The sequence below is a fragment of the Arachis hypogaea genome, chromosome 2, assembly GCF_003086295.3.
Source record: "Arachis hypogaea cultivar Tifrunner chromosome 2, arahy.Tifrunner.gnm2.J5K5, whole genome shotgun sequence".
NCBI lineage: Eukaryota > Viridiplantae > Streptophyta > Magnoliopsida > Fabales > Fabaceae > Arachis > Arachis hypogaea.
This window is the reverse complement of record NC_092037.1, coordinates 27,086,832-27,149,437: the sequence shown is the minus strand read 5'-3', so window position 1 is coordinate 27,149,437 and position 62,606 is coordinate 27,086,832. Positions and strand designations below refer to the sequence as shown.

The 62,606-nt window shown below is 38.0% G+C and overlaps 1 protein-coding gene and 5 non-coding genes across 6 annotated transcripts; 4 read left to right on the top strand and 2 right to left on the bottom strand.

Moving 5' to 3' along the window:
* Positions 1–5,663: 5,663 nt before the first annotated feature.
* LOC112723331 (zinc finger BED domain-containing protein RICESLEEPER 2-like) lies at positions 5,664–6,773 on the top strand. The gene is made up of 2 exons (XM_025774662.1): positions 5,664–6,588; positions 6,706–6,773. Exons 1-2 carry the CDS (start codon positions 5,664–5,666, stop codon positions 6,771–6,773), a joined length of 993 nt encoding a protein of 330 aa, XP_025630447.1.
* An 11,132-nt stretch (positions 6,774–17,905) lies between these two features.
* LOC112762729 (small nucleolar RNA R71) lies at positions 17,906–18,013 on the top strand. The gene has a single exon (XR_003182754.1). It is a non-coding gene; the product is annotated as a small nucleolar RNA R71 (small nucleolar RNA).
* A 10,872-nt stretch (positions 18,014–28,885) lies between these two features.
* LOC112765157 (small nucleolar RNA R71) lies at positions 28,886–28,993 on the bottom strand. Its single transcript, XR_003183541.1, has one exon. It is a non-coding gene; the product is annotated as a small nucleolar RNA R71 (small nucleolar RNA).
* Positions 28,994–40,880: 11,887 nt separating this feature from the next.
* Positions 40,881–40,988, bottom strand: LOC112763012 (small nucleolar RNA R71). Its single transcript, XR_003182802.1, has one exon. It is a non-coding gene; the product is annotated as a small nucleolar RNA R71 (small nucleolar RNA).
* Positions 40,989–48,064: 7,076 nt separating this feature from the next.
* On the top strand, positions 48,065–48,168 carry LOC112767428 (small nucleolar RNA R71). The gene has a single exon (XR_003184903.1). It is a non-coding gene; the product is annotated as a small nucleolar RNA R71 (small nucleolar RNA).
* A 9,730-nt stretch (positions 48,169–57,898) lies between these two features.
* LOC112766947 (small nucleolar RNA R71) lies at positions 57,899–58,006 on the top strand. The gene has a single exon (XR_003184637.1). It is a non-coding gene; the product is annotated as a small nucleolar RNA R71 (small nucleolar RNA).
* Positions 58,007–62,606: the final 4,600 nt, after the last annotated feature.

Sequence of the window (62,606 nt, the reverse complement as noted above, 5' to 3'; positions counted from 1 at the left end):
TCAAGAGGCTTATAAATCAATTAAAATTCAATTAAAATTAGCTTAAACCTCATTATTTAACATTAATTTCATGGTGGTTGCTTGATTTAGAGAAGTTATGCATTTTCACTCCAAATCACTTACTTAGGATGCAAGAAAGTGCATAAATGCTAACCAAACAAGTGAAATTAGCTTGAAAAATGGGTATATGATGACTTGTCATCAAGAGGTCCATATGTAATTACAAGTGTATCACGATATGGATACGTAGAGCTTCAGGATAATGACTCTAACAAAAAGTTCATTGTTAATGGACAAAGAGTTAAACACTATCTTGAAGGAAATTTTGAGCAAGAATGCTCAAAACTGAGACTTGATTAAAAGCTCAGTAATAGTCCAGCTAATGACATTAAAGAAGCGCTTGCTGGGAGGCAACCCAGCCATTCACAAAATTTAATTTTATTTATTCTTTTTTTCTAATTGATCCAGTTTTACAGGTAGATGCCAGAGTATCTTCAAAAGGTGAAGTAGCAATTGATTGAAGTCACAGAGTTACAGGGAAATTTGGAAAGCTTACTGGCATCAAAAAGCCAGTAAGAAACGTTTTGGGCGTTGAACGCCCAAAAGAAGCACCCACTGGGCGTTCAACGCCAGTAAGGGTAGCCATCTGGGCGTTAAACGCCAGAAAGGAGCATCTTCTGGGCGTTGAACGCCAGAAAGAAGCACCTTCTGGGCGTTCAACGCCATATTGTTAGCATCCTGGGCGTTCAGAAAAACGCCCAGTGACAAAGGACTTCCTGGCGTTCAACGCCAGAAAGAAGCATCAGCTGGGCGTTGAACGCCCAGGAGAAGCAGCATTTGGGCGTTAAACGCCCAAAACATGCATCATTTGGGCGTTTAACGCCAGGATGGTGGGAGGAGGTAAAATTCGTTTTTCTTTATAATTTTTCTAAATTTTTATGTTTCAATTCATGATTTCTTGCATAAACATGTTTCAAATTGTCATCCCTCAAATCAAATTAGTTTTCTAAAAATCCTAATTTCTAAAATCCATTTTTCAAAAGTATCAAATATATTTTAATTCATAAACACAAATCTTTTTTCAATCCAATTCTTTTTCAAATCTTTTTTCAACTCATCATATCTTCTGGATTTCGAAATTGCCTCTCCCTCTATTCCTCTCCTTTTCTTTCCTTTGCTTGAGGACAAGCAAACCTCTAAGTTTGGTGTGAGTTGCCATGATCACTGAGCTAAAACTCATCAAGATCATGGAACCTAAGGGAACAGGAAGAGCAAGGATGTGAACTGAAGGAACTAAAGCGTCAGAAGCTATTCCTTGAAGGACCAAGCACCCCACAGACTAGAGGAACATCCACTTCCCAAAAATACAGGTTGTTAAGTTCTAATTTTAAGCTTTAACTCTGTGATAGTATTTTTATAGAAATTTACCTTAGAAGTTATATAGGAGTAGTAGTAATTAGTATCTCTATTTTGATTTTATCTCCAATTAAGCTATAATTTATTTTTCTCATCATTATCAAACATGAATAAATTAGTAGATTCTTAGAATAAAGAGGCAATATTTTTTCGAGTTCTTAACAAGGAAAATTCTAATTATTTATATGTGGTGGCAATACTTTTTGTCTTCTGAATGAATGCTTGAACAGTGCATATTTTTGATATTGAATTTTATGAATGTTAAAATTGTTGGCTCCTGAAAGAATGATGAACAAGAGAAATGTTATTGATGATCTGAAAAATCATGAAATTGATTCTTGAAGCAAGAAAAAGTAGTGAAAAACAAGCTTGCGAAAAAAAATGTGAAAAAAAAAACAATTTACAAGGAATCATTGGATAAAGAAAAAAAAAAGAAAAAGCCAATAGCCCTTAAAACCAAAAGGCAAGGGTAAAAAGGATCCAAGGGTTTGAGTATCAATGGATAGGAGGGCCCAAGGAAATAAATCCAGGCCTAAGCGGCTAAATCAAGCTGTCCCTAACCATGTGCTTGTAGCATGCAGGTCCAAGTGAAAAGCTTGAGACTGAGTGGTTAAAGTCGTGATCTAAAGCTAAAGAGTGTGCTTAAGAACTCTGGACACCTCTAACTGGGGACTCTAGCAAAGCTGAGTCACAATCTGAAAAGGTTCACCTAGTTACATGTCTGTGGCATTTATGTATCCGGTGGTAATATTGGAAAACAAAATGCTTAGGGTCACGGCCAAGACTCAATAAGTAGCTGTGTTCAAGAATCAACATACTAAACTAGGAGAGTCAATAATACTATCTGAATTCTGAGTTCCTATGGATGCCAACCATTCTGAATTTCAAAGGATAAAGTGAGATGCCAAAACTGTTCAGAAGCAAAAAGCTACGAGCCCCGCTCATCTTATAAGAATCTGAGCTTCACTTAAAACTCTGAGATATTATTGCTTCTTAATTTCTTTTCATCCTATTTTATTTATCTAGTTGCTTGAGGACAAGCAACAGTTTAAGTTTGGTGTTGTGATGAGCGGATATTTTATACGCTTTTTGGGGGTAATTTCATGTAGATTTTAGTATGTTTTAATTAATTTTTAGTAGAATAATATTAGTTTTTAGGCAAAAATCATATTTCTGGACTTTACTATGAGTTTGTGTGTTTTTCTGTGATTTCAGGAAATTTCTGGCTGAAATTGAGGGAGCTGAGCAAAAATCTGAGTTAGGCTGAAAAAGGACTGCTGATGCTGTTGGATCCTGACCTCCCTGCATTCGGAATGGATTTTTTGGAGCTACAGGAGTCCAATTGGCGCGCTCTCAATGGCGTTGGAAAGTAGACATCCAGGGCTTTCCAGCAATATATAATAGTCCATACTTTACGCGAAGATAGACGACGTAACTTGGCGTTGAACGCCAAGTACATGCTGCTGTCTGGAGTTAAACGCCAGAAAAACGTCATGATCCGGAGTTGAACGCCCAAAACACGTCATAACTTGGAGTTTAACTCCAAGAAAGGCCTCTACTCGTGGATAGCTTTAGTCTCAGCCCCAGCACACACTAAGTGGGCCCCAGAAGTGGATTTCTACACCAATTATCTTAGTTTACTCATATTCTGTAAACCTAGGTTACTAGTTTACTATTTAAACAACTTTTAGAGACTTATCTTGTACCTCATGACATTTTCAGATCTGAATTACATACTTTTTGACGGCATGAGTCTCTAAACTCCATTGTTGGGGGTGAGGAGCTCTGCAGCGTCTCGATGATTTAATACAATTCCTTTGTTTTCCATTCAAACACGCTTGTTCTTATCTAAGATGTTCGTTTGCGCTTAATTATGGAGAAGGTGATGATCCGTGACACTCATCACCTTCCTCAACCCATGAACGTGTGCCTGACAACCACCTCCATTCTACATCAGATTGAATGAGTATCTCTTAGATTCCTTAATTAGAATCTTCGTGGTATAAGCCGGATTGATGGCGGCATTCATGAGAATCTGGAAAGTCTAAACCTTGTCTGTGGTATTCCAAGTAGGATTCTGGGATTGAATGACTGTGACGAGCTTCAAACTCCTGAAGGCTGGGCGTTAGTGACAGACGCAAAAGAATCAATGGATTCTATTCCAACCTGATTGAGAACCGACAGATGATTAGCCGTGCTGTGACAGAGCATAGGAACGTTTTCACTGAGAGGATGGGAAGTAGCCATTGACAACGGTGACACCCTACATAGAGCTTGCCATGGAAGGGACTTTGCGTGTGTTGAAGGATTTCAAGGAAGAGTTGAAGTCAGAGGACAAAGCATCTCCAGAACTCCAACATATTTCTCATTACTGCACAACAAGTAACGCTATTATTCTCTTTTATTTATCCAATAATTTTAAATACTTTGACTTCTTACAATTAAATCCAAATAATCTTATTGGCTTCCTGACTAAGATTAATAAAATAAACATTGATTGCTTCAAACCAATAATCTCCGTGGGATCGACCCTTACTCACGTAAGGTATTACTTGGACGACCCAGTGCACTTGCTGGTTAGTTGTGCGGATTACAAATTCGTGCACCAGTGGTCAACAAAGGAAGCTTATGTTCTATACTCCTATTCCTGTTTTTATATCAGAGTGGAACATTTGATGGCCTGGATTAGAATGTACTAATAAGTAATAACTGCATTGTCATCATTTGGTAGTGCATTCTAATATAATAGCTAAACTAATAAGTAGTACAACATCCATATGGTTTATCTCCTTTGGTAGGAAAGTAACCAGAGTTGCATGTCATTTGGTAGTGCATTCTAATATAATAGCTAAACTAAGCCTTGTATTCAGTGGGATCAACTATGTAGATAGCACGATGCCATTGTACTTTGTATAATCTTATGTCTGTGTTTACCTAGTTATATTTAAAAGGAAATGAAAGCAAACCCAGTTTAATAACAAAAAATATAAACAAAAAAATATAAAAAGGAAATGGAAGAGGGTCATTAATGTATATGTTATCCATTAGGCATTAGCATATATATTGTATATATTGTGAACATCAACATTTTGAACACCCTTGGAATCAGTTTCAAAGTATATGTATATATTGTTTGAACTTGGCTTTGTGCTTGATAACTTTGCTTTGTTGAAGTATTTAATAATTAGATTTTATGCCTTCTTATTCAGAATGAGGTAGCCGCTCGTGATGTTCCTATGTCAGAGTCTGTAGAGCATTCGACTTCTACATTACCTCCTCTCTCAACCACATCATCCGAACATAAAAATTGATCAACAGTTTGGGACCACTTCAAGAGAATATCTGATGATGAAAATAAGGCTCAACGTCAACACTGTTTGAAAGTGATCAAGTGTCAAAATGGAACAAGTGCAATGAGATCACATTTAAAGATTTGCATAAGCAATCCCAGTTCAGATAGAGGCAAACGACAAAAAATGGGCACATCGCCTAGCCAGAAGCACAAGTGGGTAGGTTTGATGCAGAATATGCCCGGAAAAAATTGATATCAATATTTGTTCGCGAGGAGCTTCCTTTTTGATTTGTAGAAAGTCAAGGTTTTAAAGAATATTCAGCGGCTCTACAACCATAATTCAACACTCTTTCACGTATTACATTGGCACGTGACATCTTGATACTCTATGAAACAAAGAAGGTTCAACTTCAAAAATACTTTTCCAAATACGGAGGAAGAGTTTGTCTTACAACTGATAACTGGAGTTCGTGTCATAATATGGCAAATATGTGTTTGAATGTTCATTTCATTGATGTGGATTGGAAGTTGCAAAAAGAAAATACTAAATTTTTGCCAAGTCACCGGCCACACGGGAGAGATTATGGCTCAAAATGTTGAAGCTTGCTTGAATAGCTGGAAGTTGAACAAGATCTTGAGTTTGACAATTGATAATGCATCATCTAACGATGTAGGACTTATGTATTTAAAAAAAAGGCTGATTTCTTTGAATATTTCAATTTTGAATGGAGAGTATCTCCATATGCGGTGTTGTGCACATATTTTAAACCTGATTATGAAGGATGGATTGAAGGAGATTGATGATTCGGTCGCCAAAATTTAGGATGTTGTGAAGTATGTTAGATCCTCAAATTCAAGATTAACTAGGTTCAAGGCATGTATTGCACAAGAGAATATTCCACATAAGAGTCTTGTTTGCATAGATGTTGAAACGCGATGGAACTCTACATACTTAATGTTAGTAGCAGCCTTAAAGCATCAGAAGGCATTTGAGCTATTAGAGATGCAAGACAAAAAATTTGTTGAAGAATTAAACAAGGGAAGAGGGGTACCTTCAATTCAAGATTGGGATTATGCTAAGTCCGTCTTACCATTTTTAGAGATGTTTTACGATGCTACACTTCGCATCTCTGGATCCTCTTATGTCACCAGTAACTTGTACATGAAAGAAGTGTTTGCTCTTGGAAGGAGGATTCAACAATATCGTGATGATAATGATTTGAGCATAAGTCTTATGACAAGTAAGATGAAAGAAAAATACAACAAGTATTGGGAAAATGCAAAAACTATTAACATGTTGTTGTTAATTGCTGTAGTTCTAGATCCTTGCCATAAGTTGGATTATGTTGAGTGGTGCCTAGTTAATTCTTTTGGTGTGGAAGTGGGCGGTGAATTGAAGACAAAGTTGTATTCTTGTCTTCATTCACTTTATAATTTATATCAAGGTGCAGAGGAAGGAAACCAAGATGATACCCTCTCCCAACCGAGTGCAAGTGATAAAGCCAAAGACATTTATGATATGGGGTTATATTGCCGATCAACCGGTCACAAATCCAATCTTAAATCTGAACTTGATCATTATTTGAATGAAGACTGTGAGCTAGATGATAAGCCTTTGGATATTCTAGGATGGTGGAAGGTTAACTCGAATCGGTTTTCCATCCTAGCAAATATGGCACGGGACATATTGGCTATACCAGTTTCAACAGTGGCTTCTGAGTTTGCTTTTAGTATGGGAGGAAGAATCATCGATCAATATCGTAGCTTATTGACGCCTAAGATGGTAGAAGCCCTTGTATTTACCGAAGATTGGCTTAAAGGAGACTTATTCTCTTCTCTTGCACCTGAGAATTTCGAAGAGCTTGAAAAGGTCGAGCAAGGTAAATTGAATATTAAATGTTTCTTAAATATATCATATGATTTACTTAGAAAATGTTTTAGGTTAACTTATAATTATAATTTTTTAAAATTTATAATTATAGTTTTTTTGCGTGCAGATTTGATTTTATCAGAGGACATTACTTGTTCAGTGGGTCCAGGTTCAATTACGCTTGAGGATGGCTAGAAAGTCTTGATTGTTTGTTTTATAAGTGGTGAAGAGATTAGACTTACTAAGTTAATTGTTGATGGGGGTAGCTTTTCCTAGATGAGAATTTCGGGTTCTTTTCTTTGGTGCTCATTATTTGCTGCTTCTTTTAGTCTTGTAATGTATGATAAACTTGTAAAAAATTTATGTCCACTAATCTATGATGTTATACACCTTGTCTTGTCCACATTTCCAGCTGTAATTCATGAATTTAGGTATTGTTCGCATTTTCCTTTGTGTATGCACTTTGTGCAAGCTGATCTCGAAATGATTCTCATCATTAATCATGATAGATTAAACAGGGAATGCTCTTGGGACCATTCTTTTTCTTTTATCACCCTATTAGCCTACTTTACCAACTATTTTTGTACCCAATATTTAATGTTTCACTTCCATTATCTTTAGTAGGTGTATGTAATAAGTATTGCCACCAAAAACTTAGAAAAGTAATTATAATTTATAATGGAAGGAATTTTATTATTTACAAATGTTACTTGTATTATTTAGAAAGAAAAAAATTTTAGATTAAAAAAACAATTTAAAAGAAAAAAGGTAAAAAATTTGGGTTTTTATATGTAAAAAATTAATTTTTGTATAAAAACCAATTTTTAGTGTAAAAATCAGTTTTTAATATAAAACCCAATTTTCAGCGTTAAAACCAGTTTTTTGATATAAAAACCGGTTTTTTATATAAAAATCAATTTTTCTATATAAAAATCGGTTAATTTTTTAAAACCAGTTTTTGTTTTAATAACCAGTTAAAAATCAATTTTAAATTTTATTAACCAATTAATAACCGATTTTATCATATGAAACCAATTTAGTTAATTAACTAATACTATATTTTTGGTTAACCAAAAAATTAGTTTGGTTTTTGGATTAACCAAACCATGAATACCCCTTCTTGTGATTTATTGAGTAATGGTAAAATGTTTGGGTGTCTTCAACGACGTCAAATCTCTTCTGGATCATGAAACATAGGGGTGTTATCGGTTCGGTTTGGTTCGGTTTTAAACCAAAAACCAACCGAACCGATCTGTTCGGTTTTTACATAATACCAACCAATCGGTTTGCTGTCTGTGCAACAACCGAACCGAACCGAACCAAAAGCGGTTTGGTTCGGTCGGTTTTTCGGTTTTTAAATCCTAACTAATAGAAAATTCATCTTAGTAAAATAATGTTCAAAATAATCAATAAACTGAAATAATATTACATTACATTCAAATTCAACACAATTTCAACTCATTCCAACAACTAAACATAAAACAAACACATTTGTTAAGTCTAAAATTTCCATTTCAATGTATTACTAAACATTTCTGCGGTTCGGTTCGGTTCGGTCTCTACTGAGCCAACCAAAAACCGAACCGAACCGATCGGTTTACTTCAGAAAAAACCAAAAAAACCGATTTTTTTCGGTTTTTATTCGGTTGTTGTAAATTTAACTGGAGGTTAGGTTATATGAGGTTACCAAATAAAAATTAACACAATGTATTCCGTGTCATCAAGTGTCTTGTCTTTCAGTTTTAATCAAATTGGCCACTGCTGAAGCAGTTGTGTTCATTAGTTTTAATTTGTGTAATATTGGCTTCGATATCACGTTGATCGATGTTTCCAGCACATTATTTTTTATCCCAAGGGCCAAATGATTTGGGGGCTTTAGCCTGGATTTGAGTGGATATCTTTGTGAGATAAAAATCCAATTGTAGAGTAAATAGTGTGTGTTGGATAAGACGTTCGATTTAACTTGCCTCCCCCCTTCTTTTTTCAAAACCCCCTTTTCTATTTATTTCTTGATAATAATAAGCTTGTCTGGGGTATGCATTTGTAAAACCTCAATCTTGGTGCTTATTCTAATTGGGTTCAATCTATTCAAGCCTAAAAGGATCAGTATACTGGTCTTAGGTCATGAAAATTTGACAATAGAAATGTCATTGAAACATTTGTGAAATCCTCTTGAAATAGAAACAGACACTTTACAGGTCTAGTTTGATTAATTTCCATTTCTTCCTAACCATTGTTCAGCATGTATATAGGAAGGAGCGAGACACTGGATTGAGGAGTGTAGGTCCGAAGACAAAGAGAGAGCAGCTGCTAAAAGCCACTGCACTTGTCCCACTTCTTTTGATATTCCCGAACGCCTATTCCATGCTCGCAGCGAATCTCTTTGTATTCTGGCACATAAGTGCTGGTATTGAATAGATTTTGGCTGATTATGTTCACCATGAGATGACCCGAAATTATGTCGTGATTGCTTTCAAATTGTTCCTGATAATTGCAATGAAGGATGTGTTCCTAAAATTTGTATTTGTATAATCAGATAACTCACTAAAATTATGCTTGCATTTCTGCATAATATGAGCCCGATGAGGTGTAAATATGAGAAAATCCTTATTTCCAGTTTTCAGTTGGTTATTAGAGGTGAGGCAATATGATAATTTTTTGATTTATAAAGTTAATGAACCACTTTTAGTGTATATTGCTCAAATTTTGGCATCTATGGACTATGGTTACGGTGTCTTTAAAAGTATTGTTAAAATTAAAGTAATATTTTTTTAAAATTTAATGTTATTTTTTAATTTAAAAAATAAAAAATATTATTAAATAAAAAATATATTTTTAATTTTAACAACATTTGTATAGTTATCATAACCAATTAACCAAAGGCACCATAGATACTATTTATATATAGAGGAGGAATTTGTTTACATCAAGTATGAGTTTTGTTGATTTACAATCTCAATTTTAAATTTTATGAAATTTAGCTATAGAGTGAAGTGTTGGAATTTAAAAATTGGTAAAATTTATCTCGTATAAAATGTTATTAAACTGTATAAGTTAACAAAGATTACATTTGGTTTATATATGTTTTTATATTGTAGAAAACTTTTGGAGTAAAGATTCAGAGTGGTTCATTAGTCTTTTGAGAAATTTAATTTTGATGTTATATTGTTATTTAAGGGTTTAAAATTTAGTGAATTTTATTAAACTTTTTCTCAAATAAAAAGTTATTTATATCCTATGATATGTCTAATAATTATTTGATGAAATATATTATATCATCATAGTTAATACTTATTTTTAATTTAACATGAGTTTTGATAACTTAACTAACTCGGGTAATTTTTTTCCAAATTACAAAAGTTATTAGAGGAATTTCTTTGTGTAATTTTTCATTTTTTTCCAAATCACTCATTTATTAATACTTATCATAAAATTGTGAATTTATCTTTATTGTGTTTTGGACAAAAAAAATTATTAATAACAATTCGTAAGTCTAATTGAAGAATCCAACTTAAAAGAATAAGCATTGACTGAAATTAACTTAGTGGCGGGAGTAGAAGAATGGATCAAACTCAGAGTAGCAACAATGTTAATGGCATCAGCCTTATGCGCTCATTTGTTTTACCCTGCACATTCACCCACTTTTTCCTCTCTTTTCGTTTCCTCTTCTAAATTTTTGTTTCCTTTACTTTAATTTTCTGCATCTTTTTTTCAAAAGGCATACCACCTAAAAAAATGACGACTCAATTCACTAACCACAGTAAGTTCAGCTGTTTTTTTTTTTTTGGATTTAGGGTTGAACTTATTATTATTAATAAATGAGTGGTTTGGAAAAAAATGAGAGTTATAAAATGGGACTTTTCTAATAACTCTTGTAATTTAGTGACAAAAATAAAAAATATTCATAATGATTTCACAATACTCTGCTAGGATTTAGTAGAGTTTCAAATTTCAAATTTCAACAATTTCAATTCTGTTTGTTCGTAAGGATTAACAATACCAATTTTGTTCATCCATAAAGATCTAGACTATGGCGAAAATTTCTGCTATTAACCATGGCAATACTGTTTACAATTGGCACAATGGAACCATCATTATTTGCACCCGATTAAACCCGGTCTAAATCGAAAATTGAACTGGACCAGATGGCTCGCTGATGTCAGCACGCGCATCACTCAAATAAAAAAAATTATTGAAGTACAGATTAAGTATGAAAGAATAGGCAGCTTTTGTAATTACTGTGGAATGATTGGTCATGAAACCAAGATCTGTAATCTTCAAATTGAAGACTCGGTCAAAGGAGAGTTGAAAGAAGAAAAGTGGGATGCTTGGCTCCGAGCTGAATAAATGGAGAGACGTGCGAAGGAGAAAAAGGAGAACCAGACTCTTAATTCAACAAGTTCAGCTGGTGTTAATAAGGAGTGTGGAGAAAAACCTACCCCAATCAGTCTCTTTAAAAAAATTGCATCCATTTCAGTACACGAAGACAATGCTCGAGTTGGTAAAGACAATAAGGAGGTTTTAAGTGTGATGGGAGAGGCAGCTGCAACTCCATAAAGCAAGGCTCTCTTTAAAAATAAAAAACTTGATGCGAATGAGAATGATATTCACAGCTCTAGCTTAAGAAAATTATCTGACCAAAATTCTCTTCCAATAGAACCATTTTCTTTTGGTGCAGATGGAAGAAAAGGAGGAAACCTAGGAGTGAGGAAAAGAAATATTAAGGAGATAACTAGGAAAAAAACTAATGCTCCAACTAGGGTTGGAAAGAAAAGAAAAGTGTGAGATATAGATGTTGAATCTCCATCAAAGAAGCATTATTTACTGGAATTGACAACTGCTAAAATGGGTGAGGATGCCTCCCATCGAAAAGCACCTGAGGATCCATAAAAATGATCATGTGAAACTGTTGGGGTTTGGAGAAATCCCTGATAGTTCACAGCATCAAAAGGATGGTTAAGTCCTATTCTCCAGAGGTGTTTTTTTTTGTGAAACTAAAAACATCTCGTTGGTGGAAAAGTTGAGTAGAGAGGTAGGTATGAGTGGTGCACAAAATTGTGATCATCAATGGCGCTATTAACATGGTACGCTCAATTGCAATCTCAACTCTTTATCACAACTTCGCACAACTAACCAGCAAGTGCACTGGGTCGTCCAAGTAATAAACCTTACACGAGTAAGGGTCGATCCCACGGAGATTGTTGGTATGAAGCAAGCTATGGTCATCTTGTAAATCTCAGTCAGGCGGATTCAAATGGTTATGGAGGATTGATAATTAAAAGATGAATAAAACATAAAATAAAGATAGAGATACTTATGTAATTCATTGGTGAGAATTTCAGATAAGCGTATAGAGATGCTTTGTCCCTTCCGTCAATCTGCTTTCCTACTGTCTTCATTCAATCCTTCTTACTCCTTTCCATGGCAAGCTGTATGTTGGGCATCACCGTTGTCAATGGATACAGTCCCGTCCTCTCAGTGAAAATGTTTAACGCGCTTTGTCACAGCACGGCTAATCATCTGTCGGTTCTCAATCAGGTTGGAATAGAATCCAGTGATTCTTTTGCGTCTGCCACTAACGCCCAGCCTTCAGGAGTTTGAAGCTCGTCACAGTCATTCAATCCTCGAATCCTACTCAGAATACCACAGACAAGGTTTAGATTTTTCGGATTCTCTTGAATGCCGCCATCAATTCTAGCTTATACCACGAAGATTCTGATTAAGGAATCCAAGAGATAAACATTCAAGCCTTGTTTGCTTGTAGAACGGAAGTGGTTGTTAGGCACACGTTCATAAGTGAGAATGGTGATGAGCGTCACATAATCATCACATTCATCATGTTCTTGGGTGCGAATGAATATCTTAGAACAAGAATGAGCTGAATTGAATAGAAGAACAATAGTAATTGCATTAACACTCGAGGTACAGTAGAGCTCCACACCTTAATCTATGGTGTGTAAAAACTCCACCGTTGAAAATACATAAGAACAAGGTATAGGAATGGCCGAATGGCCAGCCTCCCATAATCTAAGAACTAGACATCCAAAGATGATCCTCAGATCTAAAGTGATCAAAAGATTCCAGGATGTAAAATACAATAGTAAAAGGTCCTATTTGTAGATAACTAGTAGCTTAGGGTTTACAAAAATGAGTAAATGACATAAAAATCTACTTCCGAGCCCACTTGGTGTGTGCTTGGGCTGAGCATTAAAGCTTCTATGTGTAGAGACTTTTCTTGGAGTTAAACGCCAGCTTTTGTGCAAGTTTGGGCGTTTAACTCCCACTTCTGTGCCAGTTCCGGCGTTAAACGCCGGGCAATCTTGAGCTGATTTGGAACGCCGGTTTGGGCCATCAAATCTCAGACAAAGTATATACTATTATATATTGCTGGAAACCCGGGATGTCTACTTTCCAACGCAATTGAGAGCGCGCCAATTGGATTTCTGTAGCTCCAGAAAATCCACTTCGAGTGTAGGGAGGTCAGAATCCAACAACATCTGCAGTCCTTTTTAGCCTCTGAATCGGATTTTTGCTCAGGTCCCTCAATTTCATCCAGAAAATACCTGAAATCACAAAAAAACACACAAACTCATAGTAAAGTCCAGAAAAGTGAATTTTAACTAAAAACTAATAAAAATATAATAAAAACTAACTAAAACATACTAAAAACATACTAAAAACAATGCCAAAAAGCGTATAAATTATCTGCTCATCACAACACCAAACTTAAATTGTTGGTTGTCCCCAAGCAACTGAAAATCAAATAAGATAAAAAGAAGAGAATATGCAATGAATTCCAAAAGCATCTATGAAGATCAATATTAATTAGATGAGCGGGGCTTTTAGCTTTTTGCCTCTGAATAGTTTTGGCATCTCACTCTATCCTTTGAAATTCAAAATGATTGGCTTCTTTAGGAACTCAGAATCCAGATAGTGTTATTGATTCTCCTAGTTAAGTATGATGATTCTTGAACACAGCTACTTTATGAGTCTTGGCCGTGGCCCAAAGCACTCTGTCTTCCAGTATTACCACCGGATACGTACATGCCACAGACACATAACTGGGTGAACCTTTTCAGATTGTGACTCAGCTTTGCTAGAGTCCTCAATTAGAGGTGTCCCGGGTTCTTAAGCATACTCTTTTTGCCTTGGATCACGACTTTATTTTTACCTTGCCTTTTGGCTTTTTTTTCTACTTGCTTTCTCTCTCTTTTTTTCGCACATAATCTCTCTCTTTTTTTTTTGTATTCACTGCTTTTTCTTGCTTCAAGAATCATTTTTATGATTTTTCAGATCCTCAGTAACATGTCTCCTTTTTTCATCATTCTTTCAAGAGTCAACATTCATGAACAACAAATTCAAAAGAAATATGCACTGTTCAAGCATACATTCAGAAGTCAAAGTATTGCCACCACATCAAAATAATTAATCTGTTATAAAATTCAAAATTCATGCAATTCTTCTCTTTTTCAATTAAGAACATTTTTTATTTAAGAAAGGTGATGGATTCATAGGACATTCATAACTTTAAGGCATAGACACTAAGACACTAATGATCATATGACACAAACATAGATAAACATAAGCATGAAAATTCGAAAAACAGAAAAATAAAGAACAAGGAGATTAAAGAACGGGTCCACCTTAGTGATGGCGGCTTGTTCTTACTCTTGAAGATCTTATGGAGTGCTTGAGCTCCTCAATGTCTCTTCCTTGCCTTTGTTTCTCCTTTCTCATGATTCTTTGATCTTCTCTAATTTCATGGAGGAGGATGGAATGTTCTTGGTGCTCCACCCTTAGTTGTCCCATGTTGGAACTCAATTCTCCTAGGGAGGTGTTGATTTGATCCCAATAGTTTTGTAGAGGAAAGCACATCCCTTGAGGCATCTCAGGAATTTCATGATGAGTCGGATCTCTTGTTTGCTCTATCTTTTTCTTAGTGATGGGCTTGTCCTCATCAATGAGGATGTCTCCCTCTATGTTAACTCCAACTGAATTACAAAATGAGATGAAGGAAGGCTAACCTTGCCAAGGTAGAGGACTTGTCCACCACCTTATAAAGTTCTTGGGATATAACCTCATGAACTTCTACTTCTTCTCCAATCATGATGCTATGAATCATGATAGCCCGGTCTATAGTGATTTCAGACCGGTTGCTAGTGGGAATGATTGAGCGTTGGATAAACTCCAACCATTCCCTAGCCACGGACTTGAGGTCATGCCTTCTTAGTTGAACCGGCTTCCCTCTTGAATCTCTCTTCCATTGAGCGCCCTCTTCACAAATATCTATGAGAACTTGGTCCAACCTTTGATCAAAGTTGACCCTTCTAGTGTAAGGATGTTCATCTCCTTGCATCATGGGCAAGTTGAATGCCAACCTTACATTTTCCAGACTAAAATCTAAGCATTTCCCCTGAACCATTGTAAGCCAATTCTTTGGATCCAGGTTCACACTTTGATCATGGTTCTTGGTGATCCATGCATTGGCATAGAACTCTTGAACCATTAAGATTCCGACTTGTTGAATGGGGTTTGTAAGAACTTCCCAACCTCTTCTTCGGATCTCATGTCGGATCTCCGGATATTCACTCTTTTTGAGTTTGAAAGGGACCTCGGGGATCACCTTCTTCATGGCCACAACTTCATAGAAGTGGTCTTGATGCACCCTTGAGATGAATCTCTCCATCTCCCATGACTTGGAGGTGGAAGCTTTTGCCTTCCCTTTCCTCTTTCTAGAGGTTTCTCCGGCCTTAGATGCCATAAATGGTTATGGAAAAACAAAAAGCAATGCTTTTACCATACCAAACTTAGAGGGTTTGCTCGTCCTCGAGCAAAAGAAGAAAGAAGAGAGTAGAAGAAGAAGAAATAGAGGAGATGGAGGTGGCTTTGTTTTTTCGGCCACGGGGGAGAAGTAGTGTGTAGGTTGTATGAAAATGAAGGAGTGAAGATGGGTTTATATAGGGGTGGATAGAGGGGTAAGGTTTGGCCATTATAGGTGGGTTTGGGAGGGAAAGTGGTTTGAATTTGAATGATGAGGTAGGTGGGGATTTATGAAGGATGGATGTGAGTGGTAAAGAGAATGGTGGGATTTGATAGGTGAGGGGTTTTTAGGGAAGAGGTGTTGAGGTGATTGGTGAATGGGTGAATAAGAGAGAGAGTGGTGGGGTAGGTGGGGATCCTGTGGGGTCCACAGATCCTGAGGTGTCAAGGATAATTCATCCCTGCACCAAATGGCGAGCAAAAATGCTCTTTCTGCCAATCCTAGCGTTAAACGCCGGGCTGGTGCCCATTTCTGGCATTTAACGCCAACTTCTTGCCCATTCCTGGCGTTAAACGCTAGTCTGGTACCTCTTTCTGGCGTTAAACACCTAGAATAGTACCAGACTGGTCGTTAAACGCCCATTTGCTGTATTCACTGGCGCTTAAACGCCAGCAAGTTTTCGTCCAGGGTGTGCTGTTTTTTTTTTCTGTTTTTCATTCTGTTTTTGCTTTTTTCAATTGATTTTGTGACTTCCCATGATCATCAACCTATAGAAAACATAAAATAACAAAAGGAAAATAGATAAATATAACATTGGGTTGCCTCCCAACAAGCGCTTCTTTAATGTCATTAGCTTGACAGTGGGCCCTCATGGAGCCTCACAGATACTCAGAGCAATGTTGGAACCTCCCAACACCATGCTTAGAGTTTGAATGTGGGGGTTCAACACCAAACATAGAATTTGGTTGTGGCCTCCCAACACCAAACTTAGAGTTTGACTGTGGGGGCTCTATTTGACTCTGTTTTGAGAGAAGCTCTTCATGCTTCCTCTCCATGGTTACAGAGGGATATCCTTAAGCCTTAAACACAAGGGATTCTTTATTCACTTGAACGATCAATTCTCCTCTGTCAACATCAATCACAGCCTTTACTGTGGCTAGGAAGGGTCTGCCAAGGATGATGGATTCATCCATGCACTTCCCAGTCTCTAGGACTATGAAATCAACAGGAATGTAATGGTCTTCAATCTTTACCAGAACATCCTCTACAAGTCCATAAGCTTGTTTTCTTGAATTGTCTGCCATCTCTAGTGAGATTCTTGCAGCTTGTACCTCAAAGATCCCTAGCTTCTCCATTACAGAGAGAGGCATGAGGTTTATGCTTGATCCTAGGTTACACAGAGCCTTCTTGAAGGTCATGGTACCTACTGTACAAGGTATTGAGAACTTCCCAGGGTCCTGTCTCTTTTGAGGTAATCTCTGCCTAGTCAAGTCATCCAGTTCTTTGGTGAGCAAAGGGGGTTCATCCTCCCAAGTCTCATTACCAAATAACTTGTCATTTAGCTTCATGATTGCTCCAAGGTACTTAGCAACTTGCTCTTCAGTGACATCTTCATCCTCTTCAGAGGAAGAATACTCATCAAAGCTCATGAATGGCAGAAGTAAATCCAATAGAATCTCTATGGTCTCAATGTGAGCCTCAGATTCCCATGGTTCCTCATTAGGGAACTCATTGGAAGCCAGTGGACGTCCATTGATGCCTTCCTCAGTGGCGCTCACTGCCTCTTTCTCCTCTCCAAGTTCGGCCATGTTAATAGCCTTGCACTCTCCTTTTGGATTCTCTTCTGTATTGCTTGGAAGAGTACTAGGAGGGAGTTCAGTAACTTTCTTACTCAGCTGACCCACCTGTGCCTCCAAGTTTCTAATGGGGATCTTGTTTCAGTCATGAAACTTTGAGTTGTTTTGATTAGATCAGAGACCATGGTTGCTAAGTCAGAGTGGCTCTGCTTTGAATTCTCTATCTGTTGCTGAGAATATGATGGAAAAGGCTTGCTATTGCTAAACCTGTTTCTTCCACCATTATTGTTGTTGAAACCTTGTTGAGGTCTCTGTTGATCCTTCCATGAGAGATTTGGATGATTTCTCCATGAAGGATTATAGGTGTTTCCATAGGGTTCTCCCATGTAATTCACCTCTTCCATTGATGGGTTCTCAGGATCATAAGCTTCTTCTTCATATGAAGCGTCCTTAGTACTACCTGGTGCAGCTTGCATTCCAGACAGACTTTGAAAAATCATATTGACTTGCTGAGTCAATATTTAGTTCTGAGCCAATATGGCATTCCGAGTATCAATCTCAAGAACTCCTTTCTTTTGATTCGTCCCATTGTTCACAGGATTCCTTTCAGAAGTGTACATGAATTTGTTATTTGCAACCATTTCAATGAGTTCTTGAGCTTCTGCAGGCGTCTTCTTCAGATGAAGAGATCTTCCAGCAGACCTGTCTAATGACATCTTGGACAATTCACACAGACCATCATAGAAGATACCTATGATGCTCCATCCAGAAAGCATGTCAGAAGGACACTTTCTGATCAATTGTTTGTATCTTTCCCAAGCTTCATAGAGGGATTCACCTTCCTTCTGTCTGAAGGTTTGGACTTCCACTCTAAGCTTACTCAATTTTTGAGGTGGAAAGAACTTTGCCAAGAAGGCATTGACTAGCTTTTCCCAAGAGTTCAGGCTTTCTTTAGGTTGTGAGTCCAACCATATCCTAGCTCTGTCTCTTACAGCAAAAGGGAATAGCATAAGTCTGTAGACCTCAGGGTCAACCCCATTGGTCTTGACAGTGTCACAGATTTGCAAGAATTCAGCTAAAAACTGATGAGGATCTTCCAATGGAAGTCCATGGAACTTGCAATTCTGTTTCATTAGAGAAACTAATTGAGGCTTAAGCTCAAAGTTGTTTGCTCCAATGGCAGGGATAGATATGCTTCTCCCATAGAAGTCGGGAGTAGGTGCAGTAAAGTCACCCAACACCTTCCTTGTATTGTTGGCATTGTTGTTGTGTTCGACTGCCATGGGTTCTTCTTCTTTGAAGATTTCTGTTAGGTCCTCTACAGAGAGTTGTGCTTTAGCTTCTCTTAGCTTTCGCTTCAAGGTCCTTTCAGGTTCAGGGTCAGCCTCAACAAGAATGCTTTTGCCTTTGCTCCTGCTCATATGAAAGAGAAGAGAACAAGAAAATATGGAATCTTTTATGTCACAGTTATAGAGATTCCTTGAGATGTTAGAGGAAAAGAAGAATAGAAGGAGAAGGTAGAAGAATTCAAACTTATCAAGAGGGATAGAGTTCGAATTGTGTATTGAGGAGGAGTGTTAGTCGATAAATAGAAGGATGTGAGAAGAGGGGAAGAAGAGATTAAAAGATTTTGAAAAAAATTTGAAAAACTGAAGAATGATTTTCGAAAGTTAAAGTTGGGAAAGAAATAAAGTGTTTTTTGAAAAAGATTTTGAAATTAGAAATCAAAAAGATATGATTGAAAACTCTTTTGAAAAAGATGTGATTAAAAAGATATGATTGAAAAGTTATGGTTTTAAAAAGATATGATTGAAAAGATATGATTGAAAAACAATTTAAAAAGATTTGATTTTTAAAATTAATGACTTGGCTAACAAGAAAAGATATGATTCAAACGTTAAACCTTTCTCAACAGATAAGGCAACATACTTGAAGTGTTGAATCAAATCATTAATTGTTAGCAAGTATTTTTGAAAAAATGGAAAGAAATTGATTTTGAAAATAAATGATTGAAAAGATATGGTTTGAAAAAGATTTGACTTTGAAAAACTTGAAAAAAATTTGAATTAAAAACAAAATCTTCCCTCTTGTGCCATCTTGGCGTTAAACGCCCAGAATGGTATCCATTCTGGCGTTTAACGCCCAAAATGCTACCCTTTTGGGCGTTAAACGCCCAACCAGGTATCTTGGCTGGCGTTTAAACGCCAGTTTTCCTTCTTCACTGGGCGTTTTGAACGCCCAGCTTTTTCTGTGTGATTCTTCTGCTGTATGTTATGAATCTTTAATTCTCTGTATTATTGACTTGAAAAGACACATATTAAAAATATTTTTGAATTTTTAATAATGAGGAATAATCAAAATGAAACTAAGATCAAATAAACAATGCATGCAAGATACCAAACTTAGAAGTTTGTATACTACTGACACTAACAAATTGAGAATGCATATGAGAAATAACAAAACACTTAAGACAAGAGAATTTAAAGATCAGAGCAAGGAAATCACCAAGAATAACTTGAAGATCAATGAAGATACATGATTGAATTCAAAAAATGCAAGAAGAATAGAAACATGCAATTGACACCAAACTTAAAATGAGACACTAGACTCAAACAAGAGACATAAAATATTTTTGGTTTTTATGATTTTGTAATTTTTTTGGATTTTTTTGAAAATTGAGTGGAAAAGAAAAGAAAGAGATTCAAAACTTTTAATAAGAATTCCAGGAATCATGCAATGTTAGTCTAAAGCTTTAGTCTAAAGAAATTAGACATGGCTAGCCAAGCTTCAGCAGGACATTACATTCAAGAGCTAAATTGATGAGAATCAATCAGCTTTGGTGATGATGAAAATATCACCTTGAAACTCTAGAATTCATTCTTAAAAATTCTGAAGAAAAATACCTAATCTAAACAACAAGATGAACCGTCAGTTGTCCAAACTCAAACAATCTCCGGCAACGGTGCCAAAAACTTGGTGCACGAAATTGTGATCATCAATGGCGCCATCAACATGGTACGCTCAATTGCAATCTCAACTATTTATCACAACTTTGCACAACTAACCAGCAAGTGCACTGGGTCGTCCAAGTAATAAACCTTACGCAAGTAAGGGTCGATCCCATGGAGATTGTTGGTATGAAGCAAGCTATGGTCATCTTGTAAATCTCAGTCAGGCGGATTCAAATGGTTATGGAGGATTGATAATTAAAAGATGAATAAAACATAAAATAAAGATAGAGATACTTATGTAATTCATTGGTGAGAATTTCAGATAAGCGTATGGAGATGCTTTGTCCCTTCCGTCTCTCTGCTTTCCTACTGTCTTCATCCAATCCTTCTTACTCCTTTCCATGGCAAGCTGTATGTTGGGCATCACCGTTGTCAATGGCTACAGTCCCGTCCTCTTAGTGAAAATGTTCAATGCGCTCTGTCACAGCACGGCTAATCGTCTGTCGGTTCTCAATCAGGTTGGAATAGAATCCAATGATTCTTTTGCGTCTGTCACTAATGCCCAGCCTTCAGGAGTTTGAAGCTCGTCACAGTCATTCAATCCTCGAATCCTACTCAGAATACCACAGACAGGGTTTTGATCTTCCGGATTCTCTTGAATGCCGCCATCAATTCTAGCTTATACCACGAAGATTCTGATTAAGGAATCCAAGAGATAAACATTCAAGCCTTGTTTGCTTGTAGAACGGAAGTGGTTGTCAGGCACACGTTCATAAGTGAGAATGATGATGAGCATCACATAATCATCACATTCATCATGTTCTTGGGTGCGAATGAATATCTTAGAACAAGAATGAGCTGAATTGAATAGAAGAACAATAGTAATTGCATTAACACTCGAGGTACAGCAGAGCTCCACACCTTAATCTATGGTGTGTAGAAACTCCACCGTTGAAAATACATAAGAACAAGGTATAGGAATGGCCGAATGGCCAGCCTCCCATAATCTAAGAACTAGATGTCCAAAGATGATCCTCAGATCTAAAGTGATCAAAAGATTCCAGGATGTAAAATACAATAGTAAAAGGTCCTATTTGTAGATGACTAGTAGCTTAGGGTTTACAAAAATGAGTAAATGACATAAAAATCTACTTCCGGGCCCACTTGGTGTGTGCTTGGGCTGAGCATTGAAGCTTCTATGTGTAGAGACTTTTCTTGGAGTTAAACGCCAGCTTTTGTGCCAGTTTGGGCGTTTAACTCCCACTTCTGTGCCAGTTCTGGCGTTAAACGCCGGGCAGTCTTGAGCTGATTTGGAACGCCGGTTTGGGCCATCAAATCTCAAGCAACGTATAGACTATTATATATTGCTGGAAAGCCCAGAATGTCTACTTTTCAACGCAATTAAGAGCGCGCCAATTGGGTTTTTGTAGCTCCAGAAAATCTACTTCAAGTGCAGGGAGGTCAGAATCCAACAGCATCTGCAGTCCTTTTCAGCCTCTGAATCGGATTTTTGCTTAGGTTCCTTAATTTCAGCCAGAAAATACCTAAAGTCATAGAAAAATACACAAACTCATAGTAAAGTCCAGAAAAGTGAATTTAAACTAAAAACTAATAAAAATATAATTAAAACTAACTAAAACATACTAAAAATAATGTCAAAAAGCGTATAAATTATCCGCTCATCAATGAGCTATATGAAGTGTATGGAACCAAGAGGCACAGTGGTAGGGCTGATGTTAGCATGGAAGGAGGAAACAAAGGTGTGAGTGATTGATCAAGGAGACTATTTCATCTACTTCTCGTGGAAAGATCATCAATTGATGAAAAAGTATAAGGTAATTGCAGTCTATTTACACACTGATAAGGGTATCCAAGACCTTCAATTTTTCAATATTCTTTAAATTATTGATGATTGTGGAGAGCTCGTAATGGTGGTAGAGAATTTTAATGCTATTTCGATTTATCATGAGAAAAAGGGGAGAGGGCCAAGTTAAAAACAGCATCCTCAATTCAAAGTCTTAACAATTTTATCAATGAAGGTAGAATGATGGACCTTAGTTTTAAAGAAAAGAAATTCACATAGAGTAATAGACAATTTGGTGGAGGACTGCTAGAAAAAAAGTTGGATTAGGTCTTATTTTTAGCTGCACTCAGTTCAGAGTACCCAAGGGCCACGGTGACACACTTAAAAGACCCAGGATTAGACCACTGTCCTCTATTAATCAACTCAAATGTGATGAGTGAAAATTAAATTTTCTCACGGATATTGAAAAGTGCACCAGATCGCATCAAGTAATACCATAGTGAATGGATATCGTTCTCACGAGAATTAACGGATTGAGGCAAGTAACATACAATTAAATTTCAAGTTAGATCAATCAAACCTTAACAAGAGAATTGTGGATCTTAAAGATAAGATGACAGATTCAGGATTGCAGAAGTAACTGAAAAAGGGCTCTTAGAATTAGGAAAGAATTCAGGAATAGGGAATGTTAAGGAGTTTGAGAGATGTTTAATTTCCAGAAAGATTACGCCTTTTGTTTATGTATTTTGATGCATGAAAAGATCTTTTCACAATAAATAATAAATAATTGAATCCCAAAAGTCTATGCTAAGCTGAAGACGCTATCCAAAACATGCCGCCCATCATAATTGTTTGTGGTCAATCATCACTATCAAAAGACGAGATTTCTATCACCTCCACATTTCCCTCTGCGTCCTTGGATATATATATAAGGATGGTCCAACACCTTGGTCAGATATTGCTTTTCTAGAGCTTAGTCCCAGACTAAGCACGTTATGACATAACTTCTGTAAGAAACCCTTGTCTTACAGGCGCAACACTTCTTGTGCTCATGTAAGTCCATCATAAAACACTGTAAGTAAACTTCGACTCATAGGCGCAACCCTCGCGGTACTCATGTATGTCTGGAAAAGCAATGTAACTTATGGGCGTTCCTGCGTTACGTTTGGCACTAAGGCCCAAATAGGGTTGCATCTATTCTCAAGTGACAGATAGTTTTTTAGAGTCTTTTTTATCTTTTCCTTCTACTCTCCTGTGGCAGAGATTTGCTCTCGTGTGAAAAATATCCCTTTAGTTAATACATTCTTTTCTTTTCTGTTCTCAGCTCTCGTGTGACAGAGGTTCGTTAGATTTTTTTAGTCTTTACTCTCTGCTCTTCTGTGGCAGAAATCTCCTTAATCATTTGCTTTTCTTTTTTCATTCTTTTACTTTCTTGCTTTCAATATCTCAAATTATTTTTATACTTTTCTCTTGTCTTTTCTTAAATGAGTAAATATCTTATGAAAGAAGAATAATAAGATTCTTAATTTAACTTTATCACTTTAAAACTTTTAGGAATTATAATTATTTTACCGCTTTTTTCTTATTTAATAAAATAATATCTTTAATAAAACGAATAATAATTAAATTAGTATGAGTATAATAATAATAATAATAATAATAATAATAATAATAATAATAATAATAATAATAATAATAATAATAATAGAGTATTAATATTAATATTTTTATTTTGATACCAAAAACTAGTTTATTAAAGAGTTATCTTTAAACTGTTAGAAATGATGTTTTAACTGCAAACTTTTAATTATTTTTATTTTTAACTCAAATTTTTTATAAAATTATTAAATTAACTTTACATAATTTAATATTTACAAAAATAGTTTCAAAATTTTATAAAACATCCCGTTTACCCTAAAATTTTTACTTATTATCCAAAATACCTCCAGAATATATATAATTACTATTTTTAATCCCAATCTTTTATCAAGTTACATTTTTATACTAAAAAATAATTTTGTTGGTGAAAAATACTCCTTCTCAAAACCAAAGCCTTTTCTTATGATCTTTCAAAATATATACCTGATTTTTAATCTTTTTTGAACTTTTCAATTACCAATTTTTTACAGAGTTTACTTTAAATTTTATCAAAATTTTATTTAAATTATACTTGATATCATCCCTAAATTCATCAATAACAACTCAATTATGGGTTTTTCTTGGTGACCGAACCATAAAGCTCATTAATCATCAAAATTTTAACAAAAATTAAGCATAAACTCACTCAATTTCAATCAATAATCATCAAATCAAAAAATTATGCCACCCATCTAAAATATATTTAATTATTATAAAATTACCAAACCCTACCTCCGTACGAGAATTACGTCAACTGAAACTCCAGAAAAGGCTTTTGAATAAGAAATTAAAGAAAAAAACATCGAAAATTGATTACTCTACCAAATTCCATTTGGCCGAACCTTGCATGAAAGATTAGCAGCTTCAATTTTGTTTTCCTCCCATGAAAAGTGGTGTCATTGCAAAGAGAAAGGAGAAACAAACACTTTAATCGGATTAGATTTTTTATTAAAATTATGAAGCTCATGAAATCAGAGCTTGAAGGTCACGGTTCCAGAGGGTTCTTTCTTCTCTCACTCACGGTCTCTCTCTCTTTTCTTTTCCAAATGGTTCAGTCATGCATGAGGATAGAACAATTATAAGTGTTAAATGATGATTATGTGTCAAGGGTGGGTTAGGTGTCACGCATTAGGGCTGTTAAATCAACCATTCAAATTATAAATATTTTAAACGGATAATTACAAAAACTAGATGTATTAAAATACAAGTAATAATATATGGAGATAAATATATATAAGCTATTAATATGACATTAGTAACATAATGATTATAAGAAATAAAAATATATGATAAAACATTAGCAACTCTAAGTTCATAAAAACATACCAATATTTATTTATATCGATATAGAGTCTAATAATATTATTATTATTATCAAAACTCTATTTTAATTATAACATATAAAATAAACTAATAATATAATAATAATATTGTATCATTATTTATTTTATTTTCAAAATTTGAAATGGGTTCGTGAAAATAAAATTAATTATCGAAAAACAATTTTTTTAAATAGCATATCTATATCAAAATTTAGAGATGAACTTTTGATTTTGAATGATGAGAGAGAGTACTATATAGTTGGTAGCTTTTTTTGGGTAGAAAAGGGGGTTTATGGACTCCTGATGAGCGGATAATTTATACGCTTTTTAGCATTGTTTTTAAATAGTTTCTAGTAGGATTTAGCTACTTTTAGGGATGTTTTCATTAGTTTTTATGTAAAATTTATATTTCTGGACTTTATTATGAGTTTGTATATTTTTCTGTGATTTCAGGTATTTTCTGGCTAAAATTGAGGGACCTAAGCAAAAATCTAATTCAGGCTGACAAAGGACTGCTAATGCTGTTAGATTCTGACCTCCCTGCACTTGAAATAGATTTTTTGGAGCTACAAAATTTCAAATGGCGCGCTCTCAATGGCTTTGGAAAGTAGACATCTAGGGCTTTCCAGCAATATATAATGGTCCATACTTTGTTCAGAATTAGATGACGCAAACGCCAGTTCCATGCTGCATTCTGGAGTAAAACGCCAGAAACACGTCACAAACCAGAGTTAAACGCCAAAAACACGTTACAACTTGGCGTTTAACTCCAAGAGAAGCCTCTACACGTGCAAAGCTCAAGCTCAGCCCAAGCACACACCAAAGTGGGCCCTGGAAGTGGATTTCTGCACTTAGACTTATTTTTGTAAACCCTAGTAACTAGTTTAGTATAGATAGAACTTTTTACTATTGTACTAAGGATCCTTTTCCCTATTTTCGAATTCATATGCCATTTCTGGAGGCTGGACATTTGGCCATGCCTGGACCATCACTTATGTATTTTTAACGGTGGAGTTTCTACACACCATAGATTAAGGGTGTGGAGCTCTGCTGTACCTCGAGTTTTAATGCAATTACTACTATTTTCTATTGAATTTAAGCTGATTCCTATTCTAAGATATTACTCGTACTTCAACCTAATGGATGTGATGATCCGTGACACTCATCATCATCCGTCCCTATGAACGCGTGCTTGACAACCACTTCCGTTCTACAAGCGAAAGCTAGAGTGAATATCTCTTGGATTCCTTAACCAGAATCTTCGTAGTATAAGCTAGAATTATTGGCGGCCATTCTTGAGAATTCGAAAAGTCTAAACCTTGTCTGTGGTATTTCAAATAGGATTCAGGGATTGAATGACTGTGACAAGCTTCAAACTCGCAATTGTTGGGCGTAGTGACAGACGCAAAAGAATCAATGGATTCTATTCCAACATGATCGAGAACCGACAGATGATTAGCCGTGCTGTGACAGAGCATTTGGACTATTTTCACTGAGAGGGTGGGAAGTAGCCATTGACAACGGTGATGCCCTACATACAGCTTGACATGGAAAGGAGTAAGAAGGATTGAAGGAAGGTAGTAGGAAAGCAGAGATTCAGAAGGGACAAAGCATCTCCATACACTTATCTGAAATTCTCACCAATGAATTACATAAGTATCTCTATCCTTATTTTATGCTTTATTTATCTTTTAATTATGAATACCATTATAACCATTTGAATCTACCTAACTGAGATTTACAAGATGACCATAGCTTGCTTCATATCAACAATCTCCGTGGGATCAACCCTTACTCACGTAAGATTTATTACTTGGACGACCCAGTGCACTTGCTGGTTAGTTGTGCGAAGTTGTGAAGAATGTGAGTGAACCATAGTAGTGAGCACCAAGTTTCTGGAGCCATTGCTAAGAATTGTTCTAGTTATGAAAAGAGTAAATCACTATTTTGCCTATCAAGTTTTTGGCGCCGTTGCCGGGGATTGTTTGAGTTTGAACAACTGACGGTTCATCTTGTTGCTCAGATTAGGTAATTTTCTTCTTATTTTATTTTCCAAAAAGTTTTCAAAAAATTTTCAAAAACTTTTTTCTTTGTTTTATTTTTTCAAAAAAATTAATTTTCGAAAATGTTTTTTCAAAAAATCCAAAAAAATCAATAAAATCATAAAAAAAACCAAAAATATTTTGTGTTTCTTGTTTGAGTCCAGTGTCAATTTTTAAGTTTGGTGTCAATTGCATGTTTTAAAAACTTTTGCATTTTTCGAAAATTCATGCATATGTTCTTCATGATCTTCAAGTTGTTCTTGACAAGTTTTGTGTCTTTTGTTGTCTTTCATATGCATTCTTGCATTCATAGTGTCTAAGCATTGAAAATTTCTAAGTTTGGTGTCTTGCATGTTTTCTTTTCTTGAAATATTTTCAAAAATAAGTCTTGATGTTCATCTTGATCTTCAAAGTGTTCTTGGTGTTCATCTTGACATTCATAGTGTTCTTGCATGCATCATTGGTTTTGATCCAAAATTTTCATGTTTTGGATCATATTTGTGTTTTTCTCCCTCATCATTAAAAATTCAAAAATCAAAAAATATCTTTCCCTTATTTTTCTCATAAATTTTGAAAATTTGAGTTGACTTAGTCAAAAATATTTAAAACTTAGCTATTTCTTAAAAGTCAAGTCAAACTTTCAATTTTAAAAAGCCTATCTTTTCGAAAACATTTTCAAAAATCAAATCTTTTTCAACTTTCTTACTATTTTTTCGAAAATTTTTAAAATTGATTTTCAAAATCTTTCTCTTATCTTTATTTCAAAATTTCAAAAACTTTACTAACAATTAATGTGATTGATTCAAAAATTTGATGTTTGTTACTTTCTTGTTAAGAAAGGTTCAATCTTTAAATTCTAGAGTCATATCTTTTAGTTTCTTGTTAGTCAAGTAATCAATTTTAATTTTAAAAATCAATTTTTTTCCAAAATATCTTTTTCAATCATATCTTTTTAAAATATATTTTTCAATCATATCTTTTTCAAAATTGATTTCAAAATCTTTTCTAACTTCTTATATTTTCAAAATTGATTTTCAAATCTTTTTCAACTAACTAGTTGACTTTTTGTTTGTTTCTTATCTTTTTCAAAACCACCTAACTACTTTTCTCTTTCTAATTTTCGAAAATCACCCTCTCTCTTTTTCAAAATTCTTTTAATTAACTAATTATTTTAAATTTTAATTTTAATTTTATTTCTTCTCTTAATTTTCGAAAATCACTAACCCTTTTTCAAAATTTATTTTTGAATTTCTCCCTCTCTCATCTTCTTCTATTTATTTATTTAATCACTAACACTTCTCTTCATCTTAAAAATTCGAACCCCCTCTTCCTCTCTGAGTTTGAATTCTCCTCTTTTCCTTCTTGTATTCTTTTCTTCTCTTACTAACATAAAAGAATCTCTATACTGTGCATTGAGGATTCCTATTCTTTTTTCTGTTCTCTTCTTTTTCATATGAACAGGAGCAGGGACAAGAATATTCTTGTTGAAGAAGATCCTGAACCTGAAAGGACTCTGAAGAAGAAGCTTAGAGAAGCTAAAGCACAACAATCCAGAGAAAGCCTTACAGAGAATCTCAAAAAAGAGAGAGATATGGCCGAACCCAATAACAATGGTGGAGGCGCAAGGAGGATGCTTGGTGATTATACTACACCTACTTCCAAGTTTGATGGAAGAAGCATCTCACTCCCTGCCATTAGAGCAAACAATTTTGAGCTGAAACCTCAACTAGTTGCTCTAATGCAACAGAACTACAAGTTTCATGGACTTCCATCAGAAGATCCCTATCAGTTTTTAACTGAGTTCTTGCGGATCTGTGAGGCTGTTAAGACTAATGGAGTAGATCCTAAAGTCTACAGGCTCATGCTTTTCCCTTTTGCTGTAAGAGACAGAGCTAAAACATGGTTGGACTCACAACCTAAAGATAGCCTGGACTCTTGGGATAAGCTGGTCATGACCTTCTTGGCTAAGTTCTTTCCTCCTCAAAAGCTGAGCAAGCTTAGAGTGGATGTTCAAACCTTCAAATAAAAAGATGGTGAATCCCTCTATGAAGCTTGGGAAAGATACAAGCAGATGACCAAAAGGTGTCCTTCTGACATGCTTTCAGAGTGGACCATTTTGGATATATTCTATTATGGTCTATCTGAGTTCTCTAAGATGTCACTGGACCATTCTGCAGGTGGATCCATTCACCTAAAGAAAACGCCTGCAGAAGCTCAAGAACTCATTGACATGGTTGCAAATAACCAATTCATATACACTTCTGAGAGGAATACTGTGAGTAATGGGACGCCTCAGAGGAAAGGAGTTCTTGAAATTGATGCTCTGAATGCCATATTAGCTCAGAACAAAATGTTGACTCAGCAAGTCAACATGATTTCTCAAAGTCTGAATGGATGGCAAAATGCATCCAATAGTACTAAAGAGACATCTTTTGAAGAAGAAGCTTATGATCCTGAGAACCTTGCAATTGCAGAGGTAAATTACATGGGTGAACGTTATGGAAATACCTATAATTCTTCGTGGAGAAATCATCCAAATTTCTCTTGGAAGGATCAACAAAAGCCCCAACAAGGCTTTAATAATGGTGGAAGAAATACGCTTAGCAATAACAAGCCTTTTTCATCATCTTCTCAGCAACAGATAGAGCATTCTGAGCAGAGCTTCTCTAGCTTAGCAAACATAGTCTCTGATCTGTCTAAGGCCACTTTAAGTCTGATGAGTGAAACAAGGTCATCCATCAGAAATTTGGAGGCACAAGTGGGCCAGCTGAGTAAGAAAATCACTAAAACTCCTCCTAGTACTCTCCCAAGCAATACTGAAGAGAATCCAAAAAGAGAGTGCAAGGCCATTGACATAATCAAAATGGCCGAACCTAGAGAGGAAGGGGAGGACGTGAATCCCAATGAGGAAGACTTCATGGGACATCTCCCAAACAAGAAGGAGTTCTCTATTGAGGACCTAAAGGAATCTAAGGCTCATATAGAGACCATAGAGATTTCTTTAAACCTCCTTCTGCCATTAATGAGCTCTGAAAACTATTCTTCCTCTGAAGAGGATGAAGATGTAACTGGAGAACAAGTTGCTCAATATTTAGGAGCTATCATGAAGCTGAATGCCAAGTTGTTTGGTAATGAGACTTGGGAAGATGCACCTCCCTTGCTCACTAGTGAACTAGATACATGGGTTCAGCAAACTTTACCTCAAAAGAAACAAGATCTTGGTAAATTCTTAATACCCTGTACCATAGGCACCATGACCTTTGAGAAGGCTCTGTGTGACCTAGGGTCAGGTATAAATCTTATAACACTCTCTGTAATGGAAGAACTGGGAATCTTTGAGGTACAAGCTGCTACTTTCTCATTAGAAATGGCAGACAAGTCAGTAAGACAAGCTTATGGATTGGTAGAGGACGTGTTAGTGAAGGTTAAAGGCCTTTACATCCCTGCTGATTTCATAATCTTAGACACTAGGAAGGAGAAGGATGAATGCATCATCCTTGGAAGACCCTTCCTAGCCACAGCAGGAGCTGTGATTAATGTTGACAGAGAAAAGCTAGTCCTTCAATTGAATGTGGACTACCTTGTGTTTAAAGCTCAAGAATCTTCCTCTGCAACTGGTGCACGAAATTGTGATCATCAATGGCGCCATCAACATGGTACGCTCAATTGCAATCTCAACTCTTTATCACAACTTCGCACAACTAACCAGAAAGTGCACTGGGTCGTCCAAGTAATAAACCTTACGTGAGTAAGGGTCGATCCCACGGAGATTGTTGGTATAAAGCAAGCTATGGTCATCTTATAAATCTCAGTCAGGCGGATTCAATTGGTAATGGAGGATTAATGATTAAAAGATGAATAAAACATAAAATAAAGATAGAGATACTTATGCAATTCATTGGTGAGAATTTCAGATAAGCGTATGGAGATACTTTGTCCCTTCCGTCTCTCTGCTTTCCAACTGTCTTCATCCAATCCTTCTTACTCCTTTCCATGGAAAGTTGTATGTTGGGCATCACCATTGTCAATGGCTACAGTCCCGTTGGTGGACGAAATTGTGATTTCTATCTTTTGAGCTTTAGCATATATTTACTCTTAGGGCACTGTTTATTCTCACAACTCCGTTCAACTAACCAGCAAGTGTACTGGGTCGTCCAAGTAATAAACCTTACGTGAGTAAGGGTCGAATCCACAGAGATTGTTGGTATGAAGCAAGCTATGGTCACCTTGCAAATCTCAGTCAGGCAGATTAAAATAGTTTATGGGTTTTTCGAAAATAGAAATAAAGGGTAGAAATAAAAGGGATAGAAGACTTATGCAGATTCATTGGTAGGAATTTCAGATAAGCGGGTGGAGATGCTGTAGAGCCCAAGCACGCCTGCTCTCCTACTGCTTCTACTCAATCCTTCTTACTCCTTTCCATGGCAAGCTTTGTATAGGGGTTCACCATCAACTGTGGCTACTTTCTTCCTCTCGGGGAAATATCCTGTGCGGCTGTCACTCGCACAGCTAACCAGTCTGGAGGCATCACCCATGGCTGATGGCTACATCCCATCCTCGCAGTGAAAACTAATGCTCACGCACTCTGTCACAGTACGGCTAATCACCGGTTGGTTCCCGCTCCTACTGGAATAGAATCCCTCTTTTGCGTCTGTCACTAACGCCCAGCAGGTTAAAGTTTGAAGCACGTCACAGTCATTCATTACCGGAATCCTACTCGGAATACCACAGACAAGGTGAGACTTTCCGGATTCCCAGGATCCTACTCGGAATACCACAGACAAGGTGAGACTTTCCGGATCCTCATAAATGCTGCCATCTATCTAGCTTATACCACGAAGATTCTGTTGGGGAATCTAAGAGATACACATTCAAGCTCTGTTGCATGTAGAACGGAAGTGGTTGTCAATCACGTACATTCATAAGTGAGAATAATAATGAGGGTAATCTGACTCATCACATTCATCATGTTCTTGGGTACGAATGAATATCTTGGAATAAGAATAAGAGAGATTTGAATAAAAGACAATAGAATTTCATTAATACTTGAGGTACAGCAGAGCTCCACACCCTTAATATATGGTGTGCAGAAACTCCACCGTTGAAAATACATAAGTAAAAGAGGTTCAGGCATGGCCGAATGGCCAGCCTCCCTAACGTGATCAATGATCTCTTAGGATGAAGAATAAAACAAAACTGAGACCAAAGATGTCTAATACAATAGATAAATGTCCTATATATACTAGACTAGCTACTAGGGTTTACATGAGTAAGTAATTGATGCATAAATCCACTTCCGGGGCCCACTTGGTGTATGCTTGGGCTGAGCTTGATCATTCCACGAGCTAAGGCATTTCTTGGCGTCAAACTCCAGGTTATGACGTGTTTTGGGCGTTCAACTCCGGATAATGACGTTTTTCTGGCGTTTAACTCCAGACAGCAGCATGAACTTGGCATTTAACGCCAAGTTACGTCGTTATTCTTCGAATAAAGTATGGACTATTATATATTGCTGGAAAGCCCTGGATGTCTACTTTCCAACGCCGTTGAGATCGCGCCAATTGGAGTTCTGTAGCTCCAGAAAATCCATTTCGAGTGCAGGGAGGTCAGAATCCAACAGCATCAGCAGTCCTTTTGTCAGCCTTCTTTAGAGTTTTGCTCAAATCCCTCAATTTCAGTCAGAATTTACCTGAAATCACAGAAAAACACACAAACTCATAGTAAAGTCCAGAAATGTGAATTTAGCATAAAAACTAATAAAAACATCCCTAAAAGTAGCTTAAACTTACTAAAAACTATATAAAAACAATGCCAAAAAGCGTATAAATTATCCGCTCATCATAACACCAAACTTAAATTGTTGCTTGTCCCCAAGCAACTGAAAATCAAATAGGATAAAAAGAAGAGAATATACTATAAGGTCCAAAATATCAATGAATATTAATTTAATTAGATGAGCGGGACTTGTAGCTTTTTGCTTCTGAACAGTTTTGGCATCTCACTTTTTCCTTTGTAGTTCAGAGTGATTGGCTTCTCTAGGAACTTAGAATTTCAGATAGTGTTATTGACTTTCCTAGTTAGGCATGTTGATTCTTGAACACAGCTACTTATGAGTCTTGGCTGTGGCCCTAAGCACTTTGTCTTCCAGTATTACCACCGGATACACAAATGCCACAGACACATAACTGGGTGAACCTTTTCAGATTGTGACTTAGCTTTGCTAAAATCCCCAGTTAGTGGTGTCCAGAGCTCTTAAGCACACTCTTTAGCTTTGGATCACGACTTTAACCATTCAGTCTCAAGCTTTTCACTTGGACCTTCATGACACAAGCACATGGCTAGGGACAGCTTGATTTAGCCGCTTAGGCCTGGATTTTATTTCCTTGGGACCTCCTATCCATTAATGCTCAAAGCCTTGGATCCTTGCTTTAAAATTTTCGCCACTTTTTTTTTTTCACTGCTTTTTCTTGCTTCAAGAATCAATTTCATGATGTTTTTCAGATCATCAATAACATTTCTCTTTGTTCATCATTCTTTCAAGAGCCAACAATTTTAACACTCATAAACAACAAGATCAAAAATATGCACTGTTCATTCATTCATTCAGAAAACAAAAATTATTGCCACCACATCAATATAATTAAATTAAATTCACCAATAATTTCGAAAATTATGTACTTCTTGTTCTTTTGAATTAAAACATTTTTCTTTTAAGAGAGGTGAAAGACTAATGGATTTTATTCATAGCTTTAAGGCATGGTTACACACTAATGATCATGAAGTAGAAACACAAAACATGGATAAACACAATACTTAAAAATCGAAAACAGAAAGAAAATAAAGAACAAGGAATGAATCCACCTCTAGTGGCGTCTTCTTCTTGAAGGACCAATGATGTTCTTCAACTCTTCTATGTCCCTTCCTTGCCTTTGTTGCTCCTCCCTCATTGCTCTTTGATCTTCTCTTATTTCTTGGAGAGTGAGGGCGTGTTCATGGTGTTCCACCCTTAATTGTTCAACATTATGGCTCAAGTCTTCCAAAGAGGTGCTAAGTTGCTCCCAATAGTTGTTGGGAGGAAAGTGCATTCCTTGAGGCATTTGTTGATGATGAACTTCCTCATGTTCTTCTTGAGGGCCGTGAGGAACTTCTCTTGTTTGCTCCATCCTTTTCTTGGTGATGGGCTTGTCTTCTTCAATGGAGACATCTCCATCTATGATAACTCCGGCTGAATAACATAGATGGCATATGAGGTGGGGGAAGGCTAGGCGTGCCATGTATGAAGGCTTGTCAGCTATTTTGTAGAGTTCATTAGAGATGACTTCATGAACCTCTACTTCCTCTCCAATCATGATGCTATGAATCATGATGGCCCGATCCACAGTAACTTCAGATCGGTTGCTTGTAGGAATGATGGATCTTTGGATGAACTCCAACCATCCTCTAGCTACAGGATTGAGGTCCAGTCTTCTTAGTTGGACTGGTTTGCCTTTGGAGTCTACTCTCCATTGGGCGCCTTCCACACAAATGTCCGCAAGGACTTGGTCCAACCTTTGATTAAAGTTGACCCTTCTTGTGTAGGGGCGTTCATCACCTTGCATCATGGGTAGATGAAACGCCAACCTCACATTTTCCGAACTGAAATCTAAGTATTTCCCTCGAACCATTGTGAGATAGTTCTTTGGATTCGGGTTCATACTTTGATCATGGTTCCTAGTGATCCATGCATTAGCATAGAACTCTTGAACCATCAATATTCCAACTTGTTGCATGGGGTTGGTTATGACTTCCCACCATCTTCTTTGGATTTCATGTTGGATTTCCGGATACTCATTCTTTTTGAGCTTGAAAGGGACCTCGGGGATCACCTTCTTCTTTGCCACAACATCATAGAAGTGGTCTTGGTGGCTCTTGGAGATGAATCTCTCCTTTTCCCATGACTCGGAAGTGGAAGCTTTTGCCTTCCCTTTTCCTTTTCTTGAGGAAACTCCGGTCTTGGGTGCCATTGATGGTGAATGAAAAATAAAAAGCCTAGGCTTTTTACCACACCAAACTTAAAATTTTCTCGTCCTCGAGCAAAAGAGAAAAGAAGAGTAGAAGAAGAAGAAGAGAATTTTGGTAGAGAAGTAGAGAAGGGGGTTCGGCTATAGGAGAAAAGAAGAGGTTGTGTTATGTGAAAATGAAGAAGAAAGGAGAGGTATTTATAGGGAGGGGGGAGGGTTAGGTTTCGGCCATTTTGGGTGGGAAAGGGTGGGAAATTGAATTTGAATGTAATGGAGGTAGGTGGGATTTATGGGGAAAAGGAGGTTGATGTGAATGGTGCATGGGGTAATTGGGAAGAGGAATTGAGGTGATTGGTGAAGGTTTTTGGGAAGTGTGACATTGAAAATGAGATTTGGATTAGGAGAGTGTGATTAGGATTAAAAGAAAAGGTAGGTGGGGATCCTGTGGGGTCCACAGATCCTGAGGTGGGGATCCTGTGGGGTCCACAGATCCTGAGGTGAAAAGAAATACCATTCCTTCACCCTATAGGCGTGTAGATTGCCTTCATGCATCATTCTGGCGTTCAAACGCCCAATGGTGCATGTTCTGGGCGTTAAACGCCCATGTGATGCTTGTTTCTGGCGTTGAACGCCAGTTTCAAGCTTGTTTCTGGCGTTCAGCGCCAGATTGCCCTCTGTGTGCACATCCTGGCGTTAAACGCCAGGTTGTTGCTTGTTTTGGGCGTTCAGCGCCAGAAAGATGCTCTGTTCTGGCGTTGAACGCCAGCCAGATGCATCTTACTGGCGTTGAACGCCAGTCTGCGCTGCCTCCAGGGTGAAAATTTTTTTCTTCTGTTTTTGACTCTGTTTTTAATTTCTCTGATTTTTTTCGTGACTCCTCATGATCATGTACCTAATTCAACACAAAAATAACACCAAAATAAAATAAAATAAAATTAGATAAATAAAATTGGGTTGCCTCCCAACAAGCGCTTCTTTAATGTCAATAGCTTGACAGTGGCTCTCATGGAGCCACAAGATGATCAGGTTAATTTAGTGTGTAGTCTCCACACCAAACTTAGAGTTTGGATATGGAATTTGAACACCAAACTTAGAGTTTGGTTGTGGCCTCACAACACCAAACTTAGAGTTTGACTGTGTGGGCTCTTCTTGACCTTGAACTGAGAGAAGCTCTTCATGCTTACTCTCTTTTGTCACAGAGGGATGACCATGTGCTTGAAACACAAGGTATTCCCCATTCAATTGAAGGACTAACTCTCCTCTGTTGACATCTATCACAGCTTCTGCTGTGGCTAGGAAAGGTCTTCCTAGGATGATGCATTCATCATCTTTCTTCCTAGTATCTAGGATTATGAAATCAGCAGGGATGTAAAGGCCTTCAACCTTCACTAGTACGTCCTCCACTATTCCATAAGCTTGTCTTATTGACTTGTCTGCCAATTGTAATGAGAACAAGGCAGGTTGTACCTCAATGATCCCCAGCTTCTCCATTACAGAGAGTGGCATAAGGTTTATCCCTGACCCAAGATCACATAGAGCTTTCTCAAAGCTCATGGTGCCAATGGTGCAAGGTATTAAGAACTTGCCAGGATCTTGTTTCTTTTGAGGTAGAGTTTCCTGAATCCAAGTGTCTAAGTCACTAATGAGCAGGGGAGGTTCACTTTCCCAAATCTCATTACCAAACAGCTTGGCATTCAGCTTCATGATAGCTCCTAAGTATTGAGCAACTTGCTCTCCATTCACATCTTCATCCTCTTCAGAGGATGAATATTCTTCAGAGCTCATGAATGGCAGAAGGAGATTTAATGGAATCTCTATGGTCTCTAGATGAGCCTCAGATTCCTCTGGATCCTTAATAGGAAACTCCTTCTTGCTTGAAGGACATCCCAGGAGGTCTTCCTCACTAGGATTTTCGTCCTCCTCCTCCCCTATGCATTCGGCCACTTTGATTAAATCAATGGCCTTGCACTCTCCTTTTGGATTTTGATGAGCGGATAATTTGTATACTTTTTGGCATTGTTTTTAGTATGTTTTTGGTATGATCTAGTTAGTTTTTAGTATATTTTTATTAGTTTTTAGTAAAAATTCACTTTTCTGGACTTTACTATGAGTTTGTGTGTTTTTCTGTGATTTCAGGTATTTTCTGGCTGAAATTGAGGGACCTGAGCAAAAATCTGATTCAGAGACCAAAAAGGACTGCAGATGCTGTTGGATTCTGACCTCGCTGCACTCGAAGCGGATTTTCTGGAGCTACAGAAGCCCAATTGGCGCGCTCTCAACGGCGTTGGAAAGTAGACATCCTGGGCTTTCCAGAAATATATGATAGTCCATACTTTGCCCATGATTTGATGGCCCAAACCGGCGTTCAAAGTCACCTCAAGAAATCCCAGCGTTAAACGCTGGAACTGGCACCCAAATGGGAGTTAAACGCCCAAACTGGCACCAAAGCTGGCGTTTAACTCCAAGAAGAGTCTCTACACGAAATTTGCTTCATTGCTCAGCCCAAGCACACACCACGTGGGCCCGGAAGAGGATTTTTATGTCATTTACTCATTTCTGTACACCTTAGGCTACTAATTTCTTATAAGTAGGACCTTTTGCTATTGTATTAGAAATCTTTGGATTATCTTTTGATCTTTTGATCTTTATATCTTTGAACAATTTTAGTTCTTAGATCATTGGGAGGCTGGCCATTCGGCCATGCCTAGACCATATGCTTATGTATTTTCAACGGTGGAGTTTCTACACACCATAGATTAAGGTGTGGAGCTCTGCTGTACCTCGAGTATTAATGCAATTACTATTGTTCTTCCATTCAATTCCGCTTGTTCTTGTTCCAAGATATCACTTGTTCTTCAACTTGATGAAGGTGATGATTGACGCCCATCACCATTCTCACCCATGAACAAAGTGACTGACAACCACTCTTGTTCTACAAGCATTTGAGGCTTAGTGAATATCTCTTGGATTCCTGATTGCACGATGCATGGTTGATCGCCTGACAACCGAGTGCTCGCCTGACAAACGAGCCAGCCATTCCGTGAGGTCAGAGTCTTCGTGGTATAGGCAAGAACTGATGGCAGCATTCAAGAGAATCCGGAAGGTCTAACCTTGTCTGTGGTATTCTGAGTAGGATTCAATGACTGAATGATTGTGACGTGCTTCAAACCTGTAACTTACTGGGCGTTAGTGACAGACGCAAAAGAATCACTGGATTCTATTCCAGTAGGGGAGGGAACCACACCGGTGATTGGCAGCACTGTGACAGAGTGTGTGCATTAGCTTTCACTGCGAGGATGGGAGGTAGCTGCTGACAACAGTGAAACCCTACACGAGCTTGCCATGGAAAGGAGTAGGAAGGATTGGATGAAGGCAGTAGGAAAGCAGAGAGACGGAAGGGAAGGCATCTTCATGCGCTTATCTGAAGCTCCCACCAATGAATTACATAAGTATCTCTATCTTTACCTTTGTGTTATTTTCGTTCATCACCATTATCAATTGAGTCTGCCTGACTAAGATTTACAAGATGACCATAGCTTGCTTCAATACTAACAATCTCCGTGGGATCGACCCTTACTCACGTAAGGTTTATTACTTGGACGACCCAGTGCACTTGCTGGTTAGTTGTGCGAAGTTGTGTAATGCCATGGTATTGAGCTACCACGTTTTTGGAGCCATTACCGGGGATTATGAGAGTTGTGAAAAAGTATTGTTCACAATTTCGCGCACCAAGTTTTTGGCGCCGTTGCCGGGGATTGTTCAAGTTTTGAGCAAGCTTTGGTAACATCAGTGCCAAGATCCGGCAACAACATCAAGTTTTTGGTGTTATTGCCCGGGATTGTTTAGGCTGGACAACTGACGGTTCATCTTGTTGCTTAGATTAGGTATTTATTTTTTTTCGAAATTCTTGAAGATGAATCCCAGAGTTTCATGATGATTTGTTGAAATCTGGCTGGCTGAGAAGCCATGTCTAATTTCATTGGACCGAGGTTTCAACTCATCACCACAAGAGCTTGTTGATTTCGTGTCAATCTTGCTTTTGGAGCAGTGATTTGCTAAGGCTTGGCTGGCCTCTGGCCATGTCTAGTGTTTTGGACCGAAGCTTTCTATGAAAGCTTGGCTGGCTGTGAAGCCATGTCTAATTCCTGGACCGGAGTCTTAGACTAGCATTGCACTGATTCCTGGAATTCTCATCAAGAATTTTGATTTCTTTTTCCCATTTAATTTTCGAAAAACACAAAAAAAATTACAAAATCATAAAATCCAAAAATATTTCTTGTTTGAGTCTAGAGTCTCATCATAAGTTTGGTGTCAATTGCATGCATTCATGTGTCTAAGTGATCTTCAAGATGTTCTTGATGATTTACTTACTCTGATCTTTGAATTCAATTTGACTTGATTGTTTTGAGTGTCTCATATGCATTTTCATTTTGTTAGTGTCAGTAGTTTACAAACTGCTAAGTTTGGTGTCTTGCATGCATTGTTATTTGATTCTTGTTGCATTTTGGTTTGTCTTTATTATTAAAAATCCAAAAATATTTTTAATTTGTGTCTTTTCAAGTCAACAATACAGAGAATTGAAGATTCAGAACATACAGCAGAGGAATTGCACAGAAAAAGCTGGGCGTTCAAAACGCCCAGTGAAGAAGGACAGACTGGCGTTTAAACGCCAGCCAGGGTACTTGGTTGGGCGTTTAACGCCCAAAAGGGTAGCATTTTGGGCGTTAAACGCCAGAATGTATACCATTCTGGGCGTTTAACGCCAGGATGGCTAAGGGAGGAAGATTTTGTTTTCAAATCAGATTTTTTCTAAGTTTTCAAAATCTTTTCAAAATCAAATCTTTTTCAAATCATTTTTCAATCAAATCTTTTTCAAAATTAACTCCTTTCCTTTTTCAAAGATACTTACTATCAATTAATGATTTGATTCATCATTTCAAGTATGTTGCCTTTTCTGTTGAGAAAGGTTTAATGATTGAATCATATCTTTTCTTGTTAGTCAAGTTTTTAATTTTTAAATCAAATCATCTTTTTTAAAATGTTTTCAAATCATATCTTTTAAAGTTGTTTTCAAATCATATCTTTTTAATCATATCTTTTTTTTCAAAATAAGCTTTCAATCAAATCTTTTTGATTTCTAATTTCAAAATCTTTTTCAAAAATCACTTGATTTCTTTTCCAATTTCATTTTCAAAAATTAAGTGATGTTTTTCAAAAATGTTTTCAAATTTCCCACTTAAGTTTCGAAAATCACTTCCCTCCTTCTCACATCCTTCTATTTATGGACTAACACTATCCCTTAATGCAAAATTCGAACTCCATTCTCTCTGACAAGTTCGAATTTTCCCACTCCTGTCTTCTACTCTTCTTTTCCTCTGACACCTAAAGGAATCTCTATACTGTGACATAGAGGATTCCACATTTTCTTGTTCTCTTCTCTATCTTATGAGCAGGAGCAAGGACAAAGGCATTCTTGTTGAGGCTGATCCTAAACCTGAAAGGACCTTGAAGAGAAAGCTAAGAGAAGCCAAAGCACAACTCTCTTTAGAGCACCTGACCGAATTCTTCAAGGAAGAAGAACACATGGCAGCCGAAAACAACAACAATGCCAACAATGCAAGGAAGGTGCTGGGTGACTTTACTGCACCTACTCCCGACTTCTATGGGAGAAGCATCTCTATCCCTGCCATTGGAGCAAACAACGTTGAGCTTAAGCCTCAATTAGTTTCTCTAATGCAACAGAATTGCAAGTTCCATGGACTTCCAATGGAAGATCCTCATCAGTTTTTAGCTGAGTTCTTGCAAATCTGTGACACAGTCAAGACTAATGGGGTTGACCCTGAGGTCTACAGACTGATGCCATTCCCTTTTGCTGTAAGAGACAGAGCTAGAACATGGTTGGATTCTCAACCTAAAGAAAGCCTGGACTCTTGGGAAAAGCTAGTCAATGCCTTCTTGGCAAAGTTCTTCCCACCTCAAAAATTGAGTAAGCTTAGAGTGGAAGTCCAAACCTTCAGACAGAAGGAAGGAGAATCCCTCTATGAAGCTTGGGAAAGATACAAACAATTGATCAGAAAGTGCCCCACTGATATGCTTTCTGAATGGAGCATCATAGGTATTTTCTATGATGGTCTCTCTGAACTGTCCAAAATGTCTTTGGATAGCTCTTCTGGAGGATCTCTTCATCTGAAGAAGACGCCTACTGAAGCTCAAGAACTGATTGAAATGGTTGCAAATAACCAATTCATGTACACTTCTGAAAGAAATCCTGTGAACAATGGGACTAGTCAGAAGAAAGGAGTTCTTGAGATTGACACTCTGAATGCCATTTTGGCTCAGAATAAAATATTGACTCAACAAGTCAATATGATTTCTCAAAGTCTGTCTGGAATGCAAAATGCACCAAGCAGTACTAAGGAAGCTTCATCTGAGGAAGAAGCTTATGATCCTGAGAACCCTTCAATAGAAGAGGTGAATTACATGGGAGAACCCTATGGAAACACCTACAACCCTTCATGGAGGAATCATCCAAATCTTTCATGGAAGGATCAACAGAGACCTCAACAAGGTTTCAATAACACTAATGGTGGGAGAAACAGGTTTAGCAATAGCAAGCCTTTCCCATCATCTTCTCAGCAACAGACAGAGAGTTCTAAGCAGAATACCTCTGACTTAGCAACTATGGTCTCTGATCTAATTAAGACCACTCAAAGTTTCATGACTGAAACTAGATCTTCCATTAGGAATTTGGAAGGACAAGTGGGTCAGCTGAGCAAGAAAATCACTGAACTTACTCCAAGCACTCTCCCAAGCAATACTGAAGAAAATCCAAAAGGAGAGTGCAAGGCCATCAATATGGCCGAATTCTGGGAGGAAGAAGAGGCAGTGAACGCCACTGAGGAAGACCTCAATGGACGTCCACTGACCTCCATTGAGTTCCCCAATGAGGAACCTTGGGAATCTGAGGCTCAAACTGAGACCATAGAGATTCCTTTAGACTTACTACTGCCATTCATGAGCTCTGATGAGTATCCCTCCTCTGAAGAGGATGAGTATGTCACTGAGGAGCAAGTTGCTAAATATCTTGGAGCAATCATGAAGCTAAATGACAAGCTATTTGGAAATGAGACTTGGGAGGATGAACCCCCTCTGCTCACCAAAGAACTGGATAACTTGTCTAGGCAGCAATTGCCTCAAAAGAGGCAGGATCCTGGGAAGTTTTCTATACCTTGCACCATAGGCACCATGACCTTCAAGAAGGCCCTGTGTGACTTAGGGTCAAGTGTGAACCTCATGCCCCTCTCTGTAATGGAGAAATTAGGGATCTTTGAGGTGCAAGCTGCAAAAATCTCACTAGAGATGGCAGACAACTCAAGAAAACAAGCCTATGGACTTGTAGAGGATGTTCTGGTTAAAGTTGAAGACCATTACATCCCTACTGATTTCATAGTCCTAGAGACTGGGAAGAGCATGGATGAATCCATCATCCTTGGCAGACCCTTCCTAGCCACAGCAAAGGCTGTGATTGATGTTGATAGAGGAGAGTTGATCATTCAAGTGAATGAAGAATCCTTGGTGTTTAAAGCTCAAGGATATCCCTCTGTCATCATGGAGAGGAAGCATGAAGAGCTTCTCTCAAAACAGAGCCAAACTGAGCCCCCACAGTCAAACTCTAAGTTTGGTGTTGGGAGGCCACAACCAAACTCTAAGTTTGGTATTGAACCCCCACATTCAAACTCTAAGTTTGGTGTTGGGAGGGTCCAACACGGTTCTGAGCACTTCTGAGGCTCCATGAGAGTCCTCTGTCAAGCTAATGACATTAAAGAAGCGCTTGTTGGGAGGCAACCCAATGTTTTATAATTAATTATTCTCCTTTGTTATTTTATCTTTTTTGTAGGTTGATGATCATAAGAAGTCACAAAAACAATGAAAAAAGCAAAAACAGAATGAAAAACAGGAAGAAAAACAGCACACCCTGGAGGAAGATGGTGCTGGCGTTTAAACGCCAGTCAGCCTAGCAGTTGGGCGTTTAACGCCCAGTCTGGCACCCATCTGGGCGTTTAACGCCAGAAAGGGGCACCAGACTGGCGTTAAACGCCAGTAAAGGGCAAGAACCTGGCGTTAAACGCCAGGAATGGGCACCAGCCCGGCGTTTAACGCCAGAAATGGCTCAAAACGTGGATTTTGATGCCATTTGGTGCAAGGATGCCTTTTCCTTGACACTACAGGATCTGTGGACCCCACAGGACCCTACCATCACTCTCTCTCTTCTTCCCCCATTCACCAATCACCTCAACACCTCTTCCCCAAAAACCCCTCACCTATCAAATCCTACCCTTCTCTTCACCACTCACATCCATCCTTCATAAATCCCCACCAACCTCACCCTTCAAATTCAAACCACTTTCCCTCCCAAAACCCACCCATAATGGCCGAACCTTTACCCCCCTCTCTCCTATATATACCCTTCTTCAACCCTTCATTTTCACACAACCTAAACACCACTTCTCCCCCTCTTTGGCCGAATTCACCACCATCTCCCTCTTCCTCATTTCTTCTTCTTCTACTCTCTTCTTTCTTCTTTTGCTCGAGGACGAGCAAACATTTTAAGTTTGGTGTGGTAAAAGCGTTGCTTTTTCGTTTTTCCATAACCATTATGGCATCCAAGGCCGGAGAAACCTCTAGAAAGAGGAAAGGGAAGGCAAAGGCTTCCACCTCCGAGTCATGGGAGATGGATAGATTCCTCTCAAGGGTGCATCAAGTCCACTTCTATGAAGTTGCGGCCTTGAAGAAGGTGATCCCCGAGGTCCCCTTTTTACTCAAAAAGGGTGAATATCCGGAGATCCGACATGAGATCCGAAGAAGAGGTTGGGAAGTTCTTACCAACCCCATTCAACAAGTCGGAATCTTGATGGTTCAAGAGTTCTATGCCAATGCATGGATCACCAAGAACCATGACCAAAGTGTGAACCCGAATCCAAAGAATTATCTTACTATGGTTTGGGGGAAATACTTGGATTTTAGTCCGGAGAGTGTGAGGGTGGCGTTCAACTTGCCTATGATGCAAGGAGATGAACATCCTTACACTAGAAGGGTCAACTTTGATCAAAGGTTGGACCAAGTCCTCACAGTCATATGTGAAGAGGGCGCACAATGGAAGCAAGATTCAAGAGGAAAGCCGGTCCAATTGAGAAGGCATGACCTCAAGCCCGTGGCTAGAGGATGGTTAGAGTTCATACAACGCTCAATCATCCCCACTAGCAACCGGTCCGAAGTTACCATAGACCGGGCTATCATGATCCATAGCATCATGATTGGAGAAGAAATAGAGGTTCATGAGGTTATAGCCCAAGAACTCTATAAGGTGGCAGACAAGACCTCCACCTTGGCAAGGTTAGCCTTCCCTCATCTCATTTGTCACCTCTGTTATTCAGTTGGAGTTGACATAGAGGGTGACACCCCTATTGATGAGGACAAACCCATCACCAAGAAAAGGATGGAGTACACAAGAGATCCCACTCATCATGAGATCCCTGAAATTCCTCAAGGGATGAATTTCCCTCCACAAAACTATTGGGAGCAACTACACACCTCCCTAGGAGAGTTGAGTTCCAACATGGGACAACTAAGGGTGGAGCACCAAGAACACTCCATCATCCTTCATGAGATTAGAGAAGATCAAAGAATCATGAGGGAGGAGCAACAAAGACAAGGAAGAGATATTGAGGAGCTCAAGCACTCCATAGGATCTTCAAGAGCAAAAAAAGAGCCACCATCACTAAGGTGGACCCGTTCTTTGATTTCCTTGTTATTTGTTCTTCTGTTTTTCGAATTTTATGCTTATGTTTATCCATGTTTGTGTCTTGTGATCATTAGTGTCTTAGTGTCTATGCCTTAAAGTTATGAATGTCCTATGAATCCATCACCTTTCTTCAATAAAAAACGTGCCTAATTGATAAAAGAAAGAATTGCATGAATTTTGAATTTTATAACAGTTTAATTATTTTGATGTGGTGGCAATATTCTTGTTCTCTGAATGTATGCTTAAACAGTGCATATGTATCTTGAATTTGTGGTTCATGAATGTTGGCTCTTGAAAGAATGATGAAAAAGGAGACATGTTACTGAGGATCTGAAAAATCATTAAAATGATTCTTGAAGCAAGAGAAAGCTATTCAAAAAAAAAAAGCTATTCAAAAAAAAAAAAAGAGAGAAAAAGAAAAGAAAAACGAAAAAAAAGAGAGAAATAAGAGTTGTGATCCAAGGCAATAAGAGTGTGCTTAAGAACCCTGGACACCTCTAATTGGGGACTTTAGCAAAGCTGGGTCACAATCTGAAAAGGTTCACCCAATTATGTGTCTGTGGCATGTATGTATCCGGTGGTAATACTGGAAGACAGAGTGCTTTGGGCCACAGCCAAGACTCAATAAATAGCTATGTTCAAGAATCATCATACCTTACTAAGAGAATCATTAACACTATCTGGACTCTGAGTTCCTAAAGAAGCCAACCATTCTGAATTTCAAGGGATAGATTGAGATGCCAAAACTGTTCAGAGGCAAAAAGTTAAAAACCCCGCTCATCTAATTAATACTGATCTTCACAGATGTTTTTGGAATTCATTGCATATTCTCTTCTTTTCATCTTATTTGATTTCCAGTTGCTTGAGGACAAGCAACAATTTAAGTTTGGTGTTGTGATGAGCGGATAATTTGTATACTTTTTGGCATTGTTTTTAGTATGTTTTTGGTATGATCTAGTTAGTTTTTAGTATATTTTTATTATTTTTTAGTTAAAATTCACTTTTCTGGACTTTACTATGAGTTTGTGTGTTTTTCTGTGATTTCAGGTATTTTCTGGCTGAAATTGAGGGACCTGAGCAAAAATCTGATTCAGAGACCAAAAAGGACTGCAGATGCTGTTGGATTCTGACCTCCCTGCACTCGAAGTGGATTTTCTGGAGCTACAGAAGCGCAATTGGCGCGCTCTCAACGGCGTTGGAAAGTAGACATCCTGGGCTTTCCAGAAATATATGATAGTCCATACTTTGCCCAAGATTTGATGGCCCAAACCGGCGTTCAAAGTCACCTCAAGAAATCCCAGCGTTAAACGCTGGAACTGGCACCCAAATGGGAGTTAAACGCCCAAACTGGCACCAAAGCTGGCGTTTAACTCCAAGAAGAGTCTCTACACGAAATTTGCTTCATTGCTCAGCCCAAGCACACACCAAGTGGGCCCGGAAGAGGATTTTTATGTCATTTACTCATTTCTGTACACCTTAGGCTACTAGTTTCTTATAAGTAGGACCTTTTGCTATTGGATTAGAAATCTTTGGATTATCTTTTGATCTTTTGATCTTTATATCTTTGAACAATTTTAGTTCTTAGATCATTGGGAGGCTGGCCATTCGGCCATGCCTAGACCTTATGCTTATGTATTTTCAACGGTGGAGTTTCTACACACCATAGATTAAGGTGTGGAGCTCTGCTGTACCTCGAGTATTAATGCAATTACTATTGTTCTTCCATTCAATTCCGCTTGTTCTTGTTCCAAGATATCACTTGTTCTTCAACTTGATGAAGGTGATGATTGACGCCCATCACCATTCTCACCCATGAACAAAGTGACTGACAACCACTCTTGTTCTACAAGCATTTGAGGCTTAGTGAATATCTCTTGGATTCCTGATTGCACGATGCATGGTTGATCACCTGACAACCGAGTGCTCGCCTGACAAACGAGCCAGCCATTCCGTGAGGTCAGAGTCTTCGTGGTACAGGCAAGAACTGATGGCAGCATTCAAGAGAATCCGGAAGGTCTAACCTTGTCTGTGGTATTCTGAGTAGGATTCAATGACTGAATGATTGTGACGTGCTTCAAACCTGTAACTTACTGGGCGTTAGTGACAGACGCAAAAGAATCACTGGATTCTATTCCAGTAGGGGAGGGAACCACACCGGTGATTGGCAGCACTGTGACAGAGTGTGTGCATTAGCTTTCACTGCGAGGATGGGAGGTAGCTGCTGACAACAGTGAAACCCTACACGAGCTTGCCATGGAAAGGAGTAGGAAGGATTGGATGAAGGCAGTAGGAAAGCAGAGAGACGGAAGGGAAGGCATCTTCATGCGCTTATCTGAAGCTCCCACCAATGAATTACATAAGTATCTCTATCTTTACCTTTGTGTTATTTTCGTTCATCACCATTATCAATTGAGTCTGCCTGACTAAGATTTACAAGATGACCATAGCTTGCTTCAATACTAACAATCTCCGTGGGATCGACCCTTACTCACGTAAGGTTTATTACTTGGACGACCCAGTGCACTTGCTGGTTAGTTGTGTGAAGTTGTGTAATGCCATGGTATTGAGCTACCACGTTTTTGGAGCCATTACCGGGGATTATAAGAGTTGTGAAAAAGTATTGTTCACAATTTCGCGCACCAGATTTTCTTCTGTATTGCTTGGGAGAGTACTGGGAGGAGTTTCAATGACTTTCGTGCTCAGCTGGCCCACCTGTGCCTCCAAGTTTCTAATGGAGGATCTTGTTTCATTCATGAAACTAAAAGTGGCCTTTGACAGATCAGAGACTATATTTGCTAAATTAGAAGTGTTTTGTTCAGAGTTCTCTATCTGTTGCTGAGAAGATGATGGATATGGCTTGCTATTGCCCAGCCTGTTGCGTCCACCATTGTTAAAGCCTTGTTGAGGCTTTTGTTGATCCTTCCAGGAGAAATTTGGATGATTTCTCCATGATGGGTTATAGGTGTTTCCATAAGGTTCACCCATGTAATTAACCTCTGCCATGGCAGGGTTTTCAGGATCATAAGCTTCTTCGGAAGCTGCCTCTCTAGTACTGTTGGATGCATGTTGCAATCCATTCAGATTTTGAGAGATTATGTTGACCTGTTGAGTCAACATTTTGTTCTGAACCAATATGGCATTCAGAGCATCAATTTCAAGAACTCCTTTCTTCTGAGGTACCCCATTATTCACGGAATTCCTCTCAGAGGTGTACATGAACTGGTTGTTTGCAACCATGTCAATGAGTTCTTGAGCCTCTTCAGGCGTTTTCTTCAGGTGAATAGATCCACCTGCAGAGTGGTCCAATGACATTTTCGAAAATTCAGAGAGACCATAGTAGAATATATCTAATAGGGTCCATTCTGAAAACATGTCAGATGGACATCTTTTGGTCAACTGCTTGTATCTTTCCCAAGCTTCATAGAGGGATTCACCATCTTTTTGTTTGAAGGTTTGAACATCCACTCTCAGCTTTGCTCAGCTTTTGAGGAGGAAAGAATTTATCCAAGAAGGCAGTGACCAGCTTATCCCAGGAGTCCAGGCTATCCTTAGGTTGTGAATCCAACCATATTCTAGCTCTGTCTCTTACAGCAAAAGGGAAAAGCATGAGTCTGTAGACTTCAGGATTAACTCCATTCGTCTTTACAGTCTCACAGATCTGCAAGAACTCAGTTAAAAACTGATAAGGATCTTCAGAAGGAAGTCCATAAAACTTGCAGTTTTGTTGCATTAATGCAACTAGTTGAGGCTTAAGCTCAAAGTTATTGGCTCCAATGGCAGGAATGGAGATGCTTCTTCCATCAAACTTGGTTGTTGGCTTTGTGAAGTTACCAAGCATTCTCCTTGCATTATTATCATTATTATTTTCGGCTGCCATGTCCTTCTCTTGTTCGAAAATTTCTGAAAGGTTATTTCTGGATTGTTGTAATTTAGCTTCTCTTAATTTTCTCTTCAGAGTCCTTTCAGGTTCTGGATCAACTTCAACAAGAGTGCCCTTTTCCCTGTTCCTGCTCATATGAAAGAGAAGAAAACAAGAAAAGAAAAAGGAATCCTCTATGTCACAGTATAGAGATTCCCTTATGTTAGTAAAAGAAGAAGGGGGTAGAAGAATGAAGAAGAGTTCGGATTTTTAGATGAAGAGAGGTGAAGAGAAGTGTTAGTAAGTAATTAATTAAATAGAATAAGAAAAGGGGAGAGAAATTTCGAAAATAATTTTTGAAAAAGAGGTTAGTAATTTTCGAAAATTAAAGATAAGATAAGTTTAAAATTAAAATTTAAAACAAAAAGAATTTTTGAAAAAGAGAGGGAGAATTTTCGAAAATTAGAGAGGGAAAAGTAGTTAGGTGGTTTTGAAAAAGATAAGAAACAAACAAAAAGTTAGTTAGTTGATTTGGAAAAGATTTGAAATCAAATTTTGAAAAAGATAAGAAGATAAGAAGTTAGATAAGATATTTTGAAATCAAATTTTGAAAAAGATAAAGTTTTTGAAAAAGATAAGATAAAAAGATAAAAAGATTTTTTAAGAAAAAGATATTTTGAAAAAGATTTAATTTTTAAAATTACTTAACTAACAAGAAACTACAAGATAAGATTCTAGAACTTAAAGATTGAACCTTTCTTAACAAGAAAGTAACAAACTTCAAATTTTTGAACCAATCACATTACTTGTTAGTTAATTTTCGAAAATATGATAAAAAGATAAGAAAAAGATTTTTTTGAAAATATTTTGAAAAATAATTTTGAAATTTTCGAAAATTATATAAAAAATGAAAAAGATATGATTTTTGAAAAAGATTTTGAAAAGATAAGATTTTTAAAATTGAAATTTTGACTTGACTTGTAAGAAACAACTAATTTTAAAAAATTTTTGACCAAGTCAACCCAAAATTTCGAAAATTTGGAGGAAAATAAGGAAAAGATATTTTTTTGATTTTTGAATATTTTAATTATGAGAAAGAAAAACAACAAAAATACTCAATGCATGAAATTTTTAGATCAAAACAATGAATGCATGCAAGAATGCTATGAATGTCAAGATGAACACCAAGAACACTTTGAAGATCATGATGAACATCAAGAACATAATTTTGAAAAATTTTTGATGCAAAGAAAACATGCAAGACACCAAACTTAGAAATTTTTAATGCATGGAAATTATGGATGCAAAGATGCACATGAAAAACAACAAACAACACAAAACAAGAAATCATCAAGATCAAACAAGAAGTCTTGTCAAGAACAACTTGAAGATCATGAAGAACACTATGAATGCATGAGATTTTCGAAAAATGCAAGAAAAATTTTAAAAGCATGCAATTGACACCAAACTTAAAAGTTGACTCAAGACTCAAACAAGAAACACAAGATATTTTTTTATTTTTATGATTTTATGATTTTTTTGTATTTTTATTAATTTTTTCGAAAAACATTGTTAGAAAAACGAAAAAGAAAAGAAAAATTTTGAAAAAGATTTTTGAAAAAAATTTTTGAAAAGAAAATTACCTAATCTGAGCAACAAGATGAACCGTCAGTTGTCCATACTCGAACAATCCCCGGCAACGGCGCCAAAAACTTGGTGGACGAAATTGTGATTTCTATCTTTTGAGCTTTAGCATATATTTACTCTTAGGGCACTGTTTATTCTCACAACTCCGTTCAACTAACCAGCAAGTGTACTGGGTCGTCCAAGTAATAAACCTTACGTGAGTAAGGGTCGAATCCACAGAGATTGTTGGTATGAAGCAAGCTATGGTCACCTTGCAAATCTCAGTCAGGCAGATTAAAATAGTTTATGGGTTTTTCGAAAATAGAAATAAAGGGTAGAAATAAAAGGGATAGAAGACTTATGCAGATTCATTGGTAGGAATTTCAGATAAGCGGGTGGAGATGCTGTAGAGCCCAAGCACGCCTGCTCTCCTACTGCTTCTACTCAATCCTTCTTACTCATTTCCATGGCAAGCTTTGTATAGGGGGGTTCACCATCAACTGTGGCTACTTTCTTCCTCTCGGGGAAATATCCTGTGCGGCTGTCACTCGCACAGCTAACCAGTCTGGAGGCATCACCCATGGCTGATGGCTACATCCCATCCTCGCAGTGAAAACTAATGCTAACGCACTCTGTCACAGTACGGCTAATCACCGGTTGGTTCCCGCTCCTACTGGAATAGAATCCCTCTTTTGCGTCTGTCACTAACGCCCAGCAGGTTAAAGTTTGAAGCACGTCACAGTCATTCATTACCGGAATCCTACTCGGAATACCACAGACAATGTGAGACTTTCCGGATTCCCAGGATCCTACTCGGAATACCACAGACAAGGTGAGACTTTTCGGATCCTCATAAATGCCACCATCTATCTAGCTTATACCACGAAGATTCTGTTGGGGAATCTAAGAGATACACATTCAAGCTCTGTTGCATGTAGAACGGAAGTGGTTGTCAATCACGTACATTCATAAGTGAGAATAATAATGAGGGTAATCTGACTCATCACATTCATCATGTTCTTGGGTACGGAATAAGAATAAGAGAGATTTGAATAAAAGACAATAGAATTTCATTAATACTTGAGGTACAGCAGAGCTCCACACCCTTAATCTATGGTGTGCAGAAACTCCACCGTTGAAAATACATAAGTAAAAGAGGTTCAGGCATGGCCGAATGGCCATCCTCCCTAACGTGATCAATGATCTCTTAGGATGAAGAATAAAACAAAACTGAGACCAAAGATGTCTAATACAATAGATAAATGTCCTATATATACTAGACTAGCTACTAGGGTTTACATGAGTAAGTAATTGATGCATAAATCCACTTCCGGGGCCCACTTGGTGTATGCTTGGGCTGAGCTTGATCATTCCACGAGCTAAGGCATTTCTTGGCGTCAAACTCCAGGTTATGACGTGTTTTGGGCGTTCAACTCCGGATAATGACGTTTTTCTGGCGTTTAACTCCAGACAGCAGCATGAACTTGGCGTTTAACGCCAAGTTACGTCGTTATTCTTCGAATAAAGTATGGACTATTATATATTGCTGGAAAGCCCTAGATGTCTACTTTCCAACGCCATTGAGAGCGCGCCAATTGGAGTTCTGTAGCTCCAGAAAATCCATTTCGAGTGCAGGGAGGTCAGAATCCAACAGCATCAGCAGTCCTTTTGTCAGCCTTCTTCAGAGTTTTGCTCAAATCCCTCAATTTCAGTCAGAATTTACCTGAAATCACAGAAAAACACACAAACTCATAGTAAAGTCCAGAAATGTGAATTTAGCATAAAAACTAATAAAAACATCCCTAAAAGTAGCTTAAACTTACTAAAAACTATATAAAAACAATGCCAAAAAGCGTATAAATTATCCGCTCATCACCCGTCCTCTCAATGAAAATGTTCAATGCGCTCTGTCACAGCACGGCTAATCATCTGTCGGTTCTCAATCAGGTTGGAATAGAATCCAGTGATTCTTTTACGTCTGTCACTAACGCCCAACTTTCAGGAGTTTGAAGCTCGTCACAGTCATTCAATCCTCGAATCCTACTTAGAATACCACATACAAGGTTTAGACCTTCCGGATTCTCTTGAATGCCGCCATCAATTCTAGCTTATACCACGAAGATTCTGATTAAGGAATCCAAGAGATAAACATTCAAGCCTTGTTTGCTTGTAGAACAGAAGTGGTTGTCAGGCACGTGTTCACAAGTGAGAATGATGATGAGCGTCACATAATCATCACATTCATCATGTTCTTGGGTGCGAATGAATATCTTAGAACAAGAATGAGCTGAATTGAATAGAAGAACAATAGTAATTGCATTAACACTCGAGGTACAACAGAGCTCCACACCTTAATCTATGGTGTGTAGAAACTCCACCGTTGAAAATACATAAGAACAAGGTCTAGGCATGGCCCAATGGCCAGCCTCCCATAATCTAAGAACTAGACGTCCAAAGATGATCCTCAGATCTAAAGTGATCAAAAGATTCCAGGATGTAAAATACAATAGCAAAAGGTCCTATTTGTAGATAACTAGTAGCTTAGGGTTTACAAAAATGAGTAAATGACATAAAAATCCACTTCCGGGCCCGCTTGGCGTGTGCTTGGGCTGAGCATTGAAGCTTTCATGTGTAGAGACTTTTCTTGGAGTTAAATGCCAGCTTTTGTGCCAGTTTGGGCGTTTAACTCCCATTCTTGTGCCAGTTCCGGCGTTTAACGCCGGGTAGTCATGAGCTGATTTGGAACGCCGGTTTGGGCCATCAAATCTCGGACAAAGTATGGACTATTATATATTGCTGGAAACTTTCCAATGCAATTGATAGCGCGCCAATTGGGCTTCTGTAGCTCCAGAAAATCCACTTCGAGTGCAGGGAGGTCAGAATCCAACAGCATCTGCAGTCCTTTTCAGCCTCTGAATCTGATTTTTGCTCAGGTCCCTCAATTTCAGCCAGAAAATACCTGAAATCACAGAAAAACACACAAACTCATAGTAAAGTCCAGAAAAGTGAATTTTAACTAAAAACTAATAAAAATATAATAAAAACTAACTAAAACATACTAAAAACATACTAAAAACAATGCCAAAAAGCGTATAAATTATCCGCTCATCACAACACCAAACTTAAATTGTTGCTTGTCCCCAAGCAACTGAAAATCAAATAAGATAAAAAGAAGAGAATATGCAATGAATTCCAAAAACACCTATGAAGATCAGTATTAATTAGATGAGCGGGGCTTTTAGCTTTCTGCCTCTGAACAGTTTTGGCATCTCACTCTATCCTTTGAAATTCAGAATGATTGGCTTCTATAGGAACTTAGAATCCAGATAGTGTTATTGATTCTCCTAGTAAAGTATGATGATTCTTGAACATAGCTACTTTATGAGTCTTGGCCGTGGCCCAAAGCACTCTGTCTTCCAGTATTACCACCGGATACATACATGCCACAGACACATAACTGGGTGAACCTTTTCAGATTGTGACTCAACTTTGCTAGAGTCCCCAATTAGAGGTGTCCAGGGTTCTTAAGCACACTCTTTTGACCTTGGATCACGACTTTATTCTTACCCTTGCCTTTTGGCTTTTTTTTTTCTGCTTGCTTTCTCTCTCTTTTTTTTTCGCACATAATCTCTCTTTTTTTTGTATTCATTGCTTTTTCTTGCTTCAAGAATCATTTTTATGATTTTTCAGATTCTCAGTAACATGTCTCCTTTTTTCATCATTCTTTCAAGAGCCAACATTCATGAACAACAAATTCAAAAGACATATGCACTGTTCAAGCATACATTCAGAAGTCAAAATATTGCCACCACATCAAAATAATTAATCTATTATAAAATTCAAAATTCATGCAATTCTTCTCTTTTTCAATTAAGAACATTTTTCATTTAAGAAAGGTGATGGATTCATAGGACATTCATAACTTTAAGGCATAGACACTGAGACACTAATGATCATAAGACACAAACATAGATAAACATAAGCATGAAAATTTGAAAAACAGAAAAATAAAGAACTAGGAGATTAAAGAACGGGTCCGCCTTAGTGATGGCGGCTTGTTCTTCCTCTTGAAGATCTTATGAAGTGCTGAGCTCCTCAATGTCTCTTCCTTGCCTTTGTTGCTCCTCTCTCATGATTCTTTGATCTTCTCTAATTTCATGGAGGAGGATGGAATGTTCTTGGTGCTCCACCCTTAGTTGTCCCATGTTGGAACTCAATTCTCCTAGGGAGGTGTTGATTTGATCCCAATAGTTTTGTGGAGGAAAGTGCATCCCTTGAGGTATCTCAGGGATTTCATGATGAGTGGGATCTCTTGTTTGCTCCACCCTTTTCTTAGTGATGGGCTTGTCCTCATCAATGAGGATGTCTCCCTCTATGTTAACTCCAACTGAATTACAAATGAGATGAGGGAAGGCTAACCTTGCCAAGGTAGAGGACTTGTCCGCCACCTTATAAAGTTCTTGGGATATAACCTCATGAACTTCTACTTCCTCTCCAATCATGATGCTATGAATCATGATAGCCCGGTCTATAGTGACTTCAGACCGGTTGCTAGTGGGAATGATTGAGCGTTGGATAAACTCCAACCATCCCCTAGCCACGGGCTTGAGGTCATGCCTTCTTAGTTGAACCGGTTTCCCTCTTGAATCTCTCTTCCATTGAGCGCCCTCTTCACAAATGTCTATGAGGACTTGGTCCAACCTTTGATCAAAGTTGACCCTTCTAGTGTAAGGGTGTTCATCTCCTTGCATCATGGGTAAGTTGAATGCCAACCTTACATTTTCCGAACTAAAATCTAAGCATTTCCCCCGAACCATTGTAAGCCAATTCTTTGGGTCCGGGTTCACACTTTGATCATGGTTCTTGGTGATCCATGCATTGGCATAGAACTCTTGAACCATTAAGATTCTGACTTGTTGAATGGGGTTAGTAAGAACTTCCCAACCTCTTCTTCGGATCTTATGTCGGATCTCCGGATATTCACTCTTTTTGAGTTTGAAAGGGACCTCGGGGATCACCTTCTTCATGGCCACAACTTCATAGAAGTGGTCTTGATGCACCCTTGAGATGAATCTCTCCATCTCCCATGACTCGGAGGTGGAAGCTTTTGCCTTCCCTTTCCTCTTTCTAGAGGTTTCTCCGGCCTTAGATGCCATAAATGGTTATGGAAAAATGAAAAGCAACACTTTTAACACACCAAACTTAGAACGTTTACTCGTCCTCGAGCAAAAGAAAAAAGAAGGGAGTAGAAGAAGAAGAAAATTGAGGAGATTGAGGGGGCTTTATGGTTCAGCCAAGGGGGAGAAGTAGTGTTTAGGTTGTGTGAAAATGAAGGATGAAGAAGGATTTATATAGGGGTGGAGAGGGGGGTAGGGTTCGACCATTATGGGTGGGTTTGGGAGGGAAAGTGGTTTGAATTTGGATGGTGAGGTAGGTGGGGTTTTATGAAGGATGGATGTGAGTGGTGAAGAGAATGGTGGGATTTGATAGGTGAGGGGTTTTTAGGGAAGAGGTATTGAGGTGATTGGTGAATGGGTGAAGAAGAGAGAGAGTGGTGGGGTAGGTGGGGATCCTATGGGGTCCACAGATCCTGAGGTGTCAAGGATAATTCATCCCTACACCAAGTGGCGAGCAAAAATGCTCCTTCTGCCAATCCTAGCATTAAACGCCGAGCTGGTGCCCATTTCTGGTGTTTAACGCCAGCTTCTTGCCCATTCCTGGGGTTAAACGCCAATCTGGTGCCCCTTTCTGGCGTTAAACGCCCAGAATGGTACCAGACTGGGTGTTAAACGCCCATTTGCTGTCTTTACTGGTGTTTAAACGCCAGCAAGTTTTCCTCCAGGGTGTGCTATTTTTTTCTATTTTTCATTCTATTTTTGCTTTTTTCAATTGATTTTGTGACTTCCCATGATCATCAACCTATAGAAAACATAAAATAACAAAAGAAAAATAGGTAAATATAACATTGGGTTGCCTCCCAACAAGCGCTTCTTTAATGTCATTAGATTGACAGTGGGCCCTCATGGAGCCTCACAGATACTCAGAGCAATGTTGGAACCTTCCAACACCAAACTTAGAGTTTGAATGTCAAGGTTCAACACCAAACTTAAAATTTGGTTGTGGCATCCCAACACCAAACTTAGAGTTTGACTGTGGGGGCTCTGTTTGACTCTGTTTTAAGAGAAGCTCTTCATGCTTCCTCTCCATGGTTACAGAGGGATATCCTTGAGCCTTAAACACAAGGGATTCTTCATTCACTTGAATGATCAATTCTCCCCTGTCAACATCAATCACAGCCCTTGCTGTGCCTAGGAAGGGTCTGCCAAGGATGATGGATTCATCCATGCACTTCGCAATCTCTAGGACTAGGAAATCAGCAGGGATATAATGGTCTTCAATCTTTACCAGAACATCCTCTACAAGTCCATAAGCTTATTTTCTTGAATTGTCTGCTATCTCTAGTGAGATTCTTACAGCTTGTACCTCAAAGATCCCTAGCTTCTCCATTACAAAGAGAGGCATGAGGTTTATGCTTGACCTTAGGTCACACAGAGCCTTCTTGAAGGTCATGGTGCGTACTGTACAAGGTATTGAGAACTTCCCAGAGTCCTGTCTCTTTTGAGGTAATCTCTGCCTAGTCAAGTCATCCAGTTCTTTGGTGAGCAAAGGGGGTTCATCCTCCCAAGTCTCATTACCAAATAACTTGTCATTTAGCTTCATGATTGCTCCAAGGTACTTAACAACTTGCTATTCAGTGACATCTTCGTCCTCTTCAGAGGAAAAATACTCATCAGAGCTCATGAATGGCAGAAGTAAATACAATAAAATCTCTATGGTCTCAGTGTGAGCCTCAGATTCCCATGGTTCCTCATCAGGGAACTCATTGGAGGCCAATGAACATCCATTGAGGTCTTCCTCAGTGGTGGTCACTGCCTCTTCTTCCTCTCCAATTTTGGCCATGTTGATGGCCTTACACTCTCCTTTTGGATTCTCTTCTGTATTGCTTGGAAGAGTACTAGGAGGGAGTTCAGTAACTTTCTTACTCAGCTGACCCACTTGTGCCTCCAAGTTTCTAATGAAGGGCCTTATTTCAGTCATGAAACTTTGAGTGGTTTTGATTAGATCAAAGACCATGGTTGCTAAGTTAGAGTGGCTCTGCTTAGAATTCTTTGTCTGTTGCTGAGAAGATGATGGAAAAGGCTTGCTATTGCTAAACCTGTTTCTTCCACCATTATTGTTGTTGAAACCTTGTTGAGGTCTCTGTTGATCCTTCCATGAGAGATTTGGATGATTTCTCCATGAAGGATTATAGGTGTTTCCATAGGGTTCTCCCATGTAATTCACCTCTTCCATTGATGGGTTCTCAGGATCATAAGCTTCTTCTTCATACGAAGCGTCCTTAGTACTGCCTGGTGCAGCTTGCATTCCAGACAGACTTTGAGAAATCATATTGACTTGCTGAGTCAATATTTTGTTCTGAGCCAATATGGCATTCAGAGTATCAATCTCAAGAACTCCTTTCTTTTGATTCGTCCCATTGTTCACAGGATTCCTTTTAGAAGTGTACATGAATTGGTTATTTCTAACCATTTCAATGAGTTCTTGAGCTTCTGCAGGTGTCTTCTTCAGATGAAGAGATCCTCCAGCAGAGCTGTCCAATGACATCTTGGACAGTTCAGACAGACCATCATAGAAGATACATATGATGCTCCATTCAGAAAGCATGTCAGAAGGACACTTTCTGATCAATTGTTTGTATCTTTCCCAAGCTTCATAGAGGGATTCACCTTCCTTCTGTCTAAAGGTTTGGACTTCCACTCTAAGCTTACTCAATTTTTGAGGTGGAAAGAACTTTGCCAAGAAGGCATTGACTAGCTTTTTCTAAGAGTTCAGGCTTTCTTTGGGTTGTGAGTCCAACCATATCCTAGCTCTATCTCTTATAGCAAAAGGGAATAGCATAAGTCTGTAGACCTCAGGGTCAACCCCATTAGTCTTGACAGTGTCACAGATTTGCAAGAATTCAGCTAAAAACTGATGAGGATCTTCCAATGAAAGTCCATGGAACTTGCAATTCTGTTGTATTAGAGAAACTAATTGAGGCTTAAGCTCAAAGTTGTTTGCTCCAATGGCAGGGATAGAGATGCTTCTCCCATAGAAGTCGGGAGTAGATGCAGTAAAGTCATCCAGCACCTTCCTTGCATTGTTGGCATTGTTGTTGTGTTCGGCTGCCATGGGTTCTTCTTCTTTGAAGATTTCTGTTAGGTCCTCTATAGAGAGTTGTGCTTTAGCTTCTCTTAGCTTTCGCTTCAAGGTCCTTTCAGGTTCAGGGTCAGCCTCAACAAGAATGCTTTTGTCCTTGCTCCTGCTCATATGAAAGAGAAGAGAACAAGAAAATATGGAATCCTCTATGTCACAGTTATAGAGATTCATTGAGATGTCAGAGGAAAAGAAGAATAGAAGGAGAAGGTAGAAGAATTCAAACTTATCAAGAGGGATACAGTTCGAATTGTTTATTAAATAGAGGGATGTGAGAAGAGGGGAATAATTTTTATGAAATTAAAGTAAAAGATTTTAAAATAATTAAAAGAAATTTTGAAATTTTGATTGATGATTTTTGAAAACTAAGATTGAAAAAGAAATAAAGTGATTTTTTTGAAAAAGATTTTGAAATTAGAAATAAAAAAGATATGATTTGAAAACTATTTTGAAAAAGATGTGATTAAGAAGATATGATTGAAAAGTTATGGTTTTAAAAAGATATGATTGAAAAACAATTTAAAAAGATTTGATTTTTAAAATTAATGACTTGGCTAACAAGAAATTTAAAAGATATGATTCAGACATTAAACATTTCTCAACAAAAAAGGCAACACACTTGAAATGTTGAATCAAATCATTAATTGTTAGCAAGTATTTTTGAAAAATGAAAGAAATTGATTTTGAAAATATATGATTGAAAAGATATGATTTGAAAAAGATTTGATTTTGAAAAATTATGAAAACTTGAAAAAAATTTGAATTAAAAATAAAATCATCCCTCTTGTGCCATCCTGGCGTTAAACGCCCAGAATGGTACCCATTTTGGCATTTAACGCCCAAAACTCTACCTTTTTGGGCGTTAAACGCCCAGCCAGGTACCCTGGCTGGCGTTTAAACGCCAGTTTTCCTTCTTCACTAGGCGTTTTGAACGCCCAGCTTTTTCTGTGTAATTCCTCTGCTGTATGTTCTGAATCTTCAATTCTCTATATTATTGACTAGAAAAGACACACTTTTGAAAATTTTTTTGGATTTTTAATGATGAGGAATAATCAAAATGCAACTAAAATCAAATAAACAATGCATGCAAGATACCAAACTTAGAAGTTTGTATACTACTGACACTAACAAATTGAGAATGCATATGAGAAACAACAAAACACACAAAACAAGAGAATTTAAAGATCAGAGCAAGTAAATCATCAAGAACAACTTGAAGATCAATGAAGACACATGAATGAATTCAAAAAATGCAAGAAGAATAGAAACATGCAATTGACACCAAACTTAAAATGAGACACTAGACTCAAACAAGATTCTCTTGAATACCGCCATCAATTCTAGCTTATACCACGAAGATTCTGATTAAGGAATCCAAGAGATAAACATTCAAGCCTTGTTTTCTTGTAGAACGGAAGTGGTTGTCAGGCACGCGTTCATAAGTGAGAATGATGATGAGCGTCACATAATCATCACATTCATCATGTTCTTGGGTGCGAATGAATATCTTAGAACAAGAATGAGCTGAATTGAATAGAAGAATAATAGTAATTGCATTAACACTCAAGGTACAGCAGAGCTCCACACCTTAATCTATGGTGTGTAGAAACTCCACCGTTGAAAATACATAAAAACAAGGTCTAGGCATGGCCGAATGGCCAGCCTCCCATAATCTAAGAACTAGACGTCCAAAGATGATCCTCAGATCTAAAGTGATCAAAAGATTCCAGGATGTAAAATACAATAGTAAAAGGTCATATTTGTAGATAACTAGTAGCTTAGGGTTTACAAAAATGAGTAAATGACATAAAAATCCACTTCCGGGCCCACTTGGTGTGTGCTTGGGCTGAGCATTGAAGCTTTCATGTGTAGAGACTTTTCTTGGAGTTAAACGCCAGGTTTTGTGCCAGTTGGGCGTTTAACTCCCATTCTTGTGCCAGTTCCGGCGTTTAGCGCGGGGCAGACTTGAGCTGATTTGGAACGCCGGTTTGGGCCATCAAATCTCGAGCAAAGTATGGACTATTATATATTTTTGGAAAGCGCAAGATGTCTACTTTTCAACACAATTAATGGCACGCCAATTGGGCTTCTGTAGCTCCAGAAAATCCACTTCGAGTGCAGGGAGGTCAGAATCCAACAGCATCTGCAGTCCTTTTCAGCCTCTGAATCGGATTTTTGCTCAGGTCCCTCAATTTCAGCCAGAAAATATCTGAAATCACAAAAAAACACAAACTCATAGTAAAGTCTAGAAAAGTGAATTTTATCTAAAAACTAATAAAAATATAATAAAAACTAACTAAAACATACTAAAAACATACTAAAAACAATGCCAAAACGCGTATAAATTATCCGCTCATCAGCAACCATAAAAAAGATGCACGATAAGCTTCTCTCAATACAGAGTCAAACAAAGCCCCCACAATCAATCTCTAAGTTTGATGTTGGGAGGCCACAACCAAACCCTAAGTTTGGTGTTGAACCCCCACATTCAAACTCTAAGTTTGGTGTTGGGAGGTCCTAACAATGCTCTGATAATCTGTGAAGCTCCATGAGAGCTCACTGTCAAGCTATTGACATCAAAGAAGCAATTATTGGGAGGCAACCCAGTTTTTATTTATCTATATTTTCTATTGTTCTTTTATGTTTTATTAGGTTCATGATCATGTGGAGTCACAAAACAATTACTAAAAAAACAGAATAAAAAATAGCAGAAGAAACAGCACACTCTGGAGGAAGAGCTTACTGGCATTTAAACGCCAGTAAGGAGCATCTGGCTGGCGTTCAACGCCGAAACAGAGCATGAACCTGGTGTTGAATGCCAGAAATAAGCAGCAGTCTGGTGTTTAAACGCCAGGATTACACCCTGAGGAGAGCTGGCGTTAAACGCCAGAAACAAGCATGGAACTGGCGTTTAACACCAGAAACATGCTGTAGATTGGCGTTGAACGCCCAAAACAAGCATAGAGCTGGTGTTCAACACCAGAAACAAGCATCAATCTGGCATTGAATGCCAGAATTGCATGCAGAGGGCATTTTACACGCCCCATTGGTGCAGGGATGATAAATCCTTGACACCTCAGGATTTGCGGACCCCACAGGATCATCTCAAGATCTGTGGATCCCACAGGATCCCCACTTACCTCAACTTACCTTCCCTCTTCTTCACACAATCTGATAACACTCTTCCCCAAAAACCATTTACTAATCACCTCAATCTCTCTTTCCCATCACCTCTTCACCACTCACATCCATCCACTCTTCCCCATAAACCCCACCTACCTTCAAATTCAAAATCCCTTTCCCACCCAAACCCCTCCCTAATGACCGAACCTACTACCCTCTCCCTCCACTATATAAACCCATCTATCCTTCTTTATTTTCACACATCACAACACTCTCTTTTCCCCATTAACCGAATACACACCCCTCTCCCTCTCCTTCATATCTTCTTTTTCTTCTTCTATTCTTTTTTTTCTTTGCTCAAGGGTGAGCAACATTCTAAGTTTGGTCTGGTAAAAGCATAGCTTTTTTGTTTTTCTATAACCATCTATGGCACCTAAGGCCGGAGAAACCTCTAGAAAGAGGAAAGGGAAGACAAAAGCTTCCACATCTGAGTCATGGGAGATGGAAAGATTCATATCAAAGGTTTAACAAGACCACTTCCATGAAGTTGTGGCCAAGAAGAAGGTGATCCCTGAGGTCCCTTTCATGCTCAAGAAAAATAAGTATCCGGAGATCCGACATGAGATGCAAAGAAGAGGTTGGGAAGTTTTGACCAACCCCATTCAACAAGTCGGAATCTTAATGGTTCAAGAGTTCTATGCCAATGCATGGATCACTATGAACCATGATCAAAGTATGAACCCGAATCCAAAGAATTATCTTACAGTGGTTTGAGAAAAATACTTAGATTTCAGTCCGAAAAATGTAAGGTTGGCGTTCAACTTGCCTATTATGCAAGAAGATGCACGCCCCTACACTAGAAGGGTCAACTTTGATCAAAGGTTGGACCAAGTCTTTATGGACATATGTGTGGAAGGAGCTCAGTGGAAAAGAGACTCAAAAGACAAGCCGGTTCAATTGAGAATACTGGACCTTAAGCCTGTGGCTAGAGGATGGTTGGAATTCATCCAACGCTCCATCATCTCCACTAGCAACCAATCCGAAGTAA

Bases quoted from the DNA above. Each gene is read 5' to 3' on its own strand.
- LOC112723331 (XM_025774662.1), top strand. From the start codon at position 5,664: ATGTTAGTAGCAGCCTTAAAGCATCAGAAGGCATTTGAGCTATTAGAG. The intron at 6,589-6,705 runs GTAAATTGAATA...TTTTGCGTGCAG, and splicing joins GCTTGAAAAGGTCGAGCAAG to ATTTGATTTTATCAGAGGAC.